The 65,593-nt window shown below is 58.4% G+C and overlaps 2 protein-coding genes across 15 annotated transcripts in view; both read left to right on the top strand.

The window, feature by feature from the left end:
• The first annotated feature begins 5,705 nt into the window (after nucleotides 1-5,705).
• CUNH10orf143 (chromosome unknown C10orf143 homolog) lies at nucleotides 5,706-20,942 on the top strand. Its single transcript, XM_037159203.2, has 4 exons — nucleotides 5,706-6,082; nucleotides 12,164-12,301; nucleotides 12,408-12,470; nucleotides 20,484-20,942. Exons 1-4 carry the CDS (start codon nucleotides 6,014-6,016, stop codon nucleotides 20,511-20,513), a joined length of 300 nt encoding a protein of 99 aa, XP_037015098.2. The 5' UTR covers nucleotides 5,706-6,013; the 3' UTR covers nucleotides 20,514-20,942.
• A 39,890-nt stretch (nucleotides 20,943-60,832) lies between these two features.
• Nucleotides 60,833-65,593, top strand: part of EBF3 (EBF transcription factor 3) — a 108,751-nt gene continuing 103,990 nt past the window's right edge. For 13 of the 14 annotated variants that reach the window (XM_053668496.1, XM_037159178.2, XM_037159175.2 and 10 more), the window contains exons 1-5: nucleotides 60,833-61,101; nucleotides 61,213-61,369; nucleotides 61,725-61,788; nucleotides 62,486-62,541; nucleotides 65,469-65,542. In XM_053668496.1, the coding sequence (XP_053524471.1) occupies nucleotides 60,968-61,101; nucleotides 61,213-61,369; nucleotides 61,725-61,788; nucleotides 62,486-62,541; nucleotides 65,469-65,542 (485 nt within the window). In that variant the 5' untranslated portion in view covers nucleotides 60,833-60,967. Of the gene's footprint in view, nucleotides 61,102-61,212; nucleotides 61,370-61,724; nucleotides 61,789-62,485; nucleotides 62,542-64,971; nucleotides 65,191-65,468; nucleotides 65,543-65,593 lie in introns of those variants that run through there. The other variant, XM_037159179.2, reaches the window with a different exon arrangement.

Genomic DNA, 65,593 nt, shown 5'->3' with positions numbered 1-65,593 from the left:
ATGTTTCCTGTAGATGGGTTGCTGGCTCCGCATTTCTTCCTCTGGGATGAAACTCAAAACGGGAAGGAAGGATGCACCCGGTGAGTTTTAAGTGGTGCAGAGGCCCAGGTGCCCGCGGGTGAACGTGGGACAGGTGGGCGGTCCTCCACCTTCTCGCAGCACAGTTATGTTCAAAGCCCCGTGGTTGAGTCCACTCCCCAGACAAGGCAAGCACTTGCTGGTGCCCCCATCAGGGCCTACGTCGAGGTTAGTGTCTGTCCCCCACACGGTGTCCCTGAGGAACGCGGACGCTGTGACCAGAAGAAATGTCTCGTTCAGAAACTTGGATGCCAACGTCACCGTTGGACTTTCCAGTGTGATATGCGTTCTTTTTCAGTTCACATCCGAGCTAAGACATGGATAACAGGAGATAGAATGGGAAGTGTCCTTCCTATGAAGAGGGACAGATGTGCAGGACCCTGAAATAGGTGGCCCCGGGTCCTTGGATGTGAGGAACAGAGGGGGCTGAGCCATGTCTGGCCGGCCTGCAGATAGGACAGGCCAGCTCTGCCAGGCGCTGGCCGTCAGCGGCTGATGCAGCTGCCCCAAGGCCTGAGTGGGACCCGGCAAAGAGCTCGCTAAGGTCAAGGGCTCTCCAGTCGTGGCTGAGGCCCTCACACCCTCAGCCCGTCCCCACGGGAAGGCCCTCGGGGTCCCTTCTTCTAAAGTGCTGGGTCTTACTCCAGTTGTCCCAAGCTCTCTGGGCTTCTTCCCAGACTGGGGAGGACCAAGAGTGAGGTTCTCACCTACGGGGAAGAAGTTTATTGAATCGTTCCCAAGCATTTGCCATCAGTGTCACCACTAGAGGTGGCTGGACCGCACTTCGGGAGGCCCTTGTCAGGCCCCCAGCTCTCCTTCTCCTTGAATCGGGTCATTACATCAGTCCCTGCCCAGAACTGAGTCATTATTAGCCACACATGTATCTTCCCTACAGAAATACGTCCTCTTCCGGTGGGGCACGAATATTAAAGAAGAGCGGTCTGGGATGCCCGGTCACTGCCACGGCAGGATCAGGCCGGATGCCAGACGGGCCCAAGACCCACTCCTACCTTTAAAGGAAACGTCCCATTTTGAGGAGCATCCATAAAAGCCTTTAACACCATTTAGCAGTCTCGTTGGAGGGCGTGTGTCTCTCGTTTACTGGGACATGTGATGGGTGACTTTGTGTGTCTTTGCTTCTGTTTTATACTTTCAAATAGTCAGAAAATATTGCATTCACTAGCAATCAATTTCTTTTGATTGATAAAAAGGGGTTCATAAAACCCCCTTAGAAATAAAAACCAGGTGAACAGTGATATATCTCTGGCGGTGCCTTCTTCAGGCTGAGCATAAAGAAGACTGTTTACTTCTTCCCGCCGTCCCCCCCCCCCCGCTCTCTATACCTGGCGAGTCATTTATAATCCTTATTATTTCCAAGCCCGGCACTGATGTGACACCCGTCATATTTCCACGTGCGGAGGGTTTCTCCGTACGGTGGTGTGAGAGCCGAGAAGCAAAACACCCTATAATTTATAGGAAACTCTAATTCATAGGGAAGTACATGCCAAAGTGGATGATCAAACATAAGCCGAGTGACTTCATCCACTTGCAAATAAAAGGATTTTAGGACGAAATATAAAACATACTCAAATTTCATCTCTGTTCGAAGCATTCATTGCACAGCACAGCGAGCGTCCTTTGTGTGACCATTAGCAAATGCCACCGAGAGGGAGATCAGGAGCAGGGATGGGTTCAGACGGAGTACAGTGCACACGTGCTCAGACCTAGAACTGTTGATTTTTGAAGGCACATTTGCGGTTTACGAACATTTTTATCTACTGCACCTGTGGAGAAAAGGCAGCGGGGCAGATGATAAAAGCCTCCCTTTGTGAGCAGCAGGAGTTTCCAGTTGCGTCTTGGAAGGGGCGGGGCACAGCCCAGAGTGGCTCACGGTGACCTCTCTGCGCCCTGGTCCCAGGGTCTTCTGGTGAAAAATAATCACCTGTTTTCTGTCACCCCCGAAGAGCACGCTTAAACCACCGGGGAGTAACTTAGGGCACTGGCTCAGATCACCAAGCTCTCCACGAATATGTTTAGAGTCCAAAAGCAGTGGGTTGTTACTGTGCTTTTGCCTTAATGAAGTAGGTCTATCTAGACCATTATACGGATTGCGTCTAGGAACGTCTTGTCCTGCGTCTTGCCATTTAAAAAATGAACAACCTGAGATAAGAAGACCGGAACAAGACCGTGACACATGTGCTGACCTTGCAGGGACAGGGGCGCCCTACGGACCCCAGTCCTCCTGGGACAGGCCGCCCATCCACAGGGAGTGGGCCAGCTGCCTGGGCACCGTGGAGCTGATGGCCCAGGTGGAGGCGAGGGCCAGGCGTGGGCCGGGAGGCAGCCCTGACCTGCCTGCCTTCAGTAACGTCGTGGTTCAAACTGTGGAGTAAGGGGTGGTAATTGCAGAGACCAGAGGTGGAGGGGGGTGACGTTGGATGTCTTGAGCTGACGGCTCTCGGAGGCCTCCCCAGGCCCCGGCTGCAGCAGGTGCCACAGGTAAATATGTGGCCTTGCCCTGAGTGCCCCCGGGGCCATGCTGGACGCTGGGGCAAAGATTCTCAAGAAGAGAATGATCGCACAGTCTGCAGTGCACAACTTGATTCAAATGCAAGGTGGGCGTTCAGAAGAGAGATCCGTCCAGCAGAGGACACCTTGGGACAGCCACCTGAGCCCCCGGGCCCTGGAAGCCTGTGCTGGGGAGGTGAGGCCCTTGGGTAGCCAGAGGAGCTCAATTATTTGCAGGAAGGCCTGCAGCTCAGTCCGGTGGCTGTGACCCAGAACCAAAGGCGGAGGGCGGAAGCGCAGAACTGTGTCTTAATTCAGGCCTTCACTTCATCCTCCTGCACCCTGGGCACAGCAGGTAACGTCTCTGAGCCTCTTTCTCAGCCTGAAGGGAAGATGCTCCTGCAGGGTTGCCCTGGGGACCCCATCAGTGACACCACACTGACTAGCAGAGGCTCTGAAGCCCTATCGACAGTTACGTCCTGAGTTCTGACCTGGCTCTGTTGGGGCAGGGGACCAGGAATTCTGGAGGGGGACACAGAACACTAGACACTAGTTGGTAAGAGAGAGGCCACCTGAGATGAGTGGCCTATGGGAGCGCATGGTGGCTGCTCCAGTCTGGGGGGGGGTCGCCTGGCCTCCCTGGGGTGGGGTGTTCCCTCAACATCCTAAAAACAAGGAGACAGCTGTCCCAGGTTGGGAGGAAGTGTTTCCAGGGGGAGACGGTAACTGTTATTTTAACGTCCAAATAAACTGTGAATTTCAAAGAAAAAAATGCAACTTTATATTAGTGCCCAAGAAATGGTGGGATTTTTTTTTAAGTAAGAGGGCAAGAAAGAAGGGAAGGCGTATTTGTCAAACCACTACTGTGTGCAAGGCTCCGTGCCAGGGGGAGGGGACACACACACACACACACTCTTTTACAGCCCAATTGAGATAAGAAGACGGTAATTTTTGATAAGTCAATGGAATAAAAGTGGTGGCTTTGCCACAGCTGAGAGTCAAGTGTTACCAACCCCACCCCCGCCACACACGTGCACACACATAGTCTGTCTTGGCCAGGTGCTCAGCCAGGTGCTGGAGGCGACCCACAGCCACTCCCTGAAGTGCTGAGTCCCTGGCAGGCAGGCAGGTGACCGGGAGCAGGCTGTGGCGCTCCCATTTACAGAGGAGGGACCTGAGGCCCAGAGGCCCACTCTCGCCCAGCACACATCCTTAGTTAAGTGCGAATGGAACCTCTCCTGACTCCTTCCGAACTCCCACTGGCCCAGCGCTCAGCTGGGAGGGACTGCAGGTCGGCACGCCCGCCTCACGAGTGGGGGCTGTGTCCTGGACGCCCTGCTCTGCACGGTGCAGATGGCTCCCTGGAAACCCAGAGCGCCCTGTGAGGTAGGCCCCTGTCAGCACCCCTGCTCACTAATGAGGGGCCCAGATTGCGAGGCCGGGAGGCGGAAATGCCCAGGGGAGCTGGCACTCGGGTAACCTTCCTCCTGAGCCCCTTCCTCTGAAGGTGGGGTGCACGGGGACAGTCAGGGGTGCGTGGATAAAGAACTTTTCTCCTGATAGCTGTGTCTTTATTGTGGTAAAACATACGAAACATAAAACGGGCCACCGTAGCCATTCTTTCACGTGCAGCTCAGTGACATTAAGCACATTCGACTGTGCGACCATCACCTGCATCCAGGTCCCACACGCTGCATCTCCTAAGTGGAAGCTCTGTCCCCGAGCCCCTCCCCCGCCCCCTGGAAACCACCACCCTGCTGTCTGTCTCCATGAGCTCGTCCACTCCAGTACTTCGAATAGCGCAATCACAGTGCACTTGTCCTTCTGTGACCGGTGTATGTCCCTCAGCGTGACACGGCAGGTGTAGAATTTCCTTCCTTTCGGAGGCTCAGTAAGATTGCACTGTGTGTACCCACCACCCTTTGTTTGCCCATTTATCCCTCTGTGGACATGCATGTGGGTTACCTGCACCTTCGGCTGCTGTGAGTAACAGGAGTGTCTGGAACCTCGGTGCTCTAATCCCTGCAGTGCATTACTCGGAGGTGGAACTGTAGAATCACAGGGCAAGTTCCTGAGGAGCTGTCCCACAGCTTTCGGCAGTGGCTGCGCCATTTCACATTCCTGCCAGCAGAGCACCACGGTTCCGATTCCCCCCATTCTAGCCAACACATTATTATTATCATTACGGTCCTCAGAATGGGTGCAGTGGTATCTCACTGTGGTTTGGATTTGCGTTTCCCTAATGATTAGTGATGTTGGGCATCTTTTCAAATGCCTGTTGACCATTTGCATGTCACTTTTGATACATAAGTTTCACATTTTGATATAGCCCAACTTGGCTACGTTTCTCTGATGCCGTGTTCTTGGCGTCATCTGCAAGACTCCAATGTCACAAAGCCTCCTGTTTTCATCCAATGGTGAATGCATTTAACGTGAAAATAAGGAGCACTCGAACTATCATAGATGTCTTGTATTATCTTTAAAGTTTTTAAAATTTTAAATATTAAGAACTTAGGTAAACACACTGGGTAAACAGGCTATAAATTCCCACTTGTCCTAGAAGTCGGGGTTGAGCCCAGCCTCTCTCCTGGTGCAAACCCCCTACCTGTCGGGACGGGCCCTGAGTGAGGTCTGCCTTACCATTTTTGACAAGTGTCGCCAGTACCTTTCCGCCAACACCCTATACAGCAGTAGACGTACTTAGAAGAATGCGGCATAGCTAACTAAGCACACGGTTTACCAACATCATTCCTATGGGTACCCCTGCGCACAGCCGGAAGCCCACCCCCGAGGGTAGGGATGCGAGACCTTGGTTTCCCCGTTTGCACGACCGGAGGATGCCGACAGCACAGCTCGCAGTCTAAAGAGAAGTGGGGCGCCCCGGAGGTTTCCGGCCAGAAAGCCACAGTCCAGGCCGAACCCTGTTAGAGGCCGCAGAACCCCGAAAAACCTTTAGGGATTCATCCTGCCCGGAAGCGAGGCCACCTCACAGGGACTACAAATCCCAGAGACCCTACAGCCTCGCCCATGATGATTGGCTTACTGCGCCATCTATCAGCCAACCAGCCAGGAAGCCAGCCTTGGCAAGGCCGAGGAGACTGGTTTCCGTCTAGCCGATCTTAGGTCTGCGGCGGAAGCGTGGCGGGACACTTAAAGAATAGATTGTTAGGAGGCTCGCCGCCGATTCGGCGATCGAAGTGATAGGCCAGTGCTCTTAATAATGACTTGGGACAGACATCCTTTACGTCCAAAAGACTCCGGTCTCCGCTATTCCTGCCTGCGGCGCTTGCCGGGTGGGACTCACGCGTTCCTGCAGAACTCCGCCCCCGTCTTTCATTGGCCCCCCCCTTGACACGTGAGGGTAGGGGTTCGGACGCAGTCGGCCTCGATTGGGGAAGAGCTCCGTGGACTTGGGCACGTGGGTCGCATGGACACCCTGGCGCTGGGCCGGTGGCGTCGGCGGAGGCTGGACGAGCTGCAGGTTCCGGGGGACGCGGTGAGTCCCCCGGGGCCTGGGCGTTAGGAACAGGAAGGTGGCGTCCTGGGGCAGGCCTTCAGTGAGCTTCGTGTTTCCCCGTGGCCCGCCCTGTCTGCGAGGAGGCGTGGCTGCAGCTGCCGGACCACGTCTGTTTGGGGCGGGGCCCTGTGAGTGGGCGGGGCCTTGTTCCGGCCGCGCCTGCGCAGAAGTGCGGGGCCAGGGTGCTGCCAGACCCGCACTCTCCCGAACCTTGGGAGACCAGCGACCCTCAAGGACGCGTGGGGCTCCCTGCGAGGCCTTGAGGGCTCGGGGTCGGGGCAGATGGTGGCGTTGCGGCATCCCGCCTCAAGGCGGAAGCGCCGGGCGGGCGCGGGAGGGGCAGCAGAGTCCCCGGCAGCTCTGTGGTGTTGCGCCGCTATCCGCTGACTGCCCGCCCCTATCCACCCGGGCTAGGTCGCGGCTCCTCGTCCGGGGCCGCCGCCAGCTGCCAGCACAGCCGGCGTCTGACTTCGTTCTGTCCGCTCCTTCTGGGCCTCCAGGCTCCGTAAGCACAGGACCTCTTCCGAGTCACTGCCGGCAAAGCATTTTCAGACGTTTCCACGGCAGGATGAGGGCCTAGCTTTGTGTCCCGCAGCCCGTGTACTCGCCACCCACGGCCCGATCACTGAGCCGGCGTCGCCTAGGTTCTGTCACAGGCACCCCACTCCGGGGACCGTGTTCCTGGGGCACAGGGGGGCTTTACACCGCACCGGCTCTAACAAGGGGAAGTTTGATTCTCTCCCCTAGGAGCGTAAAGGTGAGCAGTGCTGGTCAGGGAAACGGAGGCACCCTAAATACACCTGTGGGACTGGGGCGCCCCAGACCAGAGATGCCCAGAGTCGCAGGTTCCTTCTGTGTCAGCTCTGCCGTCCCTGAGCCTTGTCCCCTTTGCGGGATCGGTGCCGGTTCACCCTGCAGGCTGGAAGTAAATTGTGAAGCTACGCTATCGTAAGAACTATCGTCCTGATGTTTGCAGAGCCGCCTCTGGCACTGCTGTGGGAAATGAAAGGGGCGGCGGTCAGAACCAGAGCGGGTCTGGGAGCAGTACACACAGGTCATGGAGGGGGCAGAGGCGTGGGCAGAGGACGGTGCGGACGATGCCAGTTCAGTGATGCACAGCGAGTGGGCGGTGGGGCTGGGGCTCACCGCCCCCCCTGCACCCCCGCCTCCCAGATCACAGCTGCCTGATGGGGCTGGGGGACTGAGTTGGCAGGAAAACGATAGCTGGGCTGTCAGGGACTTGGAGCCAGAGGTCATCAGTGACCAGAAAGAACAGGAAAGTCCCTGTCCCGGTGGGTCAGTGGTTTGAAGCGAGGCCCTGTACACCAAAATGTGGATTTGATCCCCAGTCAGGGTGCATTTGGGAAGCAGCCAATCGATGTTTTTCTCTCTCACTCCGCTCCCTTCTTCTCTCCCTCCATTCCTCCTCTCTCTCTGAAGTCAATAAACATTTAAAAAGAAAAAAGACAATGGGAAAGACTTGTGGAAGACACTCGAATGATCTAACAGATTGGAATTGAGTGCCCAGCTTTAGGCTGCAACACTTCCTGTTCCTGAAGAAGAGTGACTCGGTGTCTCACTGCCGAGGTGTGTGTGACCTCTGCACGGGGTGCAGTTTTGTGACGGTGTGGCCTTGTCTTTGTGCTAATGCTCTAGGCCCAGCTCAGCGAGGGCCCCAAGTTCTGTGCCAGGTGTTCCGTTCCCTCCCTCCCCGTGTCTCTCTCTCTCTCTCACACACACACACACACACACACACACCCCTCCAGAACTCAGTCACTCAGCCACTAGGAGGTGCAGCTCATTCCCTGCCTCTGTGGACAGCACAGTGTCACTGCACCCTGTGCACTGTCACCACAGCGCAGGTGTAGGACCTGCAGCGCCTGGGACCCAGCTCTGACAGCTGTGCAGGCGAGTCTCACGCCAGCCTGAGCCGGGTGCCTGCCCTGTGCTCACGGTGAATTAGCCCATGTGCCGTCCTGGGCAGCCCCTCAGCAGCCCTGGGTCTGTTGTTTCCCGCGTGAAGACGTTTTCTGAGCACCATTCGAGGCTCTGAAATCAGCGAAGTTCTTGGTTAGGTCGACCCCATGAGGCAGAGGCACCCAGTGCCTGGCACTTTCCGTTTCTGCACCCACCACACACCACAAGCTTTATAATAAAACTGCTCAGAGCACCAGAAAAGTCGTGTGCACCCAGTCGTCCCTGCCCAGACGCCCCTCCCGGCAGAGTCCTTGTACAGGGCTCTGTACAGGGCTGAGGGCGGAGACGCCCCGGCTGCCTGGGGTCGCTCTTCCCAGCCCTGATCTCTAGGGGCTGGTGGGCATATTCTCTGTTGAGATTTTTTCCCATACTTTGTCACTGTTCCTTAGAAATAAAATAGAAAATAAAAGGATGTGTGCCCTGGCCGGTGGCTCAGTTGGTTGAAGTGTTGTCCTGAGTACTGAAAGTTTGTGGGTTCAGTTCCTGGTCAGGGCACATATCTAGGTTGCAGGTTTGATCCCTGGTTGGGACATGTTATGGGAGGCAACAAGTCGATCACAATCTCTCTCTCCAGCCTCCTCCCTTCCTCTCTTAAATCAGTACCCTCAGGTGAAGATCAAAAGAATGTATGGAAAACCCTAAGTCGAAGTTTTTTTATGATGGGCAAGGATGTTTATTAGGTCCCACATGTGGTGAGCAAATTTGCATGCCCTCTCGTCTTAGGACCCTAATTTTAATCAGGAACGTGACTTCAAGGGCACTTGGTCAGTAGTGCAAGCCTGAGACTACTCCCCGTCAGTCTAGTGTGTGTGTCGTTTTACGTTAACGAGGGAGAAAAGCAGCTTTTTCTGCTCTTCCACACTGTCTTCCTCAGACACCCAGCTCCCATAGGGTTCACCTGCCCTCTGCCTTCTGGCCGCCGGCCACCTTGCTGGGCCCCTCCTAAGCGACCCCCTCTCTCCAGGCTAGACGGGTCAGCCATGCAGACATGCACGGGAAGCTGAGGGGTTGTCAGACAGGGTCACAGCTGGACCCATTTGGTCGGAGTCCTCTCTGCCCTGGTGACGTGGGGTTGGCAGCAGGGGCCCTGATTTGTGATCTTCTCCGTCACTGACACGGTGCCTGATTTCACTGTGCTGTAGAGTGAGCTTCCCAATAGCAAAGTCCCTTCCCAAATGACAGTGTCACCGAGGAGGAATCTTTGCCTGGTGGGAGCCGTGGGCTCTCTGAATGGCGGCCTCGTTAGCTTTTCTCTTCTGCACGAGCCGTCTGCGTTCAGGCCCGGGGGACGTCCGCATCGGCCACTCCCCATCAGCAAAAGTAAACTTTCTCTCCTGCGGCGGGGTGTAGACCAAAGTCAACTGAAAACCCTCACTCAGCAAACTGTTTCCGGTGAGTAGGACTCAGTGTGCCAGCATCCCACATTTGTAGACCAAATGGTCAGGAAAAGGCTGTCAGTGAGTAAAAACCCTCACAATACCTCCAGACGGAAAGATCCGGTGTGTGGAAGTGCGTGTACGGACGCCATTCCTTGGCGTCTGAGACGGTTCACACTGGTTTCCTAACGCACGGCGTGCCTGCCTACCTCACAGAGCGGCATGTGTGTTAGACACGCTTCATGCGAGATGTTTGACTTTGAAGAGCGTGGCATTTTCTTGCTGTGCTGATTGAAGAGAACACACAGTGCTCTTCGGTCCGAGTGTTCGAGGAAGCCGATGTCTCTTCTCTGTATTCTCCACGTTCTTCTCTGTGCCGAGCGGAGGACAGGCGTCCGAGGGGCAGGCAGGACCGCCTGTGCCCTGTGCGCCCTGGGCCTTGCTCTGTTCATTGGCCCCCAGCGCCCCTGGGTGCGTGGCTGCTGTGAGGGTTCACTCACCAGCACAGAGCCATGGCTTTGGATTTCATTTCTGTGAGGCCTTGACCCCCCCCACCCCCCACCCCACCTGTTCCCAGGGCCCATCACTTGCAATCGAGGAGCCCGTCCTCGGTGACAAAGGCGGGGTCGCAGGCGAGGGCAGCGGGTCTCTCCCAGACCTGCCAACCCTGCTCCTTCTCGGGGGCAGCAGGACACATGCGTCCTGCCCAGTGACTTCCCGTAACCGTATTTCTGTTTGGTTCTCTGGGAGGCTGCCGTGCTACGGGCCCTTGTCAGTGGCTGTTGGGTGCTGGGGTCCGTGTGGATGCGGGGCTGGGACTTTGTTCGTCCAGTGCAGGTGTCCCTGTTGTCACAGGGGCGTCCCCGTCTGGCCACCGCAGGAAGGCTGGCTGCGCCTGCCCAGGAGGAGAGAGGAAGAGGGGGCGTGGGGTCTGCAGCCGTCCTTCCCCGGGCGCAGGCCACGGGCCTCGCCAGCCGTGCGTGTGCAGGTCGGCGCCTTGCGGTTGGCCCTCAGGGCTGCAGCGGGGCTGAGGCCAGGCGTGATTCTGGCCACTCAGCTGGCCAAGGGTCACCATGCCCAGGTCCCCACCTTCCCTGGGGGGCCCAGGCCTCACCCAGACCCTGGTGTCCATGGGTCCTCCTTCCACCTGCCACAGCATGTGTGCCCCCGACCTCTGCGGCCATCTGAGCCCCTTGAAGAACAGGGGCTTATCACCATGGATGATCGCAAGCTTGCGGACCTTGATGTGCCAGTCGTTAGGTGACCCCATGCAGAAACGTTTCCGAAGGTCGCCCGTGCGTCCCCAAGCCCTGCCCTGGGCTTTCCTTCTCAGCAAGTCTGAGGTCACCCAGAAGTGGGCGGGGGAGTCGGGGGGGGGCTGGCTGATGGCCCGCGGGGTGGGGGGGACCTAGGTGCGGAGTGGGCCTCATGCAGGACCCCCACCTTCCCCGTCACACAGATGGCTGGGGGCCGGCAGTGAGCCGGGTGGACCGCGTCACCCCTCGAGGAACACGGTGGCCGACGCCGTCAGAGACACTGTGGGCGAGCACCTTCATGCACAGCGTCGCACACCCTGCTGCGCGCCTGCTCCCCCCCCCCCCGCCCCGTGCAGCGGTCTCTCTCGCCATGCGAGGCCTCCCCCACCTTTCGTACGTGGCCTCCCTTCTCCTGGGCACTTTCTAATTACACTGCACATCTCTCACGGTTTCCTTTTCTCCTTCCCTTACTTCCTACGTTCTTTCCTCCTGTTTTTGTCCCTTCCTGCTTTTAATTTTGTGTTTCTGATTCAAGGTGATTTTCATGTCCTCAGAGGTCTGTCCGAATGTGTTTTGTTATGTTGTTAGGGTGTTGAACTGTGGTGTTTAAAAAATATTTATTTATTTTTAGAAGGAGGGAGAAAGAGAGGGAGAGAAACATCCGTATGTGGCTGCCTCTCATGTGGCCCCCACTGGGGACCTGGCCTGCAACCCAGGCACGTGCCCTGACTAGGAATGGAACCAGTGACACTTTGGTTTGCAGCCTGCACTCAATCCACTGAGCCACACCAGCCAGGACTGAGATTTTCTTTCTGATTGGGTGTCTCGCTGTGTCCCCAAGGGCGGTGTGACCGCAGGGTGTGCAGTGGCAGCCCCGCGGGGGCGAGGGATTTCCCCGTAGCTTCTGTGTCGGTCTGGCAGTTTGTCCTTAGTTCAGGGAGAGTGGGAACCAAGGGCTGGCTTTTCTGAAGGTGGTAGCCACGGGCCGCATGCGCCTCGGTCACAGTGAAGCCGACTCAGCTTCGGTGTCCAATGTCCGCGAGGAGAGGAACGGCCCGTATGTGTGTGTCCCCTGCTGCCACCTGACACTTGGCAGAATGTGCTGAAGCACAGAACTCGTTTCTTGAACAAAATTTATAGGTTTTGTGCATTTTCAATATCAATAAACCAGTCCCAATAGTTTATTATGAGTTTCTGCCCAAATTGTTAAAAATGACAATTTTAAATCTATAAAGCTAAGTAAATATCAGACAATTCAGGAAATAATGTGGTTACACGTAATGGATGGTGGTTATTCCTGAAGATAAGGTTTGAAGTCTCCTCCTCAGATGTCCCATAAACTCTCCCGCTCCGCGGGCGCAGGGTATACCGCTGAAGTTGGCAGGCAGCAGATCTGATTAGAGTGCTGTGTGCTTTACGGGCCGTCTCAAGTGCGACTTTGTTTGTTCCAGAAGCGGGCCTGCCGGAGTTTGGACGTGGCTGCACAGTATGGGGGCTGCCCGCAGGTGCCGGCCAGCACCCGGGGGCCCTGCGGGGGCGGCGAAGAGCTGGAGGCGCTGCCCCGGAGCCGGCGGCCACCGACTGCAGGGGTAGGTTCCTGTCCCTGCCACACCAGCTGGGAATCCACTTAAATGTTCGTAAAAAGTGCCAGTGACCACTGTTCTGATCCGCCTGTGGCTGTGATTTGTTGACTAGATCCCTGCGAGCGGTGGAAGGAGCTCAGCCCGGCCCTGCCCGAGGTGCCTTGCAGGGGAGTCTGTAAGTGCCTTAACCTTCTCATGTCCTGTAGCCGTACCTGCTTGTAAATTGTAGGTCCCTGAGACAAAGTCATCAAAAACGGAGGTTACACTTCCAAGGAATGAGGGCTGTAAATAAAGCGGCACAGGCTGGTTTAAGTTTTTCTTAGCTTTCTTCTGGGGCGCAAACTGATTTGTTTGCAGCTTGCAGTTGGAAATGGAAATTGCAAATATATTTAAAATGTTTTTAAAGGCAGGATTCAGGGAAGGCAGTGGGCCACCCAATATGAGGAACACAGAGATTTGGCCGTACATTTGGGAGAGAGGCCCACCCTCACTTACTTATCCAAGTAGGAACCAACTTCTCTCCTTGTCTCTGTGCCAGCTTTGCTTTCCTGCTCCGGAAACTTCCCACAAACCGCAGGTGTCGGGAGAAGCACGGTGTTTGCAAGGGCAGTTCGAAGCAGAGGCAGTCTGAGTGCCCCCTGGGCGGGTGGCAGGCAGGGTCGCCTGTGCGCATTAGCATAGTAATGCCTTTGTCATTAATTCTGAGCTCATTGTAAGAACAAGGTAATACATCTTTGATAACTCTGTAATTCTTGGGTGATTCAATGTAAAATCGGGAATCTTAATATTGCAGTGAGGTAGAATTGTGTAATGTCCACACAGAAGCCAGGAGTATGGGTGCGTGTGTCTGTCTGCATGTGTCTGTGTGTCCACCCATTTCTGCCGTTGCGGAAAGATTTCAGGAGAAACTGTATCGTTCTGTTTTTGATGAGCAAAGGATTGAGTCAACAAAGGAGATCCTCTGTCGAGCTACTGTGTTTTACAGTGGTAGGCAGCGATGTTGCTTTAAACCAGGACTGAAACTGTGTCTGTTGTCACGCCGTGAACCCCTGATCATCTGAAGCCATCAGACAGGCCTGACAACAGTGCCTCATGGCAGAGTCACTCCGTGGGGGCGTGTGTGCTCTGTCTCCAGGAAAATCTCTGCAGGTTGTGTAGTTCTGTATGGGGGGCGCGGCGGGGGGATCAGAGATCCGGCACTTGAACTTCACCGTTTCAGGCTGACACACGTGACTGTCAGACGTCCCCGGCAGCGCCGAGAAGTAATATTTACCTTGAGAAATGTGACCCACTCTGGGCCTGGTGCGTTGCTGCTGCTGCTGCCCTTCTGTCCTCTCAGCCTGCAGCAGTGGGATGTGCCTCCCCCGCCCCGCCCGTGGGGTGCGCACCCCGGGGCCGAGACACCGGCCCTCGAGCTCTCAGAGGTCGCGTTCCCGCACGAGGGGCTTCAGGGAAAAAAAATTTGGCTCCAGTGACTGATTGGATCGTTCCGGCTAATATAGTCTGTTTGAGCAACAGGACCTATTTGATGAGGGTTTTTCCTTCCTTTGTAATTCCCTGAGCTCGCCTCTGCCGAGTTTCACAGGAAATGAGTCTATGAGCAGAAGACCTATATTGATATGTAAATATATCATTTTTTGTTAATGCTTGATATTCTTTTTCATCTAGATTTCAGAAACCGACTTTAAAAAATCAGTTCCTCTTTATTTGTAGTTATTTTCAATAAAATTTCACTCAGGCTTGGGAGGTTTAATATTTACACCCACTTTTTCTAAAAGTCTAATGTAAATAAGGATTGAAATGTGAATCTGAAGAGTTGCAGCTTTTGACATTTGAACAGGCCATAGCTGCATATATCTTCTTCTTCCAATAACGCGGCCAGTTTCCCTCCTAAGCTGTTAAAATAATGAGACACGGTTTTTGCATTCTAGAACATTGAAAGTTCAGCGCTAAATAAAAAGCAAATAGTGTTTTTAGCGGTGCAGGATCCCAGAGAGCAGTGCTTAACACAGATCACCCGCGGGCGAGGCCGCGTGTGGGACGGCTTCATCAGGCCCTCCGCTGGCGCTGCCCCTCATGCCGGCGCCTCCTGTCCTGGGCGGGGCCGGCTGGCAGGGGCGGGGCTCGTGCTGAACCCCCAGCAGGAACCTAGCAGGTGCTCCTTTGCCTATTGGGCGCTTTCCCCCAATAGCCCTTGCACCCCCCCATTCCCTGGTGTGTTTCTGACCTGGTGGGGTCTCCGTGGATCGGATCAGCTCTGCTCTGAGCTCCGCCTGGCGGCCTCAGCTCCACGCCCGAGTTCCAGCCCTTCTGTTCCTGACTTGCCCTCATTCTTGTCGGGAGTCGATCCTCATCGTGGCAAGGTCTTGCCTCCTCACAAGGCAAGGGCTCTCCACAGACCTTTTCAAGCTCATTTCCAGGTGGGCGTGTTGGTCTCTCTCCGGTCCATTCCAGCTCGCCGTCTCAATGACGCCGTTCCGGTAGTTGCTGACGGAGTTCTCTCTGGCCGTCACTGGGAAGGTTCAGCCCGTATTCATGGTCTTGTTTGGACACATCTCCTCTCAGCCCTGAGTCCCTCTGCTCTGGTTACTGACGGCTGGAACAGAACCGTCCTCTGCTCGTGTAGTGGGACATGGTGTTATGTCATTTGGCGGGTCCCCACAACCCTGGGGCCCGGCTGCCCTCTCCACTGGGCCCTGCTTGGCGCTGCAAGTCCCGAGGCAGCGCCGATGGTCACTCTCACTGGCAGGCTCGCTTTCCTTCTGTGAGGGGCCCCAGCACTGGACTGGGGCCTAGGAGCAGACTTCCTGTCTCGGGCCTGCTCAGCCCGTAGGGTCCCTAGTGTAATGTGGAAATGACACCGTTCTTTGTAAGTGCAGACCTGTTACACGAGACCTAACAAGGCTGGCAAAGCTCTCCAAAATGACCCAAAAAGATGCATGGAAAGGGGCTGGCCCTGTAAGACAGAAAAGCATGGGAACCGCCGATGTGGGGTGTGGGTTGGTGCGAAGGTGCCGTGCTCCCGGCACCTCGTTTCACCGGGGATCGGTCTCGGACACGCTCACACGGGCGTCTTCAGGGAGGGGGCCCCCCTCGGATTTCCCTGGGTCGGGTGGCAGTTCGCGGCCCCCCTCCTCCAGCTCCATCTCCCAGCTCCATGTCTGCTCTGGTTTCTGGCACCGGACCTGAGCGTGGTGGGAGGGCCGGGGGCCCGGGCACTGCCCCCTCCCTGTCCTTAGGGCGGCCTCTCAGCGCCTCTCTCCAGGGTCCCAGCTCCTGCAGAGATGGTCCCTGTGGCCCCAGCTCCGGCTGGTCCTCCCAGCCCGAGGGTGGGCATCCCACCGTGGGGGTAGTTGAGTCTCCGGGCCCTGCCCTGTGTGGCTTCCCTCTGGCCTTTGCGAGTGTGGGGACACATTCTCCTGGGAAAAGAAAAGGAAAGAAGAGAGTGCGGTTTTAAACTTGGGCCTCACGATCAGAGAGAGACAGAGCGCCCAGCGTGAGGCTCTGGTCTCGGTCCTGAGCTCAGCGTGGTCGTCGGGCGTGCTGGCCCGGCCGCTCCTGCTAAGCTGCACAGGGGTGGGGGGTGTCAAACTGAAAAACTGTTGGGCCTTTTAATATTGCCCACCCCTGGTGTTCTCTGCTTTCCTTTATCTGGTGTTCGCGGGTTTTATCGCTCAAACTGAAAACCAACACGGAAACCGTGGTTTTCAGTGTCGCAGACCAGCACCCCTGCCCCACTTCCTCCCAAACTGATCTCGGGCCCCGGCCTGGTCATTGGAGCCGACGGCAGCTCCTGGAGGGGGAGCCCGGTGTGCCAGTCCCGTTTCCACACTGACCCCACGACCTGACCGTGGGGGGAGGGCGCCGCAGGGGCAGAGACGTAGGGCGAGGAGGGTGGTTTGGTTCTTCTGGCCTGTAGGGATGGGGGTGGGGGGCCCAGTCGGATGATCACTGATTCTAAATGGACGTACATTTTCCTTCACGTCTTTTATCTCCAGATGGGTGACCTTTACCATGTTTGCTTTATTTGTTTGCCTGTCTGTCTCATCGGTGATGGCGCTGCACATCTGTAGCATCTGGAGATACTGCCGAGGAGCCGGAGTGGAGCCAGGCCCGGTGGAAGCAAGTCCGCCCGCCTTTCTCCTGGGCCTGCCGTGCTCTGTTCTGCAGGCCGGTGTCAGGCCGGGGCCGAGGCCAGGGGGGGAAACGGGGCGTTCCGACGCAGACGAAGGAGGACTGATGAAGGCAGAGTGGTTCGCTCGCTCTTCGGCCCGTTCCGGCAACAGCTAGTCCTTCTCAGCCCTTTACCCTCACACCCTGAGAGAAGGGGACGGAGAGGCGCCCTCAGGGTCTCCCTGACCCATCTGTGGGGAGAAACTGTGCCCCGTGCGTTGCCCCTTCTGGGTGTCAGGGCCCCAGGGTCCATCGGTGAGGTCCTGGAGATAGAGATAAGGGCGGGGAGGTCCTCGGTTTAAGTGAGGGGCCTGCCGTGCACCCAGGTCAGGTTGTCGGGGGCCTGGGCTCCGGGGCCCTCCCCTGCTGTGCTGGCAGGGGGGCCTACAGCCACGGTGCTGTGGTGGCTTCAATTCCACTCTGGGCGAGGGGCCCACTCCCCCTTCCCCAAGGGGCGTAGCAGGCAGGGTCTGTGTGGACCTTGGTTCCAGACATCAGGAGAGCTTCTTGGCTCAGACCCAGGGCTGAATTACTCCAACGGGGCAAGAAACACTGGCCAAGGGGAGGCTGTGGCTGTGTCCCCACGGCCAGATGTGAATCCTGACATGGACACGCTTGAGCGGATTCACTGACGAAACCTTCCGCTCGAGCTTCTGACAGTGGATGTCTCTCTGGAACGTGGATACCAGGAACGGTGTTATTAAAAACATTTTACAAATTTAGATCATGTCTTGGCTCGGAAGGAGCACAGTGCTTTCAGATGATGAGATGAACAGAATAAAAACTTCTTCCTCCAGGAATAAATATGTTAATCTACGAGAGTGAAAAGGAATAGAAGGAAAATCAGCATTTTAAGAACAGTGCACGTTAGCCGACACTAACACAGACGTGTCCCTCCTGCGGCAGAGGGGGCGTGGAACGCACAGTTAATTGTGTAAGTGAAGAGAGGAAGCGAAGATGGGACGTAGACGTAGACACAGACGCGTCCCCTGTGGCTGTCCTGAGTCTTCACCTGTGTCCACTTTGGCCCGGGACTGGGCTCAGCGGCCAGGCGTGGAATTCTGATTCCCAGACACAGATGTGGCTTTGGCCAGTGGAGGTGAGGGGGCCACAGTTTGGACCCTGCACGAGGCTCAGAGCCTTGAGGCTCCGCCTGTGCCTTGAGAGGGGGTTTGACATTCAGACACGGCCGTGCCTGGGTGCGGGTTCCCATTGGATTCTCTCTCGGCAGCGCCAGAACCAAAAGCCAAAGTGTTGACATAAAGAGACAGGCAGATATTGAAGTCCTGAGGGTCCATCATGGTGACAAGTGCAGGACTGTCCTGTAGCCTTCCACCGCCGGGCACACAGACGGGGAAGACAAACCAGCTGAGCGAAGAAGGGTGAGATCACCGGGCAAAAGCAGATTTGCCACTGTTTGGGGGCGGGGCTCAGGAGCCGTCACAAAGAGGAGAGTACACGCCTCCAGGGACCTGCAGTGATCAAGGAAACTGGGGTTCACAGAGGGCAGTGTTCTAATTTTTAAAAGGGATTGAAGAAGAAATAGAGTCGTAATGAAGGACGAGGACGGTGTGAAGAAGTAGCTGGAAAGTTAAAAAGAAGAGCTTCTGAAGTGAACGGTGTGGTCGCTGAAGGCGAAGGGACAGTGTCAGGTTAGACACGGCTGAAGGTGGACTTTGTGAGTTAGAAGGCAGGTTGGGGGGGCGGGTGGCTTCCAAAACAGGTCAAGAGAAATAAAGATGGGAGGCATGCGAGGGGGCATAGAGGGAAGAGTGAGCAGGTCCGTTAGGGAGTCCAGGGTGAGGGGATTTCAGGTGGGAGAGGACAGGACGACAGAAAAGGCAGCGGCCGAGAACTCCTGGGGTTGAGGAAAGCCGGACAGTTTGGAGGCAGAGGAAGAGGGCGAGGGAGACCCCCTGCCAGACACCGAGACACGTGACCAGCTGCGGCGATCAGAGGGCGTGTTACAGCCCAGGAGCGGACACGCGGACCGATGAGTAAAACCCACGGGCCTCACGCGTGCACGTTACACATGGCAGCCTGATATGTCACAGAGGTCATTACAGATCGGTTGGAAGTGACTGGGTCTTCTGTAAATTGCGTGAGGACAGTGGGCCGCCCCAATGTGAGGAAGGACAGAATCGGAGCTCCGCCTCACGAAAAGTGCTGGCAGGTGGGGGGGGGAACCTAATGTGTAAAACCAAGACCAAATGCCTTTCAATTTTTATTAGAAAATATAGGAGAACATGTTTATGAGGCCAGGTGGGTTTATAAAATGTAATAAACCCACAGGGTTTAATTTCATGTATTTGACTCTCTGTATGAAGACATGTGGTATGTTAAAGTTCCCTCCTCACTATTGAAGAACGTGTCACAAAGCAGGGAAAATGTTTGCAACACACAAAATAGGAAGTAGCAGGAAAATAAAAGGGCAGAGCACATGAACTGGCAAGAGAAGAGGAAACCCAGTTAGTCAATAAGTGCATGTTTAACCTCACTAGTAATTAAGGGCATGCAAAATAAGCATCAAATCAGCCAAAATAACACTTAACCGATGACAGTGTGGGTGAGGGTAACATGTCGATACAACTCTAAACGTGTGAAAATTCAAACCTACTGAAGAAAGAACAGAAAGACTCCCGAGAAAGAACTGTCAGGCTCAGGGGGTGACAGTCCCCGAGGGGGCGGCGCCCCAGGGCTCGGGGGGTTTGGTGGCATCTGTGGTGTGGTGTCGTCTCTCGGGCTGTGTGATGGTGCGTGAGCGTCGGTTAGTCGTCACCTGTCCTCGGTGTGTGCCTGAGGACTGCGGTCACCGCTGGGCAGGTGTATCCACACACTCACACAGGGAGACTGAAGAATGTTCGAGACACGGAGAAGATCCTGTGCAGCTACTGAGGGGGACGGTGGCCAGCTGGACCTCGGGCCCCGTGGGAAGCTGACGTGTCTTTGGGGACGGAGCACTGGCTGCGGGGGCAAAACAAGCCGTTTCTGCAGGATCTTTGGTTTAAGACTCCAGGCCCCGGTCCTTGTACTGCTGTGGCTCCGCCTACATAACTGTCCCCAAGTCTTGCCCATTCTGCCGCCAACACATCCTCAGAGACCCGCCCCCCTGTCTGCCAGGGAGGTGGGGGGGGCAGGGGGAGGCCTGCCGGTGAGGACCTGTCTGAAAGCATCGTTTCGTTTTCTGAGCCGTGTGGTGGGGGCAACGATGACGACGACGAAGACACTAACTAAGAAGCATTATCTGCCCCTCTCCCACCCAGTCCTGTCTTCTTGCCTCCTGACTCCGCCCACCCCACGCCCTCCTCCCCAGCAGCCTGTGGGGAGCCTCCCAGGGCCTTGCCCTTCCTTGAGGGGCCCTGCTGCCGAGGGGCTCAGGACGAGTTTCCTGGCCAAAGGAGTTTGAAAAATGCTGCATCCCCTTCCCCCCTTTTTGGAAATTTAATGTGCATTAGACTATTAAAGACCCTGAGCATCACCGCAAAGAAACCTGTTTAGCCCTGGCTGGTGTGGCTCAGTGGATTGAACACTGGCCTGCAAAACCAAAGGGTTGCTGGTTCAAATCCCAGTCAGGGCACATGTCTGGGTTGCAGGCCAGGTCCCCAGTAGGTGCCATGTGAGAGGCAACCACACATTGATGTTTCTGTTTATCTCTTTCTCCCTCCCTTCCCCTCTCTCTAAATAAACAAATAAAATCTTTAAAAACAAAAAAAGACACCTGTGTAATTTTCTTCCATGTCTATTTCCAAAATGTCCTTTTGTAAAAGGGTGCTAGTGATACATGCCCTTCCTAGACCGTAGCGGGACACAGGCCCGATGAACAAACCCAGCCCCGCATTCCTCGCGGCTGTCACCGCACACACGGACTGCAGCGCCGCCGTAAATGCGCACGGCCTCCCTCACAGGTGGAGCCCGGGCCCTGGAGACACGGGGCCGCGGGTGGCGAACACGGGGCCCCTGCTGAGGGGTCCGGTCAGTGGAGTCAACGCCCACCCCTGCTCTTGTGTCGTTTCAGGGACATTTCAGCCACATTGAGAACAACTAGGCGGGCGAGTCGGCGGAGGGACACTCCAGCTGTGGTTGTGAGTCTCCATGTGGTGGCGAGTGTGAACCTCTTACGGACGGATGGGGACGCCCACCTGCCCCCCGAGCCGGGTAACCCTCCGTCCTCCGCGGTCGAGCCCGGCACCCCGGCACTTCCAGAGCCTGCACACTGCCGGCACGTCCGAAGCCTTCTTCCTGTGGATCTGTGCTGACGGCCAGTGCTGTCTTCCAGAAACGTCAGCCCCAGAGTCCCTGAGGTCGGAGAGCCCGTGGCTTGGGGAGGGAGCCCAGCCCGACGCAGCCTCGCCTTACCTGTCCCAGGGGCACTGGGCGCCCCAGGGCTGTCCGTGCACTCTTTTCTAGTGGAAACCCTTATTTTTGTACTTCTGTGCCCTGTAATCCGGAACTGATTTTAGTAAATGCTTGTATCCAAACTGTCCCCTGTGATTCTGCAGCCCGGTGTGTGAGACACAGGGCCCCTTCGGTATGAAATGGCCGATTCGCTTTCATCCTGTGTTTTCAGCGTATCGCCTAACGGGGGGACCGGGGCCGTCTTCCCTGCATCTGGAGGCCCCCTGAGATGTCTGGTCCCCTGTGGGCAAGGTCCCGACTGGTGCAGTGGGTGACAGGATGGCTCTCAGCTTCTCTCCCTTGCCAGACCAGAGGCGGGATGAAGCCCCGTGCTCCAGGGACGTCGTGCGTCCCCCACGTGGGCCGGTTCTCTGCCCAGACCGTGAGCAGCCGGTGGTCCTGCAGGGAGCTGTGCCTTGGAAGACCAGATAGGGGCGGACGAGGAGCCGGGGGGCGCCAGTGAGCACCGGCTGGGCCGCGGGATGTGCAGACAATGGGCAGGAAGGTGGGTGCTTTGGACGGAGGGTCCCACGCAGTCTCCCCAGTAGGGCTCAGGCACGTCCCCTCCCCCCAGAGAGTCCTCCGCCCTGCGGTCACCACTGAGGGAGCTGCCTCCCTTGGCTAGTGGCCAGCACTCTCCCCTTGGACTTGAGGTTGGAGGACACAGCTGGAGGAGACGTGTTCGTCTCTGCAGACGCTTCCCTCAGGCCCTGGTCTCACCAGCATCCGGGGGACGAACAGACCGGCTCCGGACCTGTGGCCCCCAGGCCAGCCTTTGGAGAGGCCAGGCTGGTGGCATTCTGTGCAGACTGCAGAGCTTCCACAACCGGCCACTGTCCCCTCGGCCTCACGGTCAGCGGCAACTCCAGAGCACAGGTGGACGTGCTCCTGGGCGGCCCTGGCGTGACCCCAGCCTCACTCTGGACGCCGCCGGTGCCTGGGAGGCAGATGCCAGGACCAGAAGGCCTGCCTCCGGGGGTCTGAGGCCGGGTCTCTGCAGCCCCCGCAGCGGCCGGGCCCCATTCAGAGTGGACTCTCCCACTCTGCATCACTCTTGGAAAGCTGGGGTCTTAACAAAAGCAGCAGATGGGCGTGGCCGGAGCCAGTGGGTGCTGGGAAGGTGGAGAGCGGCCTGAGGTGTAGCAGGGGCCAGAGGAGGCCCTTCCAGCTCCAAGGTCCCGTGTCCCCAGCTGCCCAGGGTCCCTCCGTGTGTGAGGCACGCACGTGGCAGGGAGCCTGGAAACCCGACACTGACCGTGAGGCTTGAAATAACCCTGAACTTGATCGGAGAGTCACTTCCTAAGTGCTGCCCTATGTCCCACTTTCTCTGCTTTGACTCCTGGCAGCGCACAAGGGACACCTGAAGTTCTCCGTTTGGCATTTTAAATGTTTCCTTCAACATTCAAACTCTCTGAACGAGGGGTCCTCTGAGTCTGACCCCCAGGCTCCACCGCAACGGCAAGCTCTCCCTCCAGGACAGGGAGTGGCATCCATCCCATGTGGCCCAGACAGAACCTGCCCCCCCATGGCAGCAAAGCACAAACAAGGGGACTGCCCAGTCAGGAGCCACCTGAGTGGCACCGTGTGAGCCTGGACCGCCCGAGGTCTCCTCACACTGCCCTTGGGGGCAGGAGCCCTGCACAGCCCCAGGGGGCCGCTCCTCCTCACCCCTGCGCGAGCCCCGAGGGGCACGAGGACAGGAGAGCCAGCCCGGGCGCACTGCGCCCGGCCCATCGAAACAAAGCCAGGCCCCACCACTGGGGACACACGGGGACCACACTGAGGACGGGAGCCGGGGCGTTCCGTGGCCTCCGCATTAGTCACTAGGGAGCTTTCTCCACATGCAGGGCCCGTGAGGAAAGTCAATCCACTGCGGGGTCTTGGGTGACCGTGGGGCCGGTGGGTGGTCCAGGAGCCTGAACCTGTCCCTGCAGGCCTCGCCTCCCCTGGGTCCACCCCACCACCGTGGGGAACTACAGCTGAATCCCTTACCCTGTGTCCTGAGCTGGGGCCTCACACAGCTGTTCCAATAGTCCCAGCGGTAGCCAATAGAAGGGGCCGTGGTGGCCCCAGCAGCAGCCACTGGGGACCTTACCTGTCCAGCCAAGCCATGGGCCAAGGGATTGGCAGGGAGACAGGTGCGGGATCCAGATGTGCAGGTCATGGGGGGCGGGGTTCTGCCCCACTGGCCTGTGGATGGGGCACCCGCAGGCTCAGGCCCCACCCCCGGCAGTGGTGGGTGGGACCCAGCAGGGGATATGGCCAGAGCAGCCTTCTCCTGGCCCCTGTGGTCCTCCGGCCTGCAGAGGGCGCCAGACGGTCCACTGCAAAGCCTGTGGGTGATGAGCCACAGAGATGCAGGCAGAAATCAAATGCCATTGAACTGAGCCCGAGGGTGACACATGGGGGACACCCCCGTCCTCCAAAAGACTCCATGGGTGGCAGGGCTGTGGGCGCTGACCAGGCTCTGCAGTGGCCTCTGGGCGGGGCTGAGCTCTGGAGGCCCTGGGTGGCCCCTGCTGTCCACTTCCCTGCCAAGCGCCCAGCCCCCTCGGGCCTTGAACAGCCCCTCGGCCGTCCGAGTGGACACGGGATGAGAGAATGCAGCCTGCCTCCGTCACCTGCGCTGGCAAGACGACAGCAGTGAGCAGGAATGTGCAGCCTCCAGTGCCTCGCGGCGGGCCCTCGATCCCCGAGACTACGCCATGGGCTCCGCCCGGCCCCGCTGCGTTACACAGAGAAGAGCGCCTCGCCCGGAGAAGCGTCCTCCGGTTTGCACAGCTGGCTGGGTGGTTGCTCTCCAAGTCCCCGGGATGCGATAAGCCAGGCGACTATGGTGGACAGAAGACACCCCTCTCCCCTGTGGGCCCCGGGGCAATGAGGCGCATGCCTTTCCTCACAGTGGGAAAACTACCCTGCCTGGTTCTAGAGTGAGGAGCCTTAAAGAGCAGGTGTGCACACGCAGACGCACAGGTAAAGGGACCTCTGCCCCTGACCCCGGGGGACGTGAGTGGCCGCTCCAGGCAGCTTCGGAGGCCTGCCCTGTGTGCGGTGTTGATTGATTGGAGAGGCCCCTCCCGCCGGCGTTTACACCTGGGCTGGAGCAGCCAGAGCTGCCGGTGGCCTTGGTGCCCCGGAGCGCCCCCCACCCCCCGCCTGGCCCCCGGGGCCACGGCGGTGCCACCTTCACCCCTGCGGCAGTGGCGGCACGTTTGACGGAGCTCGGCCGGCTTCCTGTCTGAAGTGCGTCTCCCCCGAGAGACCCCCACCATTCGATCTATTTTTGATTAAAATGTAAAAATTAAAAATTAAGCCCAGTGGTAGTGTGGCTCCTTGGGGAAAACACACTTGGTTCTGCCGCATCCCCCGCAGTAACCTGGGGACTCTCACGGCAGCGCTCTCTCATCCGTGGGTGGTCTTCTCCTGTCACATGCAATCAGAATGAGTCGCCTGCCTTTGCATGCATGGGCTGTGCGCTGGTGCCTCCCAGCAGGTCCCGGTGGGGAGGACAGGCAGGGCGCTTGGCCAGCAGCAGCCCAGGGGCGCTCGGCATGGCCCCGTCCCCCTGCCAGGTCCCCTGGTGCCATGTCACCTGGCCATGGGACATGGGAGCTCACCTCCCCCGCTCACATCATGTAACATAACCAATGACGGATGTTGCCCCAGAAACCAGAGCAGGCAAGATTGGCCGTCCCAGGAATGTGAGCTTGCAGAGTGGACTCTGCTCCGTGTCTGGGTCAGGCACTTCATCAGCCTGCTTTGCAATCTGGGAGGCAGGGGTTCGGTGGGACCAGAGCAGGGCCAGGGTTGGCACTCACGGTCCCCGCCGCCCACGAGCACACACCGCACCGGCGTGATGGGATGTGGCTTTCTGAGTCGTTACTTCCTGCTTTCATGTGGCATGTGACTGGACGTGCTGTGGCTGCCACCAAATACGGACACTCCTGGAATGAAGGGTTTAACGTGGCCACTGGCAGTGCCATGCTGCCATTCAAAGCTGGTGACTGTGTGTGAGGGTGTCAGGCCGGGTGGTGTGGACACACCCAGGCCAGTGTCCCAGTGCCCGGGGCTGCAGCTGCTCTGCCGTTGGGGGGGTGCACGAGCGGGCCGTGCCATCTTGATCACCGGCTGGTGTCCAATTTGACACGTGTGTCTTCCCCTTCTGGTCCTAAGGTTCTGGCAGTAGGTCTGGCTCTTGGAAGCGCTTTGGGAAGGAGCAGTGACGAGCGTGGTGGGAGCAGGCCCTGCAGACTTGCATGGCCGCGGTGGCCGTGAGCGGGTGCAGGGGGCTGGGGCCCAGTTCATGGTCACCCAGAGACTGCCCTCTGGGGAGCCCGGCTCCCCTGTTCTGGCCCCACACTTTCTCTGGGGGCCGGCTCTTTTCACCTGGACAGGCATTGCTGGGACACCTGCCCCCAAGCCCCCAGCCCTGTCCCCATGGCCTAGTGACTCCTGGAGCCCCAAGAACACAAGAGGGACGAGGGCGGGGGCTGGCAGGCACAGCAGCAGGTCACCCGGCCAGCCCCCTGTGGGGCGGGTACAAGACTCAGCAGGTCTAGCCAAGGACACGATTAGGGGACAGGCCTGAGGTGGGCCCTACGTGTCCCCCACCCGTGAGCCAGCCAGCTGGTCCTGGGTCAGCTTAATAAGTCGGACCCTTCCCATCCACCTGGTGCATACTGCCCGACCTTATCCGGACCCTGGCCGTGAGGTCCCCCAAGTGACAGTCACCCTCACCTGGGCGGGCTCCCTTGGTGTCTCCCACCAGATGCTAAATTGCCCAAGTGAAAAAAATGCAAATCAAATCTGCATCATTTAACCATCAAGTTGGCAAGAACTGTTTTCATTGCCAATACTTAGGGCTGATGGAGATGGTGGGAAACAGGCGTCCGGTCACCCTGGGCAGGGGTGAAAAGCGCTGCGTCACTTTGGGAGACGGTTTGGCAGGATCTGTCAACATACGAAGTGCCCTGCTCCTGGGTCCGCTCGCTGCTCTCGTCAGGACTGATTTTGTGTGGTTTCACTCCCAAAGCGGCCTTCTGAGCCCTCTTCCCGGACCTACTGAAGGGACCACCGTCTTTGTCTCCCTCTGGGGTCAAACGTCGTCCAGGAAAGCTGTGACGCCTGTCGGCACTCTCAGACTGAGGGCCGTGGGAGCCACCCACTCCGGGGACCAGGGCGCCTGTACTGCTGTGCCTGCGGCTTTGTGCCCACGTCAAACCACATCTTCCCGGCCGGACATGAGTCCCGGAGCCTGGTCCACTCCAGCCTGGATCCTTCTGTCCCACTCAGGACACAGCTGCTCCTCCCCCTCGACCGGGCCCCAGTCTGTGGGCCTGCACCCAGGTGTGTCGTCTGGAGGAAGGTGAACACAGGCCAATAGACAGCCACCGAGTGGCTTCGGGGACCACTCTGGGGGGAGCCGAGTGGCCAGGAGACAGACACCCCCAATGCTAAAGCCGTAACAGAAGTGAGGGCCGCAGTTGCAGGCCTCCCGAGGCGCTCTGTCCTCTGGGGCATATGCTTCTCTTCCCACGAACGCCAGGTGGCTTCCTCCTAAGCAGTCGGGAAGTTCTGACCCGGACACTTGGGTCAGTGCCCGGAGCCCCCTCCAGGGCCCTCCCGTCACCGGGGGCTGGACGCCTCTGGACCCTCACCCTCCCTCCACGCCGGAAGATGCCAGTGCTTACTTCTCCCTGTCACCGAAGAATTACAGACAACATCCAGGGTAGGAAGCAATTGTGGAGGGTGCAAGTTTCGGGCCGGGCAAATAAATTGGATTTAAGTATATTACAGTCATAATCTTTTTCTGCCTCCCTCCAGACAGCCTCCGTACATGGAAAAATGAGAACGTATTCTCAGGCAAAGCGTGACCTGAGGCAGAAGCCTGCCGGAATCTGGGTTTTCAATAACGTGAGACAATAAAGCTTAGACTCCTAACCTGCTGCAATATGGTCAAAGTATAAAGAGCTTAGCTGCTAATAAAAGGGAAGGGGCCGCCCCCCCGGCCGATGCCCGGGACCCCCCGGAAGGACGCATCGTGGGGATCAGCGTGGATTAGCTGGGGTCACGCAGACACAAGGCCCCTTGTTGACCGATTGTCTCACACTTGTCACCTACGGGTCTGATATTAATAAGTTCCGTGTGGATTTCCTTGGGGTATCCCGGCCCCTGTAATTGCACGCCTTCCTGTCGTGACCCTGCGCTGAGCAACGCGGGCAACAGGTGCCCATGGTGAGATGCATTGGCGTCACCCTTCTCTTTCCAGGCTTTGCCTGCCACACAGAGACACCTTCCTTGGTGACACGGGACAGAGCCAGCCCCGCGGGGCCAAGAGCCCCGACTCCTCTCACCATGGGGGGCACCGGTAGGATCCAGGATCCTGAGCCATTTTTGTCTGAGTCTGTGTGGTTTTCAAACCCTGTATCAGGGGGCGTGTGGTTGCCAGGCTGCTCCCCAGATGGTGCCATGTGGGCAAACAAATGGGCCCGTGAGCACGATTGTGTGAACACAGCGGGGGGGTGGAGCTGTGCTTGGAAAGAAATGTCCTCTGGGGTGCGAGATGCCAGTGGCCCGCTGCTGGCTGTGCAGCGCTGTGACGCCTCCCAGCCTCCGGGCCTGCCTGCGCCGTCCCCCACCTCACACCTTCTTCCCCGGATGGTCTGCTGGCTCCAGGCTGGACCCCTGCCTCCCGTATCCTGTGCCGTGCTCGTCTGTGTCATCGGCACTTTAAAATGACCTTGAAGCCAAGTTTTCCAGAACATTCTAATTCTGCTAATTCCAGATGTTGCTTTGTCCCTTGAGCTGCACCTTGGAAGAGCCATCCCTGTTCTAGAGGGGACACACCACAGTCAAGGTGTCACTTCTGGGAAAGTCCCTCATGGGGAGAGAGGCGTGTGGGGTGGCCGACACTCCTGGAGAGACCCACACTGCAGACCCCGCTGGGTGCCGCGGGTCTCTGGAGACCCCGCCCTGGGCCACGTGGAGAGGGCACAGCCTGGCACGACATGCGTTTAGGCCGCACCCTGCCCCATGGCCGTGCCCCACTGAGGGGACTCAGAATACCCTCCACCGTGACTCCTGGCCCCTACGGAGCCATGGGGGCTTCTCTCTTTGCCCCCGTGGGGTCTGTATGGTTGTCACATACAGACCATTGAAAGGTGGTGCTCACAGGGACCACGAAGCCATGAGGCAGCTAACAAGGGGAGGGGACAGGGCTGCTCTCCTCTACGAGGTGCCGGGCAGGGCTTTAACGTTGTCCAGGCCCTGGTGTCTGGGACTAGAGAGGGAGCCACATGCCTCTGGGTCTCCCAGAAGGTATTGCTGAGCCACAGGTCCCCAGAACCCTCCAGTCGGGTGGGGATGACCCCAGCTGAGGCCTGCAGGGGTGGGTGAGTGCCCACAGTCCACTGGGCTCCGAAGACCAGAACCTGGAGCAGCAGGGCTTCCAGATGAGCTGGCATGGGAAGTATCGTCCCATGTGTCGCTGTACCCTGCATGGCTGTATCTTCCTGAGCTACCATGTCCTTGTCAGGACACAGGGGTCATGGGGGATGTTGGCAGGTCAGATGAGTTAATCACAGCCCCTTAGAGCAGACAGTGCTCAGCCTGAGAAGGGCAGATTATAGGATGAATTATCTCCCCCTGCCTCGCCCCGTGCCCTGTGTTGAAGTCCTAACCTCCAGTACCCACTCAGGGTGTGACTACTTTTGGGGATAGAGCCTTTAAAGGTGATTCAGGTTAAATGAGGTCCTCGGGGTGGGCTCCATGCCCCTATGACAGTTGTCCTTATAAGAGCCGAAGAGGACACAGACAAGCACAGAGGACAGACCATGAGAAAGCAGCCATCACCAAGGAAAGAGGCCTCAGGAGAAGCCCAACCTGCTGATACCTTGACATTGGACTTCTGACTTCCGGAACTTCAGGGAAATAAGTCCCTGTGGTTTAAGCTACATGCTCTGTGGTAGTTTGTCACGGCAGCCTGCGCAGACCCACACAGCAGGTTTGCCCACGGCTGCCTCTTCTCTTCACTCAGATGGAGTCGGCCCTCAGTTCCTCAGTCTCTCCCGAAGGTGTCACTGTCACTTGGTCCCAGGCTCAGAGGCCTCCCAGCATGGGGACAGGGGAGCAGAGCACATGTGTGGTGGAAAGACGCACGTGAACTCAGGCTGGACCGGACCCTCTTGCACATGGAAACTACAAACTCAGGACAGGAAGAAAAGCTACAGCCTCTTCCCACGTCCCTGGCTGACACCTGGACCACATGTGCTTTGACGTGCGCTTCAGGGAGTTTGTTAAAGGAAAAGGGTCAGAGATGTGATGTGAGCTGATGCTGAAGGGACACCGTTTCCACCCTGAGCCAGTCATGTTGATCATCGACTACGCCAAAGTGGCAACGCTCTGGGCGATGGGAACAGAATCCAGAATCGCTGCGATGGGAAGGAAAGGAAGTGGGGCCCAGTCTCAAGAGAAAAGCCATTCTGCTGAGAGTGGCCCTGACGGCACCTCAAGGTGCTGGAATCAGAAGACAAGCATTTTAGGTATTTGACTGTCCTTGAGGAAGCAAAGGAAAGCAGGCTGGCCGTGAAAGAGGGGGTAAGGCATCTCGGTGAAGGAATAGAAATTAAACAAATAAGAACTAAATGGAAACTCCAGAACTGAGAAGCATGCAGTATCTGAAATTAAAAATTCAGTGGGTTGACTTACTACTAGAATGGAAATAATGGTAAGAGAGTCTGTGAACATGAATATAGATGACTCAACCTGAAGAAGAGAGAAAACACATGGAAAATAACGGCCGGAGCCTTGGGGACCTGTGGGACAGCGTTAGATGGCCTAACATACATGCCATGAGGGTCCCAAGAAGAGAGAAAAGAGAGAATGTAGCAGAAAAAGTATTCGAGCAAAAGTTTCCTAAATTTGACAAAACACATAAATCTGAGTTTCAAAAAGCTCAGCGAACTCCAAACAGGATAAGTAGAAATAAACTTCACCTACACATCATAATCAAACTGCTGAAAATCAAAAGACAGAGAAATCTTTACAGCAACCAGAGAAAAACTGTATATACTGTACTGTACACAGAGGAATGTTGTTTTAATGACTACAGACATCTCCTCAGAAACTATGGATGCCAGAAGGCAGTGGAACAAGCCTTTGAATTGCTGAAAGAAAAACCCGTCAATCCAGGATTCTATAATCAGGGACAGACAATGTCCTTCAAAAACAAAAACATTTTCAGATTAAAGAACATTTAGAGAATCTGCTGCTATTCATGAGAAATGCTAAACGAAGTTCTTTGAAGGGAACTTCAAATACCAGTTGGAAATTTAGATTTTAAGGAAGTAATGAACAGCATCAAAACTCGGAAACATGGGTACATTTAGAGACTTTAAAAAATCTTAATCTCTTTAAAATGCATAATAGTATTTGAAGCTAAAACTTCCCACGCTGTCTTCTGGGGTTTGCTGGGTCTGTGGGGAGAGCACCCAGGACGATGACGGCAGGCAGGACTGGGGCCTGTGGGCCTCCGCACTTCCATGCTTCCTCCACCGTACACAGGAGGGCACAGTGCTAACTCCGATGAGACTGCAAAGCGACGTATGTAGATGATGTATATTTTGATCCCTCAGCAACCACTAATAGTGTCACGTGAAGGGACGTAGCTGCAGCTAAAACACAATCAGTTCCTTAAAATGGAATTTTAAAAAAATAAGCAGGTAATTTGGAAGGCAGAAAATGAGGAACAGAGAACACAAATTGAGGAAAAAGCCAAAAATAAATAACAAATCAGCATACCTAACTCCAGCCATTTGAAAAGTTACGTTAAATGTCGATGCACTGAGCCTGCCAGTTAAAAGGCAGAGATTTTCAGAATGAATCTTTAAAAGTGAGACGCACACCTCAAACGCATGAGGGCGCTACAGTCAAAACAGCAGGCAGTGACATGTGCTGGCAAGAGATGGAGAAACTGGAGCCTCCTCGCGCCGCCGGGGGCCGGGCACGGAAAAGGCGCAGCGGCCGTGCAGGTCCGTGCGGCGGCTCCTCAGAAGTTAAAGATAGTGTTGCTGTGTGACCTGGCAGTTTCGTTTCTGAGCACATACCCAGGAGAACGGAACGAGAGGACATGGACAGATATTTGCACACCCGGTGCATCAGAGCACTATTCACAGAAGCCAAAATACAGCAACAACGTCAGTGCCCCCGGAGGTGGAATGCACGACCAGAAGGTGGTCACCATGCAGAGTGAGATGCTATCGGCCTCGAGAAGGAAGGAAATCCTGGCACCGGCCGCAGTGCGGGTGAGCCCTGTAGACATCCCACTGAGTGAACCGAGCCCATCACAGAGGGACGGACACCAGATGACCCCGCCTGAGCGTGAGGTCCCAGGGCAGTCATGTGCAGAGTGACGGAAGTATTACAGAGCGGGGGGCTCGCAGGGGCTAGAAGTGGGGGGGAAACTGTCTCACACTTCAGGAAATGGGTCTCGCATTTCGGGAAAGTTCTGGAGACGGCTGCACAGCTGTGTGACCCACCAACCAGTGCCCTGAAAACGGGAACTGCATTCCCAATGGTCACGGTGCACTCACGGCGCCCGAGGTCACGCTGTGTGCCTCTTCAAGAGTAAAAGCAAAAGCAGCGTGACCTGCTGTAATCGCTCCTTCAAATTTGTTCCTTTACAGTAGCTCACCGGAATGTGACAGGAAGCAGGAGAAAACCGGGGCGGCAGCGTTCACACCGAACAAAACATGCCTGGAGGTGGCAAGCCTTCCGAGGCCCAAAGACGGGCGTTTTGGAACAAAGACTCCATTGATCTGGCAGACACAATAATCCTAAGTGTGTGTGCTGCCAACAAAAAAGAAATAAACAATTCCACAATCCTGGAGACTTAACAGCCATCTCTCAGCCATTGGTGGAACAGAGAGACATTTAGTTAAAACGTTGCTGATAGGAAAGCGTCATCCCTGACCTTGACCTTGTTGGTATTCCACAGCCTCCCACGACCTCAGAGAGCATGTTCTTTCCGTGTGTGCGCGGCTGTCCTCCGAGGCAGACAACCTCAGGATGTCCACATGGACTCTTAGTGATTTAGAGTTGAATTCATGCAGGAGATGGAATCTGATGAGACGAAATCAGATCAGGACTCAGTGACTAAGAGACATCCAGGAAGACCCCTGTGGTAGACAGAGTCACGTATGAAAGGCCACCCCTGGGTCCTCGTCCCCAGAGCCCGTGACCATGTTAGGTCACGTGGCAAGGGGAGTGAAGACCACAGAGGGGTTAAGATGCCTTGTCTCCAGCCTCAAGTGGGAGATGAGCCTGCATCGTCCCAGCACCACCCGGGGCCCTCGGCACTGGGATGGGGCAGGAGAGAGGCCCGCAGGTGGCGATGGGGAACGGACTCGACCCTCCACTGCTTCCCTCGAGGATGGAGCCACAGCCCTGGAGTGTGGGCGCCCCCAGAAGCCGGAGAAGGCAGAGATGTGGAGGCAGAGAAGGTGTACCTGCCCCCTTCCTGAGTGGCCCCAGGTCAGACGGAGCCCAGGGGCCCAGCCAGTGTCCAGGGAGAGGATCTGCCTCTGGCCCGACTTGCTCAGAACCCGTTTCCTTCTCGACGAGGTGGCCACCGGGAGGGGTGGACAGCAATGTCAGTGAGACCAGCCCCACCCTTGGGCAGGCCCATCAGCCTCCAGCCAGCTCACTGGCCATGCCCCAGGCTGCAGCCAGAGTGGAGACCAAGGAGGGTGAGCAGTAGCAGCTGCCCGGGCCCTGGGGGATGGGTTGGCGCTGCGGCTGGGAGGCAGGATGGGCCAGGACTCGGGGAGTCTTCTTGGTCCTCTGTCTGGGGTCGTCCTTGTTTTTGCTCAACGTCAAGGCCCAGAGCCACCCTGAGCTGTGGGCAGGCCGGCAGGAGGCAGTGGCTGCTGTGCCTCGGAAATGGGGTTGCATCAGGTCTCGGCCCCCCAGGCCTGGGAGCCTTTAGCCCTGGGGCTGCTCACTCACCTCCCGCTGGTCGTGGCCGAGTGCAGGGCCTGCGTGGAGGCAGACGCCACCCCACAGCCGGCCTCCTGCCGCCCACGGTCCAGGCGGCTGCTCACAGGGCTGTGTTCCCTGTTCAACAAAGAGCCTGGGGTGGGAAGAGTCCCCCATTGTTTCGAACGCCCAGGCTGGCTCACCGGGTCCCCTGCTGTGCACGCCACGCCCATCAGACTGACGAACTGCTTGTCACTGGGCCCCACAAGCCGTGGCTGCCTGCTCCCGTGGGGACTCAGCACATACCCAGGGGCTTATCGCCTCGACCTGGCATCTGAATTGCCTGCAGCCGTGCACCAGCTGGAACCCGGCTCTGACCCTGACCTGAACCTGCAATCGCTTGTGCCAAAGCTGGGGCGCAATGAGGGAAACGTTTCAGATCAGCGAGAACATTCCAGCAATTGGAAGCCCCTGGAAATCCCAGCACAGCCATTTCTAAAGGCATTCAGGAGAGAGAGACAAATTCTCTCCGAGAACACTTCCTGCAAATGGCCCAGCAGAGAGTGCACTGCAGGGGCGCATGGGTGTGTCCCCAGTTCTTTGGAAGGAGCAGGGGAAGAGCTCAGAGCCTGGTGGCCTGTCTGGTACTGCACAAAGCCGGGGGGGGGGGCGGGGGGCGGTGTGCACAGGGGGCAGCGGAGGAAGCCCTGGCAGTGCTCTGGACTGCACCACGCCCTGCCTGCCAGAGGCCTCCTGGCACCTCCGTGAGGGCCGGGGAACTCATGCACCTGGGCCCTCGTGCTGGAAATGCCAAAGGGTTGCTCTGAAAATTTTGTGGGAGACTTCCAAAAATGCTCCCAGGCCCATCGACCTGGACACATGCATTTTAAGGCATGTTCACCTTGCAGCATGGCAGGATGTCAGTCAGCGGATCAACTTCAAAATTCGAAGTTCAAGAACAAATCTCTCAGACCAGGGAGGCTTGCTGTGCTCCTCCACCTGGGCTCCAGCCAGCGGTGGTGGGAGGAGAGGGGAGCGGGCAACGGATGGCAGAGGGCACTGCGCCCTGCTGACCCCATCCCCTGGGAGAGCCGAGGCCACACCTCCTGTCCCAGCCCCTCGGGGCCGGGGCATGATTTTCCGAGTGAGAGGTCATGCGTGCTCTGGCAAAGGCGCGGTCTGAGTTGTGGGCACCCGGGCCAGCCCCTGCCAGCCGGCGATCGCTGTTCTGTTCCATGCTTGGGCGGTTTCGCTCCAAACGGTTAATTGCTATGTGGTTGCCTAAAGGTAGGGAAATTGGGTTTTACTGGAAGGTGCCAGAAGCCGTGGACAGCTGCCTGTTTCCATGGGGAGGGTGGGGTTCAGGTGGTGACGTGGGTCATAGACAGGAAAGCCACCCTCGGCTATACTCCTCTTGGGCAAGGAGTGCGTAGCCGGCCACCCCGGACACACCGGGCCTCAGCCCCTCCCCCATCCAACGGGACCCAGCTGTGCCCACGGGTGTTGTCAGGGAGACGCATCCGCCAGGACGAGGGTTTGTCGCAGTGCTGACACACGTCACTCCCAGATCGACAGGAATGACTGGCTCTCCGATCCCAGCTTAACCAGCAAAGCCCCAGCTGCTGCTTCGTCCAGTGTGGTCACCATTGACTCCTCGGGGCAACCCCACTGCAATCTGTTTGTGAGGCGCCTCTCAGGGCCAGTGTGGCAGTGGTGGCCAGGGCGCTGGGTGGCCTTCAGGACCTCCACACACACAGGGAGGCAGAGGCAGACGGGGCCCCGGCCTCCTCCGAGGTCATCATAAAGGTGGCCTTGTGCACGGGACAGAGGACTCAGGGCAGGAGGCCCCGGCTCCAGGGGTGCAGGCAGGCGGCCCCTGCTTCAAGAACGGATATTCCAGGAAGGGGAGGGGCCCTTGAAGCCCCAGGCAGAGTGACAGCACGGTGCGGGGCCCTCCTGGCTAAGAAGGAAGCCCAGGGCGGGTGCTGGGTGCTGACCGGGACTTCCTTCTGTCCCTGTGTTAGTCCCCCGGGCGTGTGGGGTAAGTTCCCGCAGGTCTCAATGGCTTTAAGCAGCTCTCGTTTATCCCCTCCCAGGTCTGGGGGCTGGAAGTCCAAGGGCAAGGTGGCGGCAGGGCCGTGCCCCCTGGAGGCTCTGGGGCCCCTTCCAGTCTTTCCGGCTCCCTGATGTTTGCTGCTGTCTCTTGATTTGTGGCTGTCTCCCTCCAAGCTTGCTTCAGTCACCCTGTGGCTGTCCCCCCCATGTTTCGTCCCTCTGCATGTGTCCTCCTCTTAGGACACCTGGCATTGGATGTGCAGCCACCCTAATCCAGAGTGACCCCGCCTCACCTCAATACACCTGCAGAGACCCATTTCCAAACACATCACATTCAAGGTTCTGGGTGCATGCGGCTTGGGGGACACTATCCACCCTCCCCAGGAAATGTGTCATAAAGAGCACCCCACTGCTTCCAGCTCAGGGTGACTCAGCCCCACGGCAGGCCGGTCATGCCCCAAAGCAGTGCGTGGAGTTGATGAATTGCAAGTGTTTTCTGAAGAAAACTGCTCGTGGGGGAGCTCTCCCCAGGTTGACGGTCTTGTGGGCAGAGTTCCGGCCGGCCCAGCCCCCCGGTTCCCAGGCACTCCCTTCCTGTGAGTCGGCAGGCCTCTTGCCCCCGAAGATGGCAGGGTGCCGTGGGGAGCAGGCGGACTGGCCTGCCCTGGAGAGGGGCCTGTGCTTTCTCCTGTGGGCAGCTGGACTGGCCACGGGACCACGGGGCCACGGAAACACAGGGCCTTGGGGCCACGGGGCCTGGGGCGGAAAGGGAGGCCCTGGGCCTGGGCCCGCCGCAGCCCTCTCCGGACTGGCCCTCCGGTGTCCCTTGCCCTCTCCTCACGGCCTCTGCTGTGACTTCCAGTCGCTGAAGTCGGGTTGAACTCATCCAACAGGACCCCACAAGACTTGTGGGTCTGTTGCAGGTGGTTGAGAGCGTGCGGGGACGGGCTGAGGTGTAAAGGGGCCACTGCGAGGACCTGGAGGTGTCTCCACGCCCCCAGTTCCCATGGAGGTGTCCCCACCCGCCACCACGCCCCGGGGAAGCAAGAGCGAGCCAGACATGGATGTGAGACCTGGGAACACGGTGCCCGCAGGTCCCTTCCTGCTCCCCACTCACTTCACTTGGCATTTCGGCCACCGGCTTCCTTCACTCTCACTGCAAATGGGCTTCTCCACGTGGCTGCCAACAGCCCCCACTGGGCCGGCCTCAGGCAACAGGGAGCTCCAATTCTCGGACCCTCGGGGCAGCGACTCGTCGGTCAGGTGCCCCCATTGTCCGAGGCCAGTGGGCACGAGGACTTGCCCTGGGAAGTCGAGGGGCTGGCAGCGACCCCTCAGAGACCTGCCAGGATGCTGCCGCCAGGTGACGATCACCTGGCTCCAGCAACGGCACCCGGAAGCCCCGGCTGGTGTTTGCCTTTGGGAAGTCATTTCCTCTGAACGGCTGGCTGCACGAGGGCCTCGGATGGAGCTCAGGTCCGATGTGCGAAGTTTTTGGCTCACACCGTGCTGTGCTCAGGAGTGATGCCGCCACCCCCCCCCCCGGCTCCTCTCGGGCCTCTGGGTGCAGTGGGCAGGAAGGGGGAGGGAGCCACTGCCTTTCCACGCGGGCCCCAAGCCAGGGCTCCTGGGTGGCCCCCTCCCGCCTGGCCAGGTTGCCCCGAACAAGCCTGGCAATGACCCCTACTTACGGGATTGGGGTCCCAAGTCCCCCTGCCTCTCAAAGGCGGGACAAGCCGGCCCGCACCCGGGAGAGGAGAAGCAGAGATGAGGGCAGCCGGCGGGGGAGAGGTGGCGCCAGGCTCGCTGGGGAGCAGCGCTCTCAAGGGCAGGAGCCTGAGACGGTGGCCGTGGCACCGGGAATGCTCAAGGATTTGTCGGCTTGACCCGGGGGGTCTAGAGACGTTGCTGGCTCCAGACACGAACCGCCCACGTCAGGGCCCACACCGTCCTGCCGCTCATCCTGGTGAACACCTTTCTACTGGAGAAAAGTGCCGGCGTTTGTGCAAGTATTACGCGTGTCTGTGTTCACGCAACCGGACAGGGCAGGCGTGCATGCTCTGCCCATGGGCGCAAAGCCTAAGATACTTAGTGTGTGGCCCTTGTGTGGTGCCCTGTGGGCCACGTGGCCACTGGTGACGCCCACCACGTGGCAGGCTGAGGACGGGCTGTGAGAGTGACCGACAGTCAGTGTGGGGAAAGGATGTTAGATGGCTCATTAAGAAAGTGTGTGTATTGATTGCATGCTAAAATGATATTCTCAATATGCTGGGTTAAATCGATGACATGATTGCAGTGAATTTGCCTGCTTCTCCTCACCTTCTCACGTGGCTCCTGGACAGGCTCGGCTGCAGCTGCGGCTCCCACGGCTCCGTCCTCCGTGAGGCTTCCGCGGCTCTCCGCCTCCCTGCGCCCCTGCGCGGCTCTCTGCTCCTGGTGGCCAGGTGGCCGCCAGCCTCACTGCCTTCCAGTCGAAGGTCCCGGCCCTTTGATGTGCCAGGAAATCCCTTTGGTAGATTGTGGCCAGAACCAGAACCGGTAAAGACTGAAGTGGAACAGCATAGAACGTGCTGACGGCGTGTGGCACACCCGGGGGGGGGGGGGTTTGCGAAGCCTGTTTTGGCTGCGCGTTTCCCATGCCGCCCACGCACCAGAAGTTGGAAGACGTCCCTGGACTGTGGGTGCCACTCGGGAGGAGAGTGTGCAGCCCGCAGAACCTGGAGGAGAGGCATCCGGCGACTGGGTTCGAAGGGCGGAGTCCGTCCTCGCAGGCTCTGGGTGCTTCTCACCTGGTCCGTCTCCCCAGCAGGGGTGCGGCTGCTGAGTCCCGTGTCTCTGTCCCCTGCCACGCCAGCTTCCTCTGCTCCGGGCTCTTCCCCTCCTGAGGCTTGAAAGCACAGGATTGTTTGGAAATACCTGCGGCCTTGTGGCCATTCTCTCAGGGACCAACGGTTGCCTCCCTGGTGTTCAGTTCAGTGCTTGGTCCCTAACTTGAGTTAGCTGCCCTGCCTTGGTCCCCGTCTTCACTGCCAAGTCACAGTGGCTCTCTCTGAAGACATGTCCATAAAAATTGATCTCCGCCCTCGAGATACCTGTTGGACGCACGGCACGAACGCGGTGAGCCCGCCTTCTGCAAGGGCTCCTGTGAGCAGCAACGGCCAGAAGCCGAGTCACGGGCCCATTCCCCAGGCCGACCCTGAGTTAGCTCCCCACCCCGCCACCACCTGGGTCCACACAGGAAAGCCGGGGAGGGCGGAGAGCTGCTGGGGACGCAGAGCCGGGGTCGGGCGATGCCACCACGCTCTCAGGTACAGACGCACCTGTGTTTCCTGTGCTGAAGCCTGAACGTTCTTTGAACTGAGCGCTGTTCCCCTTGTTGACACACAAGATGGGCAAAGCATTGCCTTCGTGTCTCTGGGGAAGGCGGCCAGTTCTCCGCCCCGGCGTCTCTCCGCCTGCCTGCGGCCTGGACGGCCGGCTTCCTGGAGAGGCCGCAGACCGGGACGTGTCTTTGGTAGCCAGCACCGAGCACACAGCTGTATAATGAGGCTGGGAAGTTTGGGGCGCTGCATTTAATGAATTTTGTATTAAGATGTAAGACAGCTGCCATCATTTGCATTTCACAGTGCTGTTTAGAACAGATGTTTAATACTTAATGAATTGAATATTTGGGTCTGGTGATATATTTGACACCTACTATTCAAGAAAAGAGCTTCAAATGCAGGAAGGTCTTCCCCCCGCTGTGGTCTGGGGGTCTAGGCAGTAGAATCTCCTGACGGGCCAGAGAGGGAGCAAGGATCTCGAAGGAGACCCCCGGCCCTGGCTTCCTGCTGCTGGCCTGTGTGTGGGGGGGCCTGCAACCACCGCCATCCCACCTGACCACTGCCTTGCCGAGCGCTCCGTCCCACCCGGAGGAAGCATTAGATGTGTGTCTCTCTCCAGCAGTGACTGTTCCAGAAAGGGGTCCCGTCCCTGGCCAGCTGACTCAAGCAGTTACAACACAGCTCCGTCCATCCAGCAGCCTCCGGAGCATCATGGCGTCCCGCGCGCTGTGGGACTCGGCGGAGCACTTGCTGTGGCTTATTTCGCGAGCAGATGCACCTTAAGAACAATGTACTCAAATATTAACACCTCTCAAGGGAGACATCGCGGGCCTGACAGGGAAACGTCATCGCGGAGGCACTTGCACTGCAGGGCAACCCCTCAGTGGAACCCCGACACGTGGCCCCGGGGACGAAAGGCCATGTTTCCCCAGGCCACTGCCGAGCCGCCTCAACCTCCCCCCCCCCCCCGCTCCGGAGGACACAGACCCTCCCCTCCACGGCCCACGGCCTCCACCCAGGGCATCACGGCCCCCTGACCACCGCACAGGGAGGCAGGAGTTGGCCCCAGGGCAGGCCAAGTAGCAGGACACACCCACCCTCCAAGGGGGGCCTCGCCCAGCTGGGCTGCCACCTGGGGTGGAGGCGGGGCGACCATCTGCAGAGGGGTGAGGGCAGGAGGCCTCGCCGGCTGTCCACGCTGACCACGACCACCCCAGAGTCCTCCCCCTCATCCTTTTTGGAAGAGACCCCAGTGAGTTTGAGCCGGGGCTCAGCGCCCAGCAGGGGTCCCCTGTCACAAGCCCCTTGTGCTGGGGCGACTGGGACCGAGCTGCTGGGCCTGGGTGAAAGGGATGTGCCACCGCTGAGCGGACCCGACAGACAGAGCAGCCCCACCCTCGTCCCTCCATCTGCACCTGGAACAGTGATGTGAGGGGCGGCTGCCCCGGACCCCAGATGCACCTCACGCAGGAGGCACTGTGACAGGCTGGGCACTGGACGCCCTTGTCCCACCTGAGACCGTGGGTCCCTCTTAGGGCTGTTTGACAGGGGCGTGAGTTCCTAGGATGCGTCACCAGGCACTGCAGGCTGGTGGCTTGTAAAAGAAATGCATTCGCTTGCGGTTCTGAAGGCCAGGAGTCGAAACCAAGGGCTGGTAGGACCACGGTTCCACTGAAGGCTCTCGGGGAGGGTCTGCCCTTGCCTCCCTTGGCTTTGGGTGGGCCAGGCGGTCCCCGGTGGTCCCCGGTGTAGGGCTGTGCCACTCTGGTCTCCGCCTCTGTCATCACCTGGCCTCTCCCTCCCCGTGTGTGAGTCTGTGTCAGTCTCTCTTTGGATTGACACACATCTTCACACAGGCGGCCAGTCATTTCCTTAGTCTGAGCGTCTAGAGGAGAAACTTCTGGACTTCGGATCCTGTTGCCCCGCTGCCCCGCCCCTGGAGGGAGGTGCCCCACCCGCGGGGCCCGGGGCCAGCCCCCCACCCCCGCCCCACTCACCACGAACTGCCCTCCACTGCACCCAGTCCCTCCTCGGTTTCACCAACGTCCACTTCCTGTTCCGTTGGACCCCCTGATTCTTTGGCGAGATCCTTCGTATCCTTTCTCCTTTTTCAGGATTTTTCCTCAGCGACTTGAGAAAGTGTGCCTGTTTAGGAACGTCAACCCCTTCGCCCCTCATGTCTGTTGTGGACAGACCTTGCCCCCGTCCAGACAAACACCGTCCGGTGAGACATTCTGGGAGACGCCATGAACCCGAACGTCTTTTACTGCAGTTTTCAAACCGTGTGGACGTGTTCTTCAGACGCCCGTGTTTTATGCCCACCCTCTCTGAAGTCCAGGACGTAAAGCTACATCACAGAGAAGTGGGACACTTTTACCGGAGACAAGGACATTGAAGTCGGTGTGCCTGGCTCTTCCTCCACATTCTGTAAAATCACAAAAGCCGCACACGCAGAGTGAAAATGTTGGAGCCCGGCTGCAATGAGCAGGAGGAGTCCCTCCCCCTACCCCCGCCCCGGGCTCCAGCACAGGCTGTTCCGACCGTTTAAGGTTTCCGATGTTGAACCTGCCACCCGTCCAAACAACTTCAGCTGCTGTTTCTGCCTTTGCCAATTTTACGCAATTTCCATGTGACTTCTTAGTACCAGAGAGGGGTTCCTGTCACCCCCGTTCCCTACACGCCTGATTCCGTGATACCGTCTGTAACTCTGTCATCTTCCCGTGAATATCTGGGAAGCGTGTGCATGATCTCCATGTCTGTGACCAGCCTTAGACACAGCTTCCCCTTGCCCTGTCCTGTCTGCACAAAAAGGGGCCAGCACCTGCTTAGAGCCAGTCCTGTACAGCAAACAGTACAGAGCCAGGGCCCCTGCCCTGGGGAACCCACTCTCTGGTTTGAGGGGGACAGACCGTCAGAGCTACAGGGGAAACCAGAGCCAGGACAAGAGGAAGGGGTGGCAGTGCCACAAACAGCCAGGGAAGAAGCTGTAACAGGAATCTGCAACTATGTCTCTCTTATAAGTGCCAGTGTGTTGAGTCTGTAATTCTAAAGTTACTAAACATATATTATGATTTAAAAAATATCATTCCAGGAAGGAAATGAAATCCCATCTTCCTAAGGATGGCTGCCGGCAGGGGCAAGATCCAAGAGCCACTGTTATAATACTTACATGTATACACACTTACTCATCTTCTTACACTCTGCCGATTGTGCAAAAGCATGCCACAGTGTGTCATCTGGGCCTGGGACTGTCCTCGATTAGTCTTTGTTTTTTCCTGGGGTTGGTAGTTGCCTTTGTTTTCTGCCACAACAGCGAAGACCACCCAGCTTCCTCACCGTACTCAGAGTGGCCGATCTGTACTGGCTGCCCCCTTGTCTCTCAGACCAGAATTCCTTCTCATGTTGCACTTCCGGGTTAATGCAACTGGTTTTGGATCCCACGTCTTGTACTTTCTTGAATTCCTTTTGTTGCTGTTTTTGGCTTTATTGAAGGACATCCTCGAGCAAATTTTTTTTTCAGAAGGAGCACAAAGCGGGTATCAACAGGTAAACTTCACCCAGACTTGCAGATCTGGAAACCTGTTCCCAAATCTAATTCATGGTCTGGCTGGGCAGAGAGTCTGAGGTCAAAGTACTTTTCTCACGACACTAGAGGTCAGCTCCGTGGCTTGTTTTCTGCCACCCGCTGTGGCCGACCTGTCTCCTCCTTCTCTAAATGCTCCGGAGAACTTTTCTTAGCCCTTGGTTTTCTGGGATTCCATAGGCTGGCACCATGTTTGAGTCTTCGTTCGGGTCAGGGAAGTAGACTCTCATGGGATCAGCAGGGTTTGGTGGGCTTGACACATGAGCGCAGGCAGCCCCAGCTGCCATGCTGTGGGAGGGACTGTGCAGGATGAGATAATTCATACTAAGGTGTGAGTGGCTGATAGGCTGGTCACTCCTGGTTGAAGTGAAGAGGAGGCGGTACTGTCTGTAGTGACAGGAGAGGGCTAAGGGCCAAGGAAGTTGTTTTGCACCTGTGTGGAGACCATCTGTGGCAGACAGCCCCTCCTTTGGGCGCAGTGCTCACACACTCTGCTCCCCTGCGCCCCCAGCACACTCTCCCACTGCCCCACAGAGCAGGAGTCGGGAGTCAGCTGTCCGGCCCGGCAGTTCGAAGGTGTGACTGAGTCACAAAGCTCATCACGTGGGAGGAGCTCAGACCCTGGAGTCAGGCCCCCGGTGCATCCCGTTTGGCAAGGGGAGGAGCAGTCTGGCTGCTGGGCACCAGCCATGTGGGGTGGCACTTATGCCTGGGTCTCATGGGAAACTACGACCCAGGCCAGCTGAGTTGCTCCCACGAGCCGTGTCTGGGACCCTGGCATGTGCGAGGTGTGGGGGGCAGGAAGAGTCCACTTTGCAGGGGACCACACTCCCGAGCCACACCCCAAACCTCGGATCTTTCAGACAAGTTCACTTTGTACCCCTCTTCTGAGAGAGAGAGAGCCAGAGGGCAGGGTGGGGGCTTTTGGACATGGTCCAAGCCTCTGACATCAGAGCCCTTGCCTCGTAAACTGTTTCTGTGCTTGCCTCCGGAGCAGCGGCCTCCAAGCCCCGCTCCACGGCAGGCTGCCGGATACCGGCCAGCAGCGCAGGGCTTTCCTGAGCAGAGCTGGCTGGCGCTTTCGCCCAACCCTGGCAGTCGGCCCGCCACGACCTGGAATCCGTTTTCGCTGCTCCTTGTCTGCTGGCCTCGCTCCCTCCATCTGTGGCTCCGGGCAGTGCCTGGTCGGTCATTCCCAAAATCAAGGTGCCAGTCGGACACCTTGCCTTGCTATGGGAGCCCAGGCGTCCAGCCTGGCAGAAAGGCAGACAAGGAATTTCTTGCACACTTCCGTGCAGGGCCATGCCCGGGCCTGCCTCCTAGGCAGCTGGGCTGACTGGCTCGGGCTGCCCACCACAGGTGTCTGGAGGCGGAGCTGGCCCGGAATGCAGCCTGGGCAAGAGAGCCTGAGCCGGGCGCTGGCCGTGCCCAGAGGCTGGCCGCCTTCCCTGTACCGCGCGTCCTCTGCCAAGGGCACACGTGTCCACCTCGCCCTGGGATGTGGGGGCCCAGTCCTGCGCCCAGGTGAAGGTGGCATCTCCGCTCCGGGTCCCAGGGAGGAGCTGGGCCTGTGGCTGGAGGGCAGCCAGCCCCAGGCCGGGAGAAAGCCCAGGCTCAGGGCTTTGCGGACGGCAGACAGAACCTTGGCTCTTCCCTGGTCCACAGAAGCGTCCAGCTGGGTGCGTGTCCACGGGGCGTTCAGCAGCTGTGTGTCCACAGTGAGATGAGTTTCTGCGTCTTCCCAAGAGTGAGGGGCCTGAGCTGCAGCCGTGTGAGGAACGGAGAGGAAAGGGTGCAGCCCCACAGGCCGGGCGCGGCCCATCCGCAGCCACCAAAGGGGCGGAGTGCCATCGTGCTGCAACAGGGACGACCCCCGAAAGCATGGTGCAGCGGGAAAGAAGCTGGACACAGGTGGCCACGCCCTGCCCGATGTCCAGTCTGCCAACCGTCCAGCAGAGCAGACCCACAGAGACAGGGAGTGGGGTGGCGACGACCAGGTGCTGGTGGGAGCGAGGGATGAAAGGTAAACTGAGGCACGTGAAAACTTAAAAAATATCGGCGGGAACACTTTGTAAAGTATATGATTATCTAACTACTCTGCTGTTCATCCGAAACCAGTACAAAGTAATATTGAATGCAAACAGTAACTGAACAACCTTTAAGCTTCTCAGGAGTTTATTTGAGCATGTACCCCAGTCGGGCAGCGCCAAGCCAGAGGTTGTTAGGGGTGTTCCCCCAGCAGCACAGGGAGGACCTGGAAGCAGAGCCGCAAAAGCATGTGGTGGGCCAAAGCTGGAGGAGCCGCCCCCGTGGGGAAAGCCTCGTTGGGCCCTGAGGAATGAAACTGCTACAGACTTCCACACGCAGGTCTTTGTGGGCACGTAAGTTCCCGTGTCCGTGGGCTGACGCCCAGCGCGTGACCGCCAGGCTGAGCAGCGGTTGTGTGTTCAGTCTTCGAGGAAAACACCGATGTTTTCCAAAGTGGCCGCACCCTTTCCAGTCCCGCCCACATGTTCCAGGGGTCCAGTTTCTCTGCCTCCGTGTCAGCATTTGCGGGTGTTGCTCTTTGTCATTTTGGCCATTTTGATGGGTGTGTGATGGCATCTCACAGCAATTTTAATTTGCATTTCTCTAATCCCAGGGGTGAATCGCCATCTGTACACCCTCCTTGGTGAAAAGTTACTTCATGTCTTCAGCCAGTCTTCTGGTGAGATCACTTGTTCCTACTGTTGAGTTTTGAGGGTTGGTTATATAGTCTAGGTGCTGAGCCATTGTCAGATGTTTGATTTGGAAATATTTTCTCCTAGTCTGCAGCCTGTCTTTTTGCCTTCCTATCAGGGTCTTCTGCAGAGAGAACTTTAACAGGAGTTTTGATAAGCAAGTGACACCTGCAGCCTTCCGCCAGGAGGAGATGTCCGTACATCTGTCCCCTGTACCAGGTATCAGAGTCAACAAGGAAAACACAGCGCAGCCCCATCCTGTAGTCCTGGATGGACCGACACTCCCCTCACTCAGAGAGGAGACGGCACAGGACTGACGTCTGTGGTGGGCACTGACGTCCCCCAGGACCAGCGGGCCCCTCCCCTGTGGCCGATGCCGGGTCATGGGCCTTGTGGCACCTCAGGAAGACCCAGGGCCATCTGCTGGGGGCAGATGCAGGCACAGGTTTGGCCAGGTGCCATCTGACACACACACTCGAGCAGAACAGGGGCACAGTCGGGTCTGAAACAGGAAGAAAGGTCCCTCGTTGGGTGACAAGTCCAGTGTGGACTGCATGGGCTCCTCCTCTCTTGGTGAGGAAGTGGCCGAGGGAGGGTGGAAAGACTATATGCAGGAGACCGCCTTCCCAGCAGATGTTAGTTCAACCCACTTATCTATTTTTTCTTCTATGAGTTACACTTTTATGTCAAGTCTAAGAACTCTTTGACTAGTCCTAGGTCCTTAAGATTTTCTTCTACGTTTTCTTCTAGAAGTGACATACTTTTACTTTAAGGCCATGATTTATTTTGAATTAATTTTTGTATAAAACATGAAGCTTCAGTCAAGGTTCATGGTTTTCCTGTGAATGCCCACTTAGTGTGTCATTTTTTCTAATGTGTGTATTTTTAGTGCTATGCATTGTCCTTTCAGTGCTGCTTTAGCTGCATCCTGCACATTGTGATATGTTGTCTTTTCATCTCCATTTGGTCGAATGTATTTCTTTTGAAATTTTCACTGAAGACTTCTACTTTGACTCATGGAATTATTGAGAACTGCCTTGTTTAGTTTCCGAGTGTCTGAAGAGTTTTCTGTTACTTAATACTACTTTGATTCCACTGTGGTCAGAGAGCAAAGTCTGTGGATTTTGATTCTTCTAAATTTGTTGAAATCTGTTTAATGAACTCTATTATATGGTTTATCTATATTGGTATATATTTCATGAATGATTAGAAAGAATGAGTATAATGCCATTGTTGAGCGGAATGTTTTATAAATGTCAACTAGGTCCTAATCAGATTGAACTGCTGGTTGATGGTATAGTTGTGCTATTTTATGTCTGCTTATTATTTGTCTAAGTGTTCTATCAATTGTGGGGAAAATCTCCAATTATAACTGTAAGTTTCTCTGCTTCTCCTGTCACTTGTACTGGTCTCCAACTCACGAGTTTGCAGCTGCTTTTCGGTGCAAGCACAGTTAGCGTGGATATGTCTCTTTTGTCCTTATATTATGCCTCTCTCCATCTCTGGTAATTTTCTTGGCTCTGAAGTCTACTTTATCTTATGTTAATTTAGTCAATTCTGCTTTCTTTTTGATTAATTACACGATACATCTTTTTTCCAGCTCTTTACTTTCAACCTGCCCATATTGTTATATTTAAAGTTAGTTTCTTGTAAACAGCATATTTTTGACCCATGTTTTTAAATTTGTTCTGCCAATCTTTTCCTTATTATTCATGTATTTAGACTATTTACATTTAATGTAGTTTTTGATATGTTAGGGCCTAAGTCTAACATTTTAGTTTTGTTCTCTCTGCTTTTTCTTTCTTTTATTTGTCCTGTGGGTTACATTAACACTTGTTAGAATTCCATTTAGAAGTCCTGTGGGGCCAAGCTGGGACAATTGTCACAGCCCAGTCCAGCCACTGCACGGTCACTGGATGTTCGGCTCCTAGCCCTTGGGCGGCTCAGCTTCTTTACCAGCGGACTTGGCAATGAATCCCAAACCACAGGAGAGGACGACGCTCTCTTCCCACGTCAGTATTTCGCTCATGTCGGGTCAGCCAAAAAGTCCATATGGTTTTTTTCTGTAAAATAAAAGACACATTTTCCACCTTCACCGATAGCTTCATTGATCTGGATATTTTGAGTGTGTCGGCAGGCTCTGTGCGTGGTAGAATGATGACTGTTCTCGACCGATGTCTCAGTTCGATCTCCGTCAACATCTACCACCCAGTCGGGGAGCACCGTCCAGCGAGGAGCGTCCAGCACGAAATGTCGCAAAGCACTTCTGACACGTTCGGTCAGTCACAGCACCTCCTCCACACGCCGCACAAACCTTTCTTCCGTGGTTCGGTTGCGTTTTTACCCTTCTTGAAATAATAAAGCACAATATGGCAAAAACGTTGCTTATTTTCCTCCATCTTTAATATTAAAGTGGTTACATAAAAATTCACTGATTTCAGTAAGTTTTCTCGAGTGCATGCTGATATGACGCAGCCACAGTGCAATGTACTGAGTTTGTTTCGAATGAAGGTGCAGACCACTGAGCACCACTAGAGCCATTGTCTGGGAAAAACCGAGCGGACTCTTGGGCGGACCCCGCAGATCACAAACAAGGCATGTCAGTTTTGCAGTGTCCCTTGCAAACGCTCACTGCCCTGTATGGCCTCGTGATGCCCCTTGCACGGATGGACAGAGCCCCCGACTCCCTTTCCCAGTTGGGGTGCCCCCGGCCTCAGTGTGCTTTTGCTCCCAACAGTCAGCATGGACCCTGTCGGACGTCAGCAGGACTCAAGAGAGCCACTTCGCTGTAGGCTGTGAGAGCAGAGGGCTGAGGGCTGGACTGCAGGGTGCCAGGGGACCGGGATTACAGGGTGTGGGAACCCCAAAGCCCCACCCTCACTGGGGCCTGGAGGATGTGAGCATAATTCGCTCTCAGACCCCTGCACCGAGGGGCTGGGTTGCAGCCTGCTGGATCAGGTGCCTCTGCTCCCACACCGCTGCAGAGCAGGCTCCCCTCAACCACGGCAAGACGGTGCCTGGTCCGGGCGGGGCTCGCTCCTGTGTGTGCCTGTGGCGGGGTGGCTGGAGGGTTCCGCTGGTCCTGACAGGCTCTCACGCGTGGTGGGGTGGAGGTTGTGGTCAGTCTTGGGTGGTCTGGGCTGGGCACTCAGCTCTGTGCTGCGTGTTCAACCCCACGTACTTTGCTGGCCTGGCCTGTTCCCCCAGCCGTGGCAGTGGCCCCAAAGCAGAGTGGGGACATCCCACAGGACAGCTCATAGCAGCCAAGGCCAGAGACACAGCCCAACTCAAACCCCAAGGGCAGGGAGGGTCTGCAGAGTCACCGAGTCAGGCCACCCCCTGTGGGACTGCGGCTCAGTGGGTACACCCCCCCTCCACCTGCCCCCTCCCCACCGCTTCCCAGCCTTCCCAGGGGAGCTCCCTCTGCACGCACCTGGGCTCCGCCCCCGGTGATGAACAGCTGCGTTTCGGGTGCTGGCCACTGTGCCTAGACCGGTGTCCCCCCGAAGGAAACTGTTGTCCCCGTGCTGCAGGCCTGCCGAGTGGCTCCCGGGGCCTTAGCCAGTGGAGAAATGGGGACCCAGATGCCTACACTTCCCACGTGGAAGATGGGCCAACAGACGCGGAGGTGAGAGTGAGGCGCGGGTCGCGGGACTTTCCCCTCCGCACAGCACCTCCGTCTTTCTGTCCCCGATTCTGTGGTTCATGGACAAGAGCACGGGGCTTCCAACTCCGGGGTCCCCCTCCCCCCAAGAGTGATCATGTTCCCTAAACCCCCCAGGAGGCCCGGGACGGGCCGGAGCCCAGTCTCTCCCAGACGCCACCTGCCTGGGGGCCTGAAACCCTCGCTGAGTACCAACCGGAGGGTGGGTCTCCTGCCAGACAAAACCCCGAGTACAGTGTCTGGCACCCTCAAAACTCAGGTGCCCCTCAGTGTCCCCAGGGGTTGGCTCAGAGATCCCCAAGGACGCCCAGATCCTCCAGGCCCCGGCCCCTCTGCGGAATGGCGAGGATCGGCGCAGACCGTGGGCCCTCGGCGCCCATGGACTCCCAGCTGCAGATGGAAGGCTGTGCAGTGTTTGTGGAAAACCATCCACACACAGTGGGCCCACGCGGTTCAGACCCTATGCGACCACCGGCTGGAAGGTGTTTTCCCCACAGACGGGGCAGTGGGTGGGGACAGCCCAGGACTGTCCTCTCAGTGCGTCCCCTTTGGGTGCGCGTGAGACCCCACAGCAGAGAGACTTCAGAGGGAGCCCTGTCTGTGTGAGTTCGGTGAGGGCGTGCTGAGCCCTCATGCTGTGCTCGGCCCTGTGCGGACAAGTAAAGACCAGCAGAGGAGCGCAGCTGGGCCCGGACTCCAGCCCTTGCGGGACACGGCCCCACGGGATGAGACCCTGCAGATGGAAAAGTCGCCGAAACCCGCCAGGGCTCTGAGTGGGCTCAGGACTAGGCTCCGACTCCGGGTTGGGGGTCGAGCTCCGCCTCTGCTAGGTTGCCTGTCGGGACCCTCCATCCCTCGGTGCCCTTGGCCTGGCATTTGCCGCAGGACACGGTGACCACCCCGCAGCATCCCACACTCAGACTTCTGGCAGCTCGCAATGGCTCCGGGCTCATTGCTTATTCCACATAAAGGGACACAAGGAAGTATTGCGGCGGCTTGAATACGGGTGTTCGTGAATTTACACTTCCAGGCACAGTGGCCGAGGACAAAGCGCACGTCTGTGGACGATGACAGAGGAGCACTGGTTTCTGTGTGCATCAGCTGCTGGACCCGCCGAGGCCTTCCCGGCGCACACGCCACCACGCTGGCTCTTGTCACTGTCGCGTCCTGCTCCTACAGCAGACCTGCTGCTCTGGGGGCCACCGTTCCCCACTGTGCTCACGGCCAGGTGCAGCCTGGGTGACCCTTTGTGGGTGGGGGGAGGGGACAGCAGGGGCACTTGGCCCTGTGTCCAGGAAGAGGGGCACCGAGAAAACAACCAAGGACACCTGTGGGCTGTTATTTGTGTGTGAAGGTGAGCGGGTCTCCGGCCAACGACTGAGCCCTCTGAGATTCCCTTCCCTACGGGGGCGATTTCTCTGGCCCATCCCCACGTGAGTAGGTTGCTCACCCCACGCGCCCACCTGACCAGTGCCATTCCCCGCCATCCCCTGACACTGAATCATCTCATTACCCACATGGCTAAGCATTCCCCTCCCTCCATCCTTTTGTAGAGAAATGGTCCTGGGGCCTCCCAAGGGTAAGGCCTGGCTTCCTTCCCCGGGAGGGGCTCAGGGAGGGAGCTCTGAGCAGGGGATGGAGATGGCAGAGGCTGAGGGGCTCTGGGAGGAAGGAGGCTCCGCAACCATGCCCTTCAGCGGGCAGGGCGAGCAGGCGAGACTGGGGGGGGTGGATGGGAACCTGGGGCAAACCAGCAAGGGGGAGGAGGACTCGAGAGCCACTAGAGGGACCAAAGCCGCCCCCTGTCTTTGCACAGCCCACCTGGCCCACACTGAATGAGCAAGGCCGTCTCGGGGCTCCGTGTGTGCGGAGTGACTTCAAGACCCCGAAACCCCTCCCCACCCCCTCTGCATACGCGCGTGGCAGGGCCACAGAATGGCCGGCGCTCGGATGTCCAGCACCGGGGTTGGAGTCCCAGCTTCCTCAAGAGTGACCACGACATGTCCTTCAACTTTTCTACGCACGCACCTGCCTCGGGTGACTGGCGGGTAGCCTCCACGTGTGAGCTGCTATTAAAAACAGAAGTAATTTTATATCTTAAAATATTGCTTAAATAGTTTCATGCTGGGTCCCATTAAAGAGGATTCCCAAGTGAAGGTGACCAAGGGGAAGCACTCGTTATTTAGTTCTTTTCTTACATTAAGCTATCATAATAAAGTACATTTCTGGATTGCATTCTCCAGAGTACTTTTTACTAAATATATGTCCCCCCCAAACTTTTCCTTCTAGTAAGATTTCATGATGCAGCACATTCAACGTTGACTATAAAGGGCTGAAAATAAAGAGTGGAAAACAAATCCGGGGGCGAGAAATCGGTAAGGAAAAGCAGAGGTGGATGCTGCCGGGTGCGGGTCGAGTTGGGACTCGCGGGGGCTTTCTGGTTGGGGGCCGGACCCGGGTGGTTCGAGAGCCGTCCTCCTTCAGGTGTCTGTCTACACGGCGTGGAGGTGTCAGGACGCAGGGAGACGGCAATGAGTAGGAGGGAATCCTGGTCTCTGGGCGAGGGTTTCTGTTTTGTTTTGAGGGTTTTATTTATTTCTAGAGAGACGGAGGGAGAGGGGGAGAAACCCTGACGTGTGAAAGATGCATCGTCTGCTTCTCACACGCCCCCAACTGGGGGCCTGGCCTGCAACTCAGGCGCCTGCCCTGGTGGGGAGTGGAACCAGCACCTCTTCAGTTTGCAGGGTCCGGCGCCCAATCCACTGTCACGCCAGCCAGGGCAACGGGGTTTGTTAGAGAGACATTAGGCAGCCGCTGGGCAGGGCACGGGGCCTGGGGGCGTGGTTACTGTCCCCTCCTTCAACCCGGGGCGGGACAGAGGCACCTCCTGGGCTTTATGGTCCCACCCACACCTGCTCATTTGCTGGGTGAGGCCAAAGGTCGGGAGTGGGGCGGCCACGGTTGCCAGGCCTCCTCCCAGCCCCGCGGGAGCACCTCAGCTGAGGTCGCCCTCAGTGCTGCAGCGATGGGCTTGGGGCAGGACAGGACTTTTCTTCCCAGCGGCTTTTTCGGGGGGATCCTGGCCGGTCTCCCTCCTGTGGGAGGTGCTCGCCTCGCCCAGGTCATGCATCTGCCCCGCAGTCCGGTGCCTCCCGCCAGAGCCTTTGCAGCATCCAGACGCCCTGGAAGCCCTCCTCTCACCCTGCATTCTCGGGAGGACCCAGGGTGCGGGTCCCCAGGCTTAGGGGAGTGCACACGTCCAGACCCAGGGCCTCAGACCGCCCAGGTCTGGGTCCTGCTTCTAGGTCTTTAGGCGAAGGCGGGTTAGGAACGCCCTGTTCCCGAGGAAGGCGCGGTGCTGTTGTCCTTGCAAAAGGCCCCCCGCAGAAGGGCCCCCGCGCCGGTCGAGGGGCTCCGGGAGGTCCCTCCCACACCCTCCCCCTTCCCGAGCCGCGAGCGCGGGGCGCAGCTGCTGCCTCCGGGCACCAGCGGGCGGGCCTCGTGGCCGCCTGCGGGCACCTCCTAGCGCCCCCGCCCACTGCACCGCCACCTCCACCTCTACCAGTGAAAGGCAGCGTGGCGCGTGCGCACTGTCGCGCTCGTGGCCCGGCCCGTGGGCTCTCCCCGGAGGGCGGGAAGTGGGGAACGTGGCAGACGCCTGGCCGCCCACCCTCTCGGCCCGCCACTGCCTCTGCGGACACCTCGAGGCCGGTGCGCCCACGACGCCCGTCCAGTGAGCGGCGCAGGTAAGCGCGCGGGGGCTGCTGGCGATTCCGTCGGGGGCTCCGCGCCCAGCCCGCGTTCCCCTAGAGGCCACAGGCCGGCAAAGTTGAGCTTGGCGCGTTGCAGGCCAGCGTGGGGCGGGGGTCCGGGGCGGGGGTCTGTGCCGGCGGCGGGCGGGGGGGGGCAGGCTGCGCGGACTGAGGTGAGGGGTGCCCTCTCCCCGCAGGCGGGAGCACGGGCGCGCGGCAAAGCTGGGGACGCTGGACCCCGGACCATGACAGGCGCTCAGGCCTGGCCTCCGAGTGAACTTTTGCTCTGCACCCTAACGGCGTCCTGGTGGCCGGCGGGCAAGGCCTGGGCGCTCTCCTGGTCTCTGGTGGCCTCTCCTGGCTGCTTTCCGGGCGGGGCTGCGGGGCGGGGAGCGCGTGCCCAGGGCCCTTGGTGAGGGAGAGGCGCGCACAGGCGCAGGAGGAGGTTGGGGGTCCCGGGGACTGAGTTGAAGGACCGGGGTTTTTCAGTCCCTGCCCCTCCCCCATTACAAAAGTGAGACCCCCAGAAGGAGGGAGGGAGGGAAAGGTCCCAACGCAGAGGTGCCTGGACGAAAACGCGGGAAGCAATTAAAACTCCTCCTCTCGGATTAACAACCAAAAATTGATCGATGTGTCAGGAATGCCGCTGATTTATGAAAGGCGCTTATTTCTCCGGTGTGGAGAATTTTATGTTCTCCAGGTGAAACCGAGTTCACCCAGCTCCGGCGCAGATTGATGTTTTAATAAAAATAAATAAAGGGGGAAAGCTCGCCTGGTCTTTGGGGACATCAAGTCTCAAATCGCAGAGTTAGAGTAACAAATCACATTGCATTATCTTTACATTTCATATCTTCTAATCGTGCGCCTAAACAGCACTGGCAGCCGAAGTCTGTATTTCGAAAGTTTCCACCCGGTGCTTAAAAGTTCGCATAACTAAGCAATCAAGGTTTCACGAGCGAAAGACCACGGGGAGTGTCGGGTCATTGCGACCCGCGGCCGGCCCGGCGGAGCGGGCGCGGGCGGGCGCGCAGGGCCGAGGAGCGAGCTCCGGCGCGGGAGGGCGGCGGCGGCGCGCGGCGCCGGTAGATGGCGCCCTGGCCCCACGTTAGGCTCGGAGCCGCGCGCTGCAGCGCTGCGCGCGGGCGGAGAGTCTGCGGGGGCGCGGGGCTGGCGCCCAGCGCGGGACTCCGCACTTGCAGTTGACTTGGACCAGGGCACCCTGGCTCGGCAGGAAAAAAAACCCCGGGAGTATTGTTGGCATTTTACACTTTAAATTGTTGGGGGCGCCGTTCCCGGGAGACACCCCCACCCCCACCCCCGGCGCCCCTGCAACCTGGCGGCGGCCAGGGCCCGGTGGGACTGCGTGGCCCCCTTCTGCCCTCTCCGGGCGCGCGGCCCGAGCAGGGCCCCGGAATGTAGCGAGGCACGTGGGTGCGGGCGAGGGTCGGCAGAGCGGCGGCAAGGACACCAAGTTCAAAGCTGCCCACAGATGGTCCCCGGGGGCTGCGGGGACCGCCCAGAGGCCACCCCCCACCCCGCGCGGGGCACGCCGCCGGAACCGCGCCCGCCCTGCCGCCGGGGCTGTCGGCGCGCTCCGCTTTGCAATGTAGATTTCAGCGGGACAAATTGCTTATTAATAGTCTGGAGGAGAAGCGGGTTTCTTTCTCTCTTCTCTTCTTTATCTGTTTTTATTTCCGCATGGCCCCCAGCTATGCCCGGGGCGGCCTCGCCACCCAGCAGCTTTCTCTTCATTTCCATATCCTAAAGAAAATGCAGATTTCCACAGTGTGGCCTTTTTAAAAAGTTAAATTAGGAACAGCTTAAAGTGACTCCATTAGTATGGAAAACACACACGTTTAACGTGGGAATAGTTTCCTTTGAACGGGACCCATTTTGGACTGTAAATCTGGCAGACCCTCTGGTTGGGGAAGAATCATATCTCGGCTAAACGCGTCGCCAAAGGCGCCCCCCCCATTCCGCCCCCCGTTTGGCCTGCGCGGGGCGTCCCGAAAGGGGCTTCCCGGGAGGGGCCCGTCCGCGGCGTCGCGCCGCCAGACCCGGTCCTCCGGTGCTGATTCCTCAGACGTTGCGCGAACGTGAGTTAGCAGGCGGAGGGCCGGACACGTCTCTGTCCGAGGGCAGGGTGCTCTCCAGTCCCCCCCGGCTTCGCCGTCCTGGTGCCGAAACTGAGATCGTTGTGGGGGGTGGGGGGTGGGACGGACCAGACGGGGCGGCTGTCACCCACCCACCCGCTGTCGCGCACCGAAACGGAGGTGCCCACGCCGTCAGTGCTCGAGCAGTGGCCGAGGGTCACGGCAGAGGACGAGGCCAGTTCAGTCCCGTTCTGCTCGCTCTCACCCCTTGCCCTTCCACTACCCCAGCACCTGGGCCCGTGTTGGCAAGTCCGGGTTTCAAACTGGGATTCCACGGGCGAACTTCCACCCTCCTTTAGCTTCCAGGTGGGGGGTCTTCAATTCTGTCGCGGGGTCTGCTTGTCTCCCTCCCGAGCCTTTAAGCCAGCGCCAGGCTGTACGTCCTGCCCAGGAAAGAGTTAAGATTTACGGGGAGTTGGAGAAGTCTTGTTAGGATGTAATCTGCATTTTTAAACTACTGCATAATAAAAAGTGAGAAGTTTTGAGACACCTTTCTTGATTATACCTTTGGCGATACTTTAGGTTTTACATTTAATTTGCATTTTGTTCTTAGTGAACATTGAAGCCTTGGGTAGAGGATTGAATTTTATTAGGACATCTGGACTGACAATATCAAATCCGACACCAGTGTCCCAAAGCATGCTAAAATTTCAGAGTTAATTAGAACGCAGTGTGTTTAATTAAAGCCAATTATAATATTTGAAATTATCTGATCGATCCATGTTTCTACAGGTTGGGTCTGTTTGGGTGCTGATTGGCGCATTCCGTGGCTGTTCTACCTGGAAACTGCTCTGGGGAAAGTTTGCTTTGTAAACTGGAGGGGGCGGGCGGGCGCGCGATCCGTGTCCGGGTGCTGGTTTGGCGCATCCCGCCCCACTGCCTTGGGGCGGCGCGGAACGCAGCTCCGGAAATCCCGGGTTCTTGTTAAAGCGGCTTCACTTCCTTGAGTCTCCGGGACCCCGCCACGCACCAACTGTCCTTTCCCGGCTCCGGTGCCCCTCCAGCTTTTAGTGGAGAGGTGACCTTTAAGGCGGTAGGGTGCGCTGGGAGAAGCCGGCTCGCAGAAAGGTAGTGTTTGGCTCGGGATCTAGATCCGGCTGAGGACCCCATTGCGGACCCAGGTCGCTGGGGCAGCCACACTAACCTAAAGAACCCGGGAAGAGTCGGGACAAGGAGACAGCGAGCTGTCCGCTCCCTAATTTCGCGCGGCAGGAGCGGAGGTGCGGCCCGCTTGGAGCGCCCTGGAGAGTGAGTGAGTTCCGTGCGGTGTCCGCGGCCCCTCGCTCAGCTAGCCACTCGGGGGGCGCGCTTCTCGCCAGCAAGGGCATGGACACGGCGCTCCCTGCCCGGGCCTAGTTCCCAGGGCTGGGCTCGGGCCCGACTTTTGTAGACGCACTTGGGCGGCAATTAGGACCAGGAGGCGGGTGGACGGTTCTCCCCGCTCCTGGGGTCACAGGGTCAGCGAGGCCTAGGTGCACCGGCCGCGCAGGAGCCGCAGCCCAGCTGTTGGGGCCGCGTGGGGAGCCTCGGCGGCCACCTGCCCCGAGTAGGTGGGAGCAGGGCTGCTCAGCTCTCCGCTGCGCCGCGGCACTCTGCTCTCCCCACCCCAGGAGGCGCTGTTTGTCAAACTTGGCCTCCTTGGCAGGAGGCGCCGGCATGTTCTCACGTGGAGAATTGAGCCTTTTGCAGTACTCGGGGCGGGCTTCAGGAGTCCTTGCCTTCCAGAACGACGGGGGAGGGCGGGGGGGCTGCAAAGAACAGGGGCCTGAGACCCTTCAGAGTTAGCTTTTTTACCTGTGACTCCTGCCAGGCCTCATGCTTTCTACCGCAGGGGAGCGGAGCCGGTTGGTGTGCCCCCGTGGTTCGGGCGCAGTGCCTAGTTACTGGCCTCCCAGAGCAAGCTGGTCGCTGGCCTGCCTTGGGTCCGGTCACCACGTGCCTCTGCAGGGGCCGGTGGCTGCCATCTCTGCGCAGAGAGGACGGAGGCACCTTCTCTGGGCCTGAAAGGCCCACCTGAACCTGGCCCGCCCCCCTCTCTGCGTAACTTAGCGGGTTGGGGTGATCTGAGTGTGGAGCTATCTCCCACCCCCCCCTCCGGGCCCGTGGGCTGCGTGACCCTGCCCCGCATGGCTAGACCCGGTGCACTTGGGGGCCGAGTGACTGACCCGTAGGGGGCAGGGTCTGCCAGTGCGGGCGGGTCGTTCCACCTTCTCCCGCAGTTCACCACGCTTTCTAGGCGCGTCCTCCCGGAATCTCCCTGTTCTCCGGTTCTCCAGGCCCTTGAGGCCTCCTGCCCTTGCCGGCCCAAGGTCAGTCTGGTATCGGTTTGGGTTCTCCTGGCTTCTGCCGCACAGGCCTCGGCCCCAGGCAGAAACCGGGCTGGAGACGGGGTAGTCGGTGTGGTTTGAGTGTGACCCCTGGGGGAGCAGGGCGTGGGGGCAGCCGAGCGGGCAGCTGTGCGCTGGCTGCGGGATTGGGAACCCTGGGCCTTAGGCACTCGGGCTGTTTGGAGCCCTGTACGTGGCCTGGCTGAGTAGCTTGGGCCTGAGGCCACAGGCCCTGTAAGGGCTCCTCGCCCGTTTGGGCCGGCAAGCCCCTGATCTCTCTGGGTGCTTGGCTTCCAGGAACCCCCTGCCCGGGCTTCTCCCCGCCGGAAATGCACTTTATCACGTGCTGGTAGGGTGGTCGACAGGTTCTCAGGCTCCACAGGGAGCAAGAAGGGGCGTCCCCCGAGTGCCGGGGACACTGGGCCGGCTCCAGCTCCTGGAATCGGCCTCGCATCCTGGAACCCCCAACTTGGGGGAAGTTTCTGGGTGGCTTGGAGAACAGTACCAGCCTGTCTCCTGCTCTCCAGGCCTGGCACCAGGCTGCGGTGTTGGACCCCGAACTGGGGAGGTGAGGGAAAGTTTACGCCTGGCATGCGCCGAACAGCCCCCCTCCAGCGGGTGGGTAGTGGGCGCAGGCAGAGGGCCTTGGCTTGTGCGGCGGGGGAAGGCGGGGGGCACTGGCACTGCGCCCCCGGCAGGGAGGCCGGGCTGGGCCTGGGTGCGGCGCTGCACGGTTATACCACCCCGCTCAGCCTCTGCTGGTGCAGCGGCTAGGAGGCCACGCGCTGCCCGGGCCCTGCGCCCCGCCCGCTGCTCCCGGAGCAAGACTCCAGGGGCCGCGGGCTCTCTCTCTCTCTGAGGTCACTGTCTGCTCCGGCACGACGTGGGGAGGACAGCTGGGCACTGGCCATCTGACTGACTCCGGCGTGACATCTGGGAGCCCACTGGTGTGTGGCACGCGAAGCGCTTGATGCCGCTATTTAAATGCAAATGTGAGGGGGCTCATTGAAGCCTCTCCCCGTAAATCCGCACAAAAGGAATACTTCCCACCCTCCGAGGAGGAGGCGGCGGTGATGGAGACGGCGGCAGCGCGAGGGCCACCAGTGCAAATCGCGTAGAGCGGGGCCCTGAGCGGTCGCCTGCGCATTCGCGGCCCGGGGTTTGCCAGGAAGGTCAGGCTCCGCCCGGCCGCCCCCTGGGAGCGCTCTGTGCGCCGACTCTGGCCCGGAGGTCTCGGGGGACCTGCGCAACTTCCAAAGTGCCAGCCTGCCCTCCCCTCGGCTTCCCGTACCTGGATGTTGGGCGCCCTTAGTTCCCTAGAAAGGGAGGGGGTGGAGCGGCGCTCCCGCGGGAGGCGCCGGGCGCAGGGACGCGCTCGCAGCCTCTCTCCAGACGTCCAGGAATCGCCCTGCGGCCCCTCCCCCACGCGGCCTGGGTGCTCCAGCCCGCGCTCCTCTCCGCCTCGGCTCCCGCCCCGTCAACCTTGGGGCAGGGGTAGGCGGGGGCCGAGGAGGCTGCGCTCCGCGGCTGCCCGGCAGCAGGCCCGGGCCGAGACCCTGCCCGGGCGGCCAGTCCTCGCGCTCGCCGCTCCGAGCCGGCAGCGGAGTGACAAAAAAGATAAAGTTGGTGAATGATAAAGGCCGTATTTTCCACGCTTTGGGTGCGGGACCAGATGATCTAGAAAATGAGCTGAAATGGATTCAGCCTCCGAGCCTGTTGTGAGAGCAGCTGATTCCCCCATTTCGGGCCAGATGGCTGCTGAACACAGATTTGCATTCATTTTCGCTTAATATCGTCCAAAACAGTGGGGCAGCTGCATTTGTTGTCAAAAAGGTTTAAAACCCCTTTTCTTTCTGGGGCAGGATCGTTACCTTATGTGAGGGGCTTAGAGAACTTTTTTTCCCTCTTTAGTCAACAGTATCAGATTTAGAAGGATTTGTTTTTAAACCTTCTAATTTGGTAATCAGATTTAAATCGCCTTGGTGCGTGTAATCTGAATTAAAGATACTGTAAATGATTTGAAGCAGGGTGCTTTCGTTAGTGCAAGGAAGCGGGCACCTCCAGTGCGGGCCGGGCATTTTAGGAAGTGTGCCACAAAGACGGCATTGTTTCCGATTTCTAACTTCATCTTTCCCGAAAAGGCATTTTGCATATTCTGACAATAACGCCGGCCTGGCCGCTGGCCCTGCCGGGAGCCCCCCGGCAGCTAGACTCTCGGAGACAAAGCGACTTCTCAACCCCACCCTCCACTGATGGCCAACTTTATTTTGCGTCCTCCCTGCGAGAGGACAGTGCTCCCCCGCACCCCCCACCCGCGGTGGGGGAAAGCTCTGGGCTTACTAGGAATACAGAAATTTTCTTTTAATTTATCGTGAATAGTTTCCATACACTTTGATTTAGGGTTATTAACATTCTATACAGTGGCATCTTTAATACGTGGCGATCGCTTCTAAAGACTAATCTCATTACCCTCAAATAGTCATAAAATATGATTTTATTATACTTACGTATTTAATTAGACGGCCGGCACCGTAATGGATTTTGAGATGGGACTCGCACAACAGCTTTGATAATTCACTTATCTTCGGCAATAGTCATTAACCCCCAACACCAGCAAAATAGATTGCTTTCCAACACGTCTTGTTTCTCACCCCTTCCAAGAGGCTTGGGGGGTCCCCAGATAATGTGAATCGGACTTCGATTTTCCCGATTAATTAAAATATTAGCGCACACACACTGCCAATTCATAAAAAAGGGACTGCTGCCCCAGGCCCTGGGGGAAGAGGCTGCCCCGCGACCCGACACTCCTGCACCCTGTAACCTGTTTGGGTTTTGTTTGTTTTAATCAAAAGAGCCTGATTTCTCTCGACAGGGAAGTGCCAGCACAGCTCTCGGTGGTCCCCTGGGTCTCCAGTCCCAGCCGCGCAGATGTCCTTTGGGCGGGCTGTGCGCCTGGGCTCCGAGTCCGTGCTGCGGGAGCCGGGCCGCCCGGCCCACGCGCTGCCGGCGCCCCGCCGCCCTCCCGATTCCTCGAAACTAGGTCGGGAAGCCGCGCGCGGCGCGCTTACCCGGGCCCAGCGGCACCAAGGGTAGGACCGGGGCGCCCGCGGCGTCCGCTCGGCTTTTAGAGCTGCTGGCGCCGGGGAGGTCTGGGCACCGCGCAGGGCGCGCAGCCTGACACCCGGCTCCAGGTCGCCTGACAGGCCGGGCCCGCTTCCTGTCCTGCCGGAGAGCCCGGAGCCTTCTTTGTCACTCGCGGCGCCTAAAGACAGGCGCGGGGGACCGGGTTTCCCGTGGCCACCGGGAAGGAGAGCGTCCGGCAAAGCCCGCCTCCGACGTGGGTCCCTAGCCCAGCATTCGGCGGCCTCAGCCGAGGCAGCCGACACGGGCGTCCGGGGAGGCCCAGATCGGGGCAGACCTGCCTCCCCAGCAGCCTCAGGTCTGCTCCGAGGCTGGGCTGAGCGGAGCGCCCCGCCTGGGCCAGGGAGCCCTGCTCCCCTGCTGCCGCCCCCGCCCGTCGCTCGCCCCGCCGGCTCCCTCCCTGCGGCCGGCCTTCCTCGACCCACTTGCCCCCTTGGGCGGCCTCGGGGCGGGCTGCGGCCCCTTGCATTTATCGCGTGCGTTTGTGCCAGTCGGGACGCCTCGGCATGTCACCCCCTCCTTTCTGCCGTGTTCTGACTGTCTCTGTGATTTGGGGAGAAGGTATTAGGGGGACCACGCTGCAATCGTGCACTGGTTGTTTCATTTCAAGATTTATTTGGGCGAGTAGTAACTTCCTTGGCTGCGGGTGGGCGCGAAGAGCCGCAGAGCGTGGCTGGGGGCGGCGGCGGCGCTTGGTGGCGCTTGGTGGCGCTCGGCGGCGCTCGGCGGCGGCGGGGCTCGCTGGGCTCGCCGGGCTCGGGCCGGCTCGCGCGCCGTCAGGCAGTCAGTCGGCTAGCGCGGCGGAGGAGGCGAGGGGCGCGGCGAGGGGCGGCCGCTCCCATATATGGCGCAGGCGCCGCCCCCCGACGTCACCCTCTGACAGCGCCGCTCCCGGGGGCTTCGAGTTTTGGCTCCCGGGAAAGGGTCCATTCCTCGGGGAGAGAGGGCTGAGTTTTGTGCGCCTCCGTCCGCTGCGCGCGCCGCTCCAGGCCCCGCCGCGCCCCGCCTGCGCCCGGGACTGCGCCGCGGCTCTCACTGCCCCGTTTATTTGTCTTTGGAGCAGGCGGGCCGCGCCAGAAGCGGACGATCCCGCAGTGTCCTGCAGCCGCGGACGCCGCCCGGCTAGGATGACACCACGTTGAGCGCGCCTGCAAACAACAACAACAACAGCAGCGCCTGGCCGCGCGTCCTGCTTCTGCTGCTTCTCCGGAGCGCCGCCACCGCCGGTGCAGCCGCCGGTGCAGCCGCCCCCGCGCCCCCGGCCGTCCGGAGCGCACGGCCGCCGGTGTATGTCGCGCCTGCCCGGGACGGGCTGAAGCCGGCGGCGGGCCGGACCGCAGGCGCCGAGCCCCGAGCGCCGCTGCTCGCGGAAGCGCTTTCGGCCGGGAGCGGCGGCCGCCGCCAGCAGTTTTCATGTTTGGGATCCAGGAGAACATTCCGCGCGGGGGGACGACCATGAAGGAGGAGCCGCTGGGCAGCGGCATGAACCCGGTGCGTTCGTGGATGCACACGGCGGGGGTGGTGGACGCCAACACCGCTGCCCAGAGGTACGTACCGGCCGGCCCCGCGCGCCCCGGCCCGCGCTCCGGCCCCGCCGGGTCCCCGAGGCCGGCCGGAGCCGCGCTCCTCACCGGGCCGCTGTCTCTTTCCTCCCGCAGCGGCGTGGGGCTGGCGCGGGCGCACTTCGAGAAGCAGCCGCCCTCCAACCTCCGGAAATCCAATTTCTTCCACTTCGTGCTGGCGCTCTACGACAGGCAGGGGCAGCCGGTGGAGATCGAGAGGACCGCGTTTGTGGACTTTGTGGAGAAAGAGAAAGTAAGTGCGGGCACGCGATCACACCCTCCATCTTTCTAGAAGTGGGAGGCAGGCGGCGCCCCAGCCCGGTGGCTCGGAGAGCCCCCCTCGGCGGAGGGGCGGCTCGGCCAGGAGCCCCCGCCGCCACGTGCGCGGCCGGACCGCCGAGGGCCGGGCGGCTGCTCTGCGCCCCCGTACTTGTGCGGGGCCAGGAGGGCGCTGGGCCGCCAGCAGGAAAGTGACATCACCGCGCTGCTCCGAGAGAGGAATCCTGCCCTGCGTGAGGCCACGGGGCCTCGGTCTTGCAGGGGGACCGAGCGCCGTGGCCGCGCGGACGCCGACCGCACTAAATGCGATTATTTATCGTTACTTTCAGGAGCCCAACAACGAGAAAACCAACAACGGCATTCACTACAAACTCCAGCTGTTGTACAGCAACGGTAAGTGGCCGCTGCCCGCCTCCCCGCCCCTGCCCAGCTCGCTCTCCTTTCCCGAGAAGCTTAAAGGACATAAAGATTTTGAGATTAAAATGACACGGATGTAAACACGAAATCTTCTCGTGGCATAGAAGGGAAACAAAACAGAAACGATCGATAAGTCGATGGCACTTCCCATGATTAACCGGCGGGGCTTGAAGTAGAAAGTAAAAAGCAGATCGATAGAGGCTCCAGCTGAACATCACTTTTAAGTGACTTTTTTCAATTTTGCAAATTAATGTTAATTATTGAGATGGGGGTAGCTCTGTGAGCCAGGCATAACTTACTTCCTGGCCTCGAGATTTTAAAAAATCCTCGAGAGACGTTTGAAAGAGTTCAGACTCTGCTTCATGTCTTGCTTTCTGTTTCCTAAAAATAAATGACCCCACAGGCCCACCGGCGGGGCTGCCAGGCCTGCTCCCAGCTGCACACACTGTCTTGCACCTTGCAGGGCAAACCCTGAGAGTCTTAAGGTCCTTAATCAAGAAAAGAAAAAACACACAGTGAGCAGTGACGGGGTTCTCTCGCTCGCTCGCCGGTTGAAGGCACGCCTGGGTTTTGCTGCATCACGCGGCTGCACCCCGAGCGCCGGACTTCCTGTGCCCGGTGCCCTTGCCCGAACCCTGATGAGAACCTGTCTCTGTTTTTTTCTCCCCCCCAGGAGTCAGAACAGAGCAGGACCTGTATGTCCGCCTCATAGATTCAATGACCAAACAGGTGAGCAAGTTGAAACCTCGGCTCCGATTTTTCAGTGCTCAGCTGGGGTTGTCCGGGGCCCCAGACTAGCAGACTGACAAATGGATCTGCTGCTTTTGTTTTGCACTTAGTTTCCTTGACGTGTTAATGAGAATTCCACATTTACTGGGATAAATGGAGTGATGGGCAAAATAGTTTGTTGTCATAGAACAGGACAGACAATGCTTTATTAAATGGCTTGTGGTTGGATTCAAGGTCTCTCTTAATTAATTGTGGTAATTAATATTTGACAGAAAAATTCCAAGATGCCCCCTTCTGTATGTTTTTTTGAATGTTTTTTTCTTTCTCCTTGGAATCATTTCATTGATTTTCTTCTTTTCTGTAACAATGGCAACTAACCCTTCCCAAAGCCCACTGAGCGGGGCTTGATTAGTTCATTTTTCTCCTATCCCGTGCGACGGTCTGGTAACACGAGACGTTTATTTGGATTTAAAAGTTAAATGTGTTGGGGTGAAAAGTCACCTTGTTCTCCTCTAGTCCATCTTCACCTCTCGGCCCCCCATCTCCATAATTCAAACTCTGATCTCCAGGGGTCACCCCAACCCGCCCGCGCTCAGGGAGCAGCTCCGGTTGCCTCTCCCACCCTCTGTCATCCCTTGTAAATAACATAATTACAGGCAGTTCCTTATTAAATTATTTAACCTGTCTTGGTCAACTTTCCCGAGGATAACTGCTGGGCTCTGGGCGATGCCACTGAGGGCGGGAAAGCTCTCTGGCATCGTGCAGCCTCCGGCTGGTTTTGTGCTGGGTGGTATGTTGCCGTTTGGTTGCTTTACAGACTTTTCCCCTCCTTTTCTTAAAAATAGAGGGTTGGGGGAAGGGAAAGTCCAATGTGCAAATTAAATCCACTCGGCACAGATTGATTTAAAATATACTTCCAAGCTGGGCTGCAGGCTTGGAGAGGAAAGTGGCGCCCGCCTCTCCGAGGCGAACTTTGAGAGTAGCAGCCCGAAAAAGCCAACCCCTCCGCGCTTCCTGCACCCCAGCCCGCAGGCCTCCCACCCTGCAGGCAGGCAGGCAGGCAGGCAGCTTCCCGATTCTCCTTCCCCTTCGGAAAGTTTGTCCTCGCCTAGGCAACGAGCGTGGTAGGTTTTTACGTCTCGGCGGGAACACGGGGTGGTTTTCTCGTAGAGTAAAACAGACCTGGCAGGTAAAGTGCGCTTTTTTTCTGACAAAGACGGGCTGTGTGCCCTTCGGTAATTATTTGCCTCGGATTCAGAGAAGCCTGTGGGAGCCAGGTCGCTCTGTGACAGGGGCTCTTATTTCTTTGTATGTAAGGGCTGATGTTTTCGGGGAATCGCTGTCATGTAATTAGCGGTTCATGCAGGCAGCTCTAAGTCTCCTTGTTGCACAGGGAGGAGGGTTTGTTTCAAGTTCACTTTTATTGTTCATTTAGCCACGGACCTTTGCAGTATAAACAGGGCTGAAAATAAAGGCATTTAATCTCCTCTCACTGACGGGGATTGGGGGGGGGAAGGGAAAGAAATAGCCCAGTAACTGATCAAAGAGTCAATGGCGCTGAACCGACAGTTTATGGATTTCTGTTTGTGCTACAAAATAAAAAATAAATCAAATATAAATACGGGGCTCCATCGGAAGACAAGCGCGCTCTCAGAAGAGCTGGTGCCAGCCGCCGGCCCTGCAGCCCCAGGCGGCCTTTGGCCTGCGATGACTCCGAGCTTCGGAGCTTTGGAGCCCCTCGGAGGGAGGCTGTGGCAAAGGGGGCCCCGGGGACCCTGTCCTCTTCCCAGAGGGCAGCCTGGCCTCCTCGAGAAAGGACTCTGTCCACCTGGAAGTGGCGGAGAGCGTCAGAAGTGCCTGAGGAGGTTGGAAGTAATTTCCAGATAATTTTTTGAAGGGGGGCGGGAACTGGAGAGGGCTCCCCTCCCCCTTCGGTAGAATTTTCTGCCCGGAACGTGTGGCTCCCGCCCCCGCCCCCTGCTTCTCCTCCGGTGGCCTTTCCCCTTCTTTTTCTTTTCTCTCTTCTTTTTCTTCCTTTTTTTTTTGAGTGGGCGCCGGCTCGGTCCGGCGCGGAGAGGGGTGCGGTGGGGGCGAGCGCACCTAGGGCTGCGCACCATCTGGCGGAGCCTCTGCTCGAAACCCACCCGAGCGTGTGCGCAGACACTGCCTTTTTACCCGAGAAAAATCACTGTTAGCAGTTTCAAAATAAACACCAGATTGGCTATTAGCACTTTCTTTCCCAATATTACCCAGCGAGGAGCACGTGGCCGCGTGGGGCGAGCGCCCCGGGCCGCCTGAGGAGCGTCCGCCAGGCCTGGGCGGGCCGAGGCCACGTGCGACTGCTGCTGACCGGCTCCAGGGCCGCCTGCCGCCTGCAGAGCCCGGCGTGGCCCGGCTGGTAGGCCGCCTGCGGACTCTAGGCGGCGGCTGGGCCCGGCGGGCGGCCCACCGCTGGTACCTGGGCTGGAACGCGCCCGGGGAGCGCGCAGGGCGGGCGCGGCCCTGAACTCCAGGCAAACCGCTGGCCCAGCCCGGCCATGGCCGCTTCTTTAGTCCCAGCGTGTTCTCAGCGGCCTCTTCCAACACGCACTGTGGAGCCCGGATCAGACAATGGCCCGAGGATGCGGCTCGGCAGCCCCGTGTGCCCGGGTCAGTGCCAATGCGCCCTGGCTCCGTGTGTCCTGGTCTTGCCCCAGCCCACGCGGTCCGCGTCCTCCCAGCCGAAGGGCTTGCGCAGGCCCGGAGGGCGCCCGGGAGAAGAGGCGGCCTTGGCCCAGCCCGGCTCCGGGTGACCCGGCGGGAGCGTGGCGTGGCTGGGCCGCGCCGCCTCCCCTGCCCGCCTTGCACCTGCCGCCTGGCGAGGCCTGGTCGACGGACGCCAAAGCCGGGGCGCCGCTTAACCTCCGCCTCTGCTTGTCCCCGCTCAGGCCATCGTCTACGAGGGCCAGGACAAGAACCCGGAGATGTGCCGCGTGCTGCTGACCCACGAGATCATGTGCAGGTGAGCGGAGGGCGGGCGGGCGGCGGGCGGGCGGCGGGGGCCTCGGCGCCA

The sequence above is a fragment of the Artibeus jamaicensis genome, unplaced genomic scaffold (assembly GCF_021234435.1).
Source record: "Artibeus jamaicensis isolate MK-2021 breed Jamaican fruit bat unplaced genomic scaffold, CSHL_Jam_final contig_490, whole genome shotgun sequence".
Taxonomy (NCBI): Eukaryota; Metazoa; Chordata; class Mammalia; order Chiroptera; family Phyllostomidae; genus Artibeus; species Artibeus jamaicensis.
Note: the sequence above shows the minus strand (reverse complement) of the source record. Positions and strands in the feature narration are given on the sequence as shown.

What these genes read in the sequence shown, in the direction of transcription:
- CUNH10orf143 (XM_037159203.2), top strand. Translation starts at nt 6,014, where the DNA reads ATGGACACCCTGGCGCTGGGCCGGTGGCGTCGGCGGAGGCTGGACGAG. An exon ending in TGCAGGTTCCGGGGGACGCG is followed by an intron (nt 6,083 to 12,163) that starts GTGAGTCCCCCG and finishes TGTTTGTTCCAG; the next exon opens with AAGCGGGCCTGCCGGAGTTT. An exon ending in GGCGGCCACCGACTGCAGGG is followed by an intron (nt 12,302 to 12,407) that starts GTAGGTTCCTGT and finishes TTTGTTGACTAG; the next exon opens with ATCCCTGCGAGCGGTGGAAG.